The sequence below is a fragment of the Dipodomys spectabilis genome, unplaced genomic scaffold (genome assembly GCF_019054845.1).
Source record: "Dipodomys spectabilis isolate Male_0828 unplaced genomic scaffold, ASM1905484v1 ptg000137l, whole genome shotgun sequence".
In the NCBI taxonomy this organism is placed as follows: Eukaryota; Metazoa; Chordata; class Mammalia; order Rodentia; family Heteromyidae; genus Dipodomys; species Dipodomys spectabilis.
Genome location: NW_024870814.1, coordinates 9,242,137 through 9,314,225, shown reverse-complemented (window position 1 = coordinate 9,314,225; position 72,089 = coordinate 9,242,137). Strand labels below are relative to the sequence as shown.

Sequence of the window (72,089 nt, the reverse complement as noted above, 5' to 3'; positions counted from 1 at the left end):
AGATTATAAGGGGGAAAAAAAGTTACTAGAAAACAATTTTTTTTCAAAAAAAGGTAAAAATTAAAAAATAATTTTAGAAAAGAAAAAAAAAATTTGTAAAAGGTATTTAAAAAAAAAAGAAGAGGAAAAAAAAGTTCTTTGATTTTTTTTGGGATGGTTGGGAAAAATCCTGTATCTCCCTTATGTCTGTAATCAGCCTCTGGTTGGAGTCTCTGGTCTGCTTGTGGTCCTGTGGCTTGGTTGGTTTCTTAAGTCAGTTTGTTTGGACAGGCAGAAAAATTTTCTGCTTTACCCAGGATTTTGCGATCTCCCTCCCAAGTTAGTTCAATGGAAGGGGGGTGTGCTTTGAGTATCACAAAAGAGGGAGATGGCTTTGTCCTCAAGTTTGGAGAGGCTGTGATGAGGCTAGGTTCTGGGTAAAGTTGAGGCCATTCAGCAAACAGTAGCTTTTCCCGGGGGGCTAGTTTGTGAGAAACTCACAGAGCCCAGCCTGGAGCCACTCTCAGGGTTTCTGTTTACTGATGTCCAGGCTGCTAAAGGGAGGGGCATCCTCTGTCTCTGATTACCCAGTGAAGAAAGCCACTCCTAGGGCTGGCGCCCGAACTGGATGACTTTTCCCTGGGTGAAGTTGTGTCTGGCAGGTCATGCTGTTAAGTTCTTGTGACCTGCTAAATGACCCTAGTTTTATTCAAAGGCCTGAGTTGGAGCTAACAGCTCCAACTTTGCTGATATCCCAGATGTAGATCTCCGGTACTGGGGGAGGGGGAAGGAGTGGCCTTCCCTCCTCTGCTCCCTGAGAAGGAGTGAGGGCGTCAGGCTTCTACTCACACCGAGTCTTGGTTCCTGTGTCGTCTCTGGTCTGGGAACTGCAGGATGAAGATGTCTGCTCCTTGTCGGTTCTTGCTGGTGTTGAGTAGAATCCGCTCGGCTGCCATGTCTGGCTCTTTCGTCCCAGACTCTCTCTGTTTCAGGTATGGCAGTACCGCTGCCACCGCCCCGCTGCCGCCGCAGCAGCAGCTGCTGGCAAGAGATCCAATCTGTCTTTCCTACATTTTCCCTCTCTGGCCTTACTCTCTGCCCTGTGATGGCACACTTGGTGTGATTCTCTAGCTTAGGACTGTTCACTGGAACTCTAAAGCTGCTTTCTATGCGAGAGCTTGTTTTGCTTCCAGCATCTCCTCCATCATCTTCCCGGATCTTCTCCTGATTCTAAGTTTCAACCTAGAGAAAATTTAAAATGATGTTGTACTCCAATATATGACTGTGTACATACTTTGGAGTAGCTGTGTCTTCTTTAGTCTAAAGAGGCATTTTTCTATTCACTGTATTTGCATAGACTCTACTAAGTTATTATATCCTATGATTTATTTTACTAATTTTTAATATATTTGTACAAATTCATCAGCAAATCAAGATACCTGGCTGCTTCACTTCTCAATTTAATGTGTTCTTTTACCTCTTGCTTTATAGAATTTGGAGGAGAGCAACCTGTATAATTTTGTATGTGAGGATATGATAGTAAATATTTCACCATTTAAAATAATTTGATGGGGAAAATGTTAAAATATTTCACCACTTATTATGATACTTATCGATTTTTTACATATGTTTCAAAACACTTTGGTATTTTTTCATTATTTCTGTCTTCCTTAGACACTAGTAGCTTTTGAATATCATGAATAGATGTTGACTTTTAGAAGTATTTTAACTAATGTACTCATATTATCTTGTTTCTAATCATTTTAGGATTGTGAATTTTACATATAAACCTACTATATTAAAGTCAATAGAATTGGAGCTGATGCTTAAGTGGTAGAGTATTAGCTGAGAGACAACACCCAGTCTCTTAGTTCAACACCCACTTCCAACAACAACAGTAAAAATACAATCGTGGAGCTTGAGCAGGTTGCTCAGGTATGTAATCCAAGCTACTCTGGAGGCTGAGATTTGAGGATCACAGTTCAAAGCCAGTCCAGGCAGGAAAGTCCATGAGACTCTTATCTCCAAGCAATCAGAAAACAGGAAGGCGTAGAGTGCTTGCCTTAGGCTGAAGAGCTGACAAACGTAGGGACAGTGCCCAGGCCAAAGGTTCAAGCTACACAATTAACAAAAATAATACAGTCATATAATTTTAAAAGAAATTTCCAATTTAACTTCCTCAAAATATTGTCCTTAAGAGAAGGAGGAGGAAGGAAGTGGGAAGGAGGATTAGGAGTAAGAGGTAGAGGAGAGCAGGATGAAATTGTCCCTTGCTTAAGACATATTTTGACAATGTGCAGAGGAGACCATAGGCTGAAAAATTTGAGTATGTATGATCAAAGGTCAGAGGAAGTTCTGGTAAAGTAAGCTGAAGATTGGAAGACATGTGAAACATTGAGAAAACAGGACTGTGACCAAACATTGCTATAGGTGAAGTGGCATGAAACTCACACAAATATACTGTGAAGATGGTCAAATTGGTAATACTGGGGTTTGAACCTCAAGGTCTTTGATCCATTTGGAGTGGATTCTGGTACAGGGTGATATATAAGGATTTAAATTCAGTTTTCATGTTTCCTCACATGTATAGCCAATTCTGACACCACCATTTGTTGAAGAGACTGTCATTCTTCCATCCTTTGTTTTTGGCTACATTACCAAAGATTAGGTGGCCATGGGTCTGTGAGTTTCTTTCTGGGGCTTCAATTCTATTCCATTGTTCTACAAGCCTGTTCATGTGCCACTACCAAGCTGTTTTTTTGTAAGTACAGCTTTATAATAGAGTTTGAAGTTTGGTATTGATATCCCTCCGGCAAAGTTCTCCTGCTAAGGATTGCTTTAGCTATTCGGGTTTTCTATTATAGCACATGAAATTTTGCATTCTTCTTCTTGTTGATTGAAAAATGTTGTTGGTATTTTGATGGGTATTGCATTGAATTTTAGATAAATCATGGCAGTATTACCATTTTCACAATGTTAATCCTCTCAATTCTCTATTATGAGGAGGAGAGAATAGAGCACACCACCTTGTCATAATCTTTACCGGACATAGTTTTCACTTTTCACCATTTAGTATAATGCTGGCTGTAGGTTTGTTATACAGAGCATTTATTATATTGACGAATGTTCCATGAGTTCCATAGTCTCCATAAAGGCTCATCCACAAGTTATATAGTTCATTTTCAACATAGTGTCCATAAGTACCATTGCTGCATTTGTTCACCTTTTGTGCCTACATTTCTGTGACTCTCCTTACCCTCCCAAGACATATGAACTAATGAACAAACAAGACAAGAAAACAAACACAGTAATAAAGAAAATATGTCTTATTTCCATGTTTTTGAGTTCATTTTGATGAGTGTTATTTTCTATGGTCAAAAAAAAAGGATACAGTATAACCCATTGTAACAACGAGATGTACAAGACACTTTGTTGAAAATGAACTTTACAACTCTGCTTGGGAGGTGGTTGTGAGGAGTTGGAGAGGTGGGGTGGAAATGGATATAAGGCTAAAAAAAAAGAAGGGGGTAACAATGCTGGATAGGAAATAAGCTCATTACCTTGCTCATGTAATTGTAATCCCTCTGTACAGTATTGTTACAGTAAAAACATGTTTAAAGTTAAAAACAGATACGCAGGCATTGTGTATTTCTGTTCCTCTTCAAAGAATATCCTCCTTTTGTCTCACTTTGTGTACATGCCTAGAGACCTATATTTTAGATGTAGACTCTTCTAATGAAAGAAAACATGCACTACTTCTCTATCTGAGCTTGGCATAACACACAACATGATTTTTCCTAGGTCCATCCATTTCCAGGCAAATGACATAATTTCATTTTTTCTAATGATTATGTACAATTCCTTTGTGAGTAGGTAACACATTTTAACTGTTCATCTATTGTAGGGCATCCCAGCTCTTTCCACAACTTGGCTATTTTGAGTATTGTGGCAATGAACATGGATGTGCAAGTGTCTATATGGTAGCCTGGCTAGTGAGGTTGATGCAGAGGAGTGGTATGGCTGGGTTTCAAGGAAGATCTATGTTTCATTTTGTGAGGAACCTCCAGATTTTTTCAGAGTCATCGTGTCAGTTTACATTCTCACCAACAGTGCAATAAGATTCTTTTTCTTCCACATCCCTGCCAACATTTGTTATTTGAATTCACAATGTTCGCCAATCTTACTGGAGTGAGATGGACTGTACGATTTGGTTTTATTTTTCATTTCTTTTATGTCCAGGGATGATGAGCATTTCCTTATGTGTCCTTTGCCATTCTTACCTCATCTTCTAAGTCATCTATCCTTAGCCCTTTGCCCATTAAGTAATTGAATTATTAGTTTTTGGAGGAGCTACTTTCTTAAGTTCATTGTATAGTCTGGATGTTAGGCTTTGCCTGATGTGTTGCTGGTAACGATCTCCTCATAATCGATTGGCTATCTTTCTAGTTTAGTAACAATGTCCTTTGCTATACAGAAATTTTTTAGTCTGATGCAATACTATTTGTCAAGTTTCTCTCCTATCTGGTATGCCTTTCAAACTCTATCCTAACGTTCTGCCTATGTCGATGAGTTCTAGTATATCGCCTACTCTCGTAGTAATTTCAAATTTTCAGGTCTAATGTTGAGGTCTTTGATCCTCTATTAGTTGATATTTGTACATAGTGACAAACAGGGACTGAGTTTTAGTTTCCTACATATGGATGCTCAGTTTTCTCAAAATCATTTCTTGGAGAAGCTATCATTACCCAGTGTATACTTTGAATCCAAATCAAACCATATAAAATATATGATTTTATTTCTAGGTCTTCCAGTCTATTTTAGTCATCTTTGGGATTATTTTTGTGCTAGTACCAAGATTCTTTTTTTAGTATAGCTCATAGTAGAGCTTCAGTCTTGGGACTGAGATTATATCGGTATTCCTTTTTTGCCTAGAATTGTTTAGATATTTATTCTATCTCACAACCTTAATTTTTAATCCCTGAAGTGACTGAGATCTGAGGATCATGGCTCAAAGCCAGTCCATGAGATTTTTATCTCCAATTAATCAACAAAAATGCTAGTTGTAGAGCTGTGACTCAAGTGATAGTACATTAGTTTTGAACACAAAAACAGAGGGACTGTACCCAGGTCTTGAGTTCAAGTATCATCAGTAGAATACACAAACACACACACACACACACACACGCACACACACACACACACACACACACACACGCACAATCACCCAAAGTCTGGAAATTATTAATTTTACTTATTTTATTTCATCTTTGTTAGGCAAAATTATGAAACTGTTAGAAATGTTTTGAAATATATTAAAACTGCTTTTCTGAGATCATGTCAAGGTGTAAAAAAATGAGTGCTAGGAAATGTACTTGAAAGAGGGTTTGAGATCAGGAGGAAAGAGATAGAAGAATAATTAGAGGAAATCAGTAGAATGCAGTTAATAATGCAGTACATATGCCACAGAACTGAGAAAAATAAGGGAAAGGGTAGGTCGACGAAGGTCTGACATATCTCAAGATGCATTGTATGCATGATTCGCTTTGTTGTAACGGCAAAAATATCAAAACATAACTTAAAAATTCACAAACATGGGCTAAGAAGTTGGCTCACTTGTAAAATACTCGCCTTGCATAATGAGGCCCTGAATTCGATTTCTCAGCAACACATACGCAGAAAAAGCTGGAGTGGCACTGTGGCTCAATTGGGAGAGTGGTCCCCTTGGTCTGAAGAGCAGAGGGACAGCACTTGGACCCAGAATTCAGGCCCCATGACCAGCCAAAAATAAAATTGTTAACAAACATGAAGGAAAGTGTGGTATGAGAGGAGTGAGAATTTTAAAAGGGATGACATTGAAGAGATATTGTATGCATAAACTATTCTGTGGAATGGCAACTTCTTTGTACAACGACCTAAAGAATATAAAAAAATATTTTTAAAAACTGCTTCTTTGAGGGGGAGGATGGGAAGGGAAGGGAAGGAGAAACAAAGGAGAAGGCTACGATGCTTGATAAGAAATGTACACATTACCTTGCCCAAGTAATTGTAATCCCTCTGTACAGTATTTTCACAATAAAAAAAAAAAAAAAAAAAACTGCTCCTTTGCGTATGGATAAGCTCAGAAATTGAAAGAGATTCCTAAATTTCTAAAATCCTAATCTTAAATTCCTCAATATCATGGCCACTTTGGCCAAAGTATAGAGCCCTATAAGCAGAGATTTGAATTTTGTATATAATCACAGCTGTAAAGTACAGGCTTCATTTCCCATTTTGATCAGCGCTGAGAGTAATCTAGATGATGTCAATGGCTTCTAGTCAGTTATAACTACTGAAGGATTTATCTATTGAGGAATGTATAATTTTTTTGTATTTGGTTACCTTTAGTGAATATATTGCTCAATAGTTCTTTTCCACCTATTTAATATGATCTGTCACATTATTTTTATGATATAAATTGATGAAGTGTATCTATTTTGGTTACAGGTGTGAAAATAAATTTTTATTTTTAAATTTTAGTTTATTTATTCTTTTTAGGCCAGTTTTGGGGCTTGACCTTAGAGCTTGGGCACTGTTCTTGAGCTCTTTTACTCTTTTACTCAAGGCTAGTACTTGAAGACTTGAGACAAAGCTCTATTCAAAGATTTTGGGGTTTAATTGGAGATCAGAGTTTCACAGACTTTCCTGTCTTAGTTGGCTTCAAACTATGATCCCCACATCTCTGCCACCACCTACATAGCTAGAATTATAGTAATGAGTCACCAATGCCTGGCAAGGAATAACAGTTTAAAGAATAAGCATTCCTACTTGAGATACATATCGTCTACCAAATTTTATATTTTCAACAGTAGAGGCCATACAGAACTTTCTATTGTCACCACTCCAGAACAACTCCAAAGATCTCAGTTGTATAAGAGGAGTGCAGATTTGTCAAGAGACAACAGGCTTCTCTCTGGATGCTGAAGATCAGCAATAATCTGGGATATGTATCTCATGATCTCTTCCAGAACATGTCTGAACAGCTCAGAGTCAAAGAGGTTACACTTTCATAGGAGCCCATGGTTCTGAAGAAGGTTCAGACAAACCTATGTTCCATATATCCAATTTCAAGATAATGGATCTAGTGTAGACTACAATTGAATGCATTGGAACATTGTGCTTATCTGCAGAGACTCCCATTTTGATGTATGAATACTAACTGATGTCAGAACTTTTGAACTTCATGTGTGAAAACCTCAATTTTGAAGGATAACACCCCACAGGATCATGTCTATGCCTCTAGAGCTGAGAGAAAAGGAGAGAGTTAGGATGCAGAAAAGCCTATCTGGCCTTTGTACCCAAGCCTTGCAGTGACCTTCAGAGCCTGTCTGCTTCTAGGAAGTACTCTCAGCAGGTAAACAGAAGCAGCTGGGGCAGCCCAGGCTCTCACTTCTTTTTCCCTGTTAGTCTTAGGTTATTACTTGTATCATTTTGGGAGGAGTATTGTAACCTTGTTCACTGTAATAGGCAGGATGCTGATGGTGAGAATGAACTCTGTCCTAGATCCATTGTAACTCAACCTAGACTGGGCACCTGATTCGAAACTGACTGTTAAGTAGATCAAGACCTTAGGAGCTTTCCTGATTTCAGCTGATTCTAGGATAAGCTGCTACTAATGCTTGAATGGTATGGCAAGAGATGGTGACTCTCTCTCTTTCCTGGAGATTAGAGAGGGAGGACAGAGACTGGGCCATCTGGATGTCACATCTGGCACCTGACAGTGGAAACATGGAAATAAATACCCTTACTGATAAGCGTGTTGTAGGAGAACTTCCTTGGAATGCTAGATTGAATTCACCACAGTGTGCATAACAAATTTCCAGTGTTTTCTTTGTTACCTGAAAGCCAGAGCAACAGGAGCCCCAGGAGCTGAGGAGAGAACCTCATGTCCATGCTGTGTGCTGACAGAGAATAACTCCAGCATAGGATATGACTGGGCTGTGAAGAACTCCTCAAGTCAGTGGACTGTGCTTTGGGTATATGCAAATAAGCAGAGCATTGACAAGGCTGAGCACAGCTGCAGGTTTGTCTTACTTCAGCAATTCTGTAAAGGCCCAGTATCTCCAAGATTCATCAGTGTTACTTGAGTAGATCAGCTTCAAATACAGAAAACATGATTGACTCTGAATGCTGAAGACCAGCACCTATCAAGGTTCTGTGGGTAGGATGCCATTTTGATCCCTTCAAGATCCACTGCATTTTGTCCCTGCTTACATTCCATTATGAAATGGACTGTCGGTTAGAGTATAATCACCAAAATTGCAACTTCTGACATTCTTCACCTCTCCCACAGGTATTACTGAGATCACAGATGATTGATTACTCTTTGCTCTGATTCAATCATAACATTTGTGTGAAATTAGAGCAATGTAAAAGCAGGAGTGTTCTGACTTATATAAAAGGCCATGACCATTCATCTTTATACCATTAACTCTGGATAATTATTTGCCTTGCTCCATTTATAATTTCTCTGTATCCCAAAGTTGAGAATACTGTCCTTTCCCATCTGAGGCTATGTTCACAATTGTATGTATCTTTGCCTGATCATTCCTGGATGCCAGAGATTACTGGCCTGATCTCTACAAACTCTTTTATTTTTGTTTTTGAGTTTGTGGTGAGACTCTTCAGACCTCAGCCTCCTATGTAGCTAGGATTTTAGGAATCGGCCACTGGCCCCCAACTCTTTACACATTGTTAATCCCATTTTCTTCTGTAGCAGGCATCCTGTTTCTAACAAGTGTTCATTCATTCACCTGAATCTACTATGATCCAAAATCAACAAATTCTATCTCTATTCTATTTCTCATTGACTAGATTTAAGACAATGGGGCCCAAGATTGAGGAAAAAAGCATGTAAGGGAGTGAAAGTAAGTCTCTCTATGGGGAGTTTGGTCATACTGGAGTCGAAAGGGTATCCTCACATGGGAGCAGTGTCACTGTTGGAAAAGTGATTCTAACTAAGAAGAATAAGCAACAATATTCACTGTTAGCAGCGGATACCAGTGTGGGAATCAGGCCCAGGCTTGGAGAGGAAATTACCTTCAATGGGTTAGATCAACAATGATGACCACAGAAACATTGCAGAGAGAAGCAGGTGTGTATGTTTGTGGATCTTGTCTACAATGGAAACATATATGATGGTGAGGACTAGGAGTGGTTATCAATGGAAGCATACATCAACCTTTCATTATTCATTAAAACAATTAGAGTCAAGATATTCACTCAAAAATGATTTTCATTTCTATTGAAAGGCAATTGATATTAACTGTGGTTTGGAAATGGAATTAAAAGTATTAATGTAAGCTTATGTCTCTCTCTTTCCATCTGTAGAAACATATGTACCATTGTGCAGATAGAGAAGTATCTACACAGTTCTCCATTGCCTAGAAAATAAAATGACTTTTCAATCCCAAAATTCACCCGTAGTGTTGGAATACCATTATTCACTAATAGGAACTATTAATAGATAGACAAGTGTCTATCTCTCCATTGGAGAACCAAAAATATGCAAGATGACGCTGATGTAACTTGAAACTAAGAACAAGCTCCAAGAAACAGATCCTAGTATTAAAATGAGACAACAACTAGTGAATGCCAGAAAAAATTTAATTATTAGAATAAGAAAATGATTTACCTTATTAAGGAAAATATGAGCTAAGGAATTGATACTGATGTTTTAATGAGGAATAGCTTATTCATAAGGTATGAAATGGTTCTCTTCCAAGTCTCCTTTATTATAAAGGTGAAGAGTGCAGGCTCAGCTGAGAATTCTGAAACCATCTTATCTTATTTCAAAGTACAACTCACAGTCATAGGACACAGCAAATGAGACTTTGGGGAGATACTGAGGTGCTTTCAAATCATTCAAGGTGAACTTTCAATATATATTTACACTTCAGAAGAGTCTGAGTTGGAGGAATGAATTATGCATTATGTCATTCTTCTATCTAGTGACATGAACATATTTCATACTCTGACATCTTATGTATGCATATTAATAAACTTTTGAAATTATATGTTCACAATTACATATTCTGTTAGTAATTTACTTTTCTATGTTGATGTTGGCTAATTAGAATAATTTAATATGAAGCTCTTTTGTATGTATAAATATAAGGAGAATACAGATCATTACAGTTTTGATTCTGAACTTTCAGTACTCTTATAATCAATCCTATTAAGATGTGGTATTTGTCTTTTATCAGTTTAAATCCTTTTGCTCATTGTTAACACACTTTTGCTCTCACCCTTGCTGAAGCTTGACATTCAGAGCTCTGTTTACAGGATTTCCCAAAAGAAGTTTCTGGAGTGATACAGATGAGTGAGGACATCAAGAAAGTGCCACAGCACGCACCCCTCTTCATCCTGCTTCTGGGGTTGAGACTGGAGGTTTAGATGAGTGATATCCTGAAGAACTAAAACATGTTTTGGGGCATATAGAATAAAATAAATCATCTATATTAGTCTGAAAGTTGATACATTGTAAAAGCACTTACCCATACACATTTTAATGCGATCATTGTTGCAATGTGTGGCCATTCTCTATTCCTGATGGAAGTATCTTTGAGGAACTGATGATTATTCTACCTCTAATCTGTGTGACTGTATGTATAGGAATGATGGTCACCAGGAACATCAAATAAAGCCAGTCTTTTAAAGAGCTCCAACCAGAAAAATGGCTTATTTTAGGGCCAGAAGAATATAGATACTGCTCCTACACTGCTCATTGGGTGGCCATTTTCTTGGATGTCTGGGCCCCTGGTGGGTTCCATAGAGAGTATTTGGCACAGATTTCACACTGACCATCACCAGTCTCCCTGTGATTCACATAACCAACTATTAGTCTCCACAGTTTTGTAAACTTCCCTCTCAGCACTTCAGCCTCCACCACAAACTTCACAGAGAATGCTGCTCCAGCTGTGTCCTCTCTGCTCAGTCCTGCTTTCTCCCATGGTCATTGTTTGCATCAGTGGCTGTGATCCTGCATAATCATGGAAGAATATGTAGTGGCAAGGGAAGATGCAGTAGAACATAAGCTTCACCATGAACATTATTAAGTGACATGATCCCTTCTCTATCTATTCAGAATGCTTCTCTTCTTTGGGACTGTTACATAACAGGGGATTCTGAGGCTTCAAATGCTTGTGGAGATAGGGTTAGTGCCCTGACAAACTTTCTTTTCCCTGTGCCCAATCAAACAGAAATTCTCACATTCTTATTTTTATTTTTATTGCATTTTTTTGATATTTCATCATGACTGTAATATAGTGTAAAGACAAGCTGTCCTGAGTCATCCCATCTTTGCTTATTACCCCAATGGTAATAGACAAGGAGAAGGAAGGTGGGCAAAATTCCCCAGTGTTCCTACTCATTTAGAAACTCAAATGAAGGTGACCTTAGTATCTAGTAGCTTATTTCAAAATTATTTGGTTTGACCCCTACATGTCTCCTGTGTCCATTCACTTTATATCTTTGCGACTTTAACAGGTGGTCTAAGACCTTTACATCTCTTTCTATTTGTAGAAAATGTAATAAGCTAACTAATAATTTTGTTTAATGTATATTTTTTCTGACACTAATTTTTCTTCATTACCTATACCTCTTAATTTTAACTTAAAAAGTTTTACTTTATTTTTAAATAATTTGGAGGTCCATACTTCTTCTGCATAGGTAATCTTCAACTTACAATGGTTTGCATTCCAATGGATCAATAATTGTTGTTCTTTTTTTCTTTCCACGGTCTCCAAACAGTGTGTGCTCAGTAACAATCTAGATTAATATTTTCAATGCTTATGTTTCTATGGGTAATTGACACATAATAATAATATTCTTCCTTGATACCAATCAGGGGTACCAAGTCACAGTTTCCTGTAAAATATACAATGATTATAAAAATAGGCTTTTTGTTAGATGTATTTTCCCAACAGCAGAATAATGGAAGTGTTCAGAGAGGCATGTAAGGTAGCTTGGCTACCTAAAATGGTTCTGCAGGATATTTGTAATAGATGCAATTTTTTTTGTCATTTGTGGGGTTTGAACTCGGCCTGGGTGCTCTCCCTCAGCTGTTCAGCTCAAGGCTAGCTCTCTACCACTTTATCCACAGTGCCACTTTGGTTTTCTGAGTGGTTTATTGGAGCTAAGAGTCTCACAGACTTTCCTGTCCAGGCTAGCTCTGAACTGTTTTCTGAGCCTTCTGAGTAGCTAACATTACAGGCCATTCAGGCCATTGTAATACAAGCCACTGTTACCCAGCTTATATTATATGCATTTTTGAGAAATAATATATCCAACCTACAATGGATTTATGTGGATATAATGATAGTGTTTAGCATAATTTTCACTCTATGATTGAATATTTTAAAACCTTGTAATCAACATTTTATAACATCTTAATAACCTCTATATATGTTTCTGTATATGTATTTTGCATGTGTATGAAAATAGGAGAAGAATACCTCCTTAAGTTGATGACTACCTACAGTGGGCATAATTCTCAATATTGGCTATTCTTTTTGAATTCGTGGCAATTTATTTTTATAAGAGGTAATCTATTTTATGATCTCTAAGAATTATATGTCAAATCTTTAATCCATTGGGAACTGATTTCCTCCTCACATTGGCTAATTGTGTCTTTCCATCATGTTTTCCTCAATTTTTTCTGAAGGTTTCTAAGTACTACTCATCTTTTAAACCACATTTATTTTATTGTGATTACAAAGGTGATTTACAAAGGGATTGTAATTATATGAATCAGAAGAGTACAGTGATAATGGATGATGAGATAATTTTGTACTATCTCTTCTGTTCCCTCACTCTCTCCCAGTCCCGCCCTCATGTCTCCACCTATGAAATATATAAAGTTGTATAGTTCACTTCCATCCATGTCCAGTGAGCTCCACGGCTGTCCCTGTTCACAATTTTTACCTCAGATTCTATACAATTCTGTATTCCCTCAACCCTCCTGAGTATGTGCACTTGAATTCACCATATTTAAAGAAAACAGAATTATCAAAAATTAAAACAAAGACAGATCTTTTGTTCTGTATCATTGAGTTCATATATATATATGTATATATATATATATATAATTTTATATAAATATGAAGAGGCATGTAGACATTCTGTCTAATTGTTTCTCTCCTAAGGGTATTCTCTTTTGGTCTGATTTTGTGTAGATATTTAGAATCCTGTATGATTTATCATATCTCAATTCTGTCTTTTCATAATCCATCTACACATAGATTTCTCTTGGGCTCTGACTTAGACCAAACCGCTGTCTTTATTTTGATCATTCCTTCCAAAGGGTGGCAGGATTTACACACCACTATCCAGTTTAGATCATTAGGGGTAGGGCTGGCAACCTTGTAACAATAGGCTCTTGATATATTTAGCCAGTGATTTCTCCAGGCCCTTCACCTGCAGACCTCTGGAACACCAGAGTCAGCCAGTGGAAGTTCAAAATAGTAGAAATTTATTTTCTTCACAGGTAGAAACACCTCTCACAGGCTTCTGCCCCAAAGCAATTTTTCTTGTTGTGAGGATGAGCTATCAATCTGCCTTGCTCTCCTCACTACCTGTTACAGACAACTTCTCTGAACTGATCTAGCTTTGAGATTGCTAATATTCACAGAGAGAAAGGAAGAGTCTGGTATCATCCTATTTATTTGCAAGGGTGAGAACATAATGAAGACCCAGAGAAGATATCATAACACGGCAGACCAATGAGAAAGAAACAACATGATATATAAAGCCATTGTCTCAATGTCCTTTATCTTACTCACTGATTTGGTTCTGACCACCTTCCACGTGAGACTACATGCTTCTTAATTATTAGTGTTCCATGTAAGGAAGCAGATTTTGGATAAATTAGTCTCTTTGCTTTTTTGACTTATTGTATGTCATCATAAGATTGTTAAACATAGCATGTACATTGAAAACATGTGGTTTTAATTCCAAGATTTAAAAGTCTAGCTGGAGATATTGGCATATCACATATACTGAGGTAATTTTGGTCTTTTCTGGTAGCAACAAGCTTTTGTTTCAGCCCCCTAGCTATCAAACCAAAAGACATGGTTTACTTAGGCCATTTTTAAAATTGCATCCTTGCTTTAAGTGTTTTGCTAATTTATATAGTAAAGCCAAATAAGGGAAAGTTTGCCTCAGCCTTATACCTGATCCTAAGGAGATTCCACATTTGTGGGGATGAGGTGTGATCGAGGGGCTTGAACTCTGGGCCTAAGTGCTATCCCTTTGCTCCTCAGCTCAAGGTTAGCACTCTACTACTTGTGCCACAGTGCCACTTCCATTTTTCTAGTGGTTAATTAGAGATAAAATTCCAACAGACTTTCCAGCCCAGTCTAGCTATGAACCATGATCCTCAGACCTCAGGCTCTTGAGTAGCTAGGATTTCAGGTGTGAGCCATCGGGGCCCAGTGAGAATCCACATTTTATTTTATGTTTATATGTGTGTGTTGGAATAGACTGAGACATAAAAACAGCTTATATCTCTCTTGCTATGGCAGTGAGAATGTTCCAATGCATAAAGATACTAAACCAGTTTAAAATGTCCAAAAACACTATTCTCTCCATATCTTCACTTCCACCATAAACGGAATATAAAGCACTCATTTTTCCTTAACTTATTTCTTTCTAGCATCATTACAGAGAATTGAGATTAGGATACAGGAAAAACAGCTCCTCATCTCTGCAGGCACCAATAGATATTTGCATAGGACAGCAGACTAATTTTGACTTGTCCTGTTTGAATGAATCATATTCTCTAGTCTAAACTAAGACACATGGGCACCATGGACCTATGATGATTTCCTGAGATGAGCCAGTCTTGCAGCTATATCCATCTTTGCCCAGCCCTCCTTATTTGCATTTGCCTACATCACATCTTACTGCCACTATGACTTCATAATGTGCTGTTCACACCTGTGCAGCAGTGAGTCCCAGTCAGCACACAGCATGGACATGAGGACCACTGCTCAGTTCCTGGGGCTTCTGCTGCTCTGTCTCCCAGATGAGGAAGGATAATACTTCTCTCACCCTGTGTTGTCAGTGATGCTTGTGGCTTCAGGGAAGTCTTGTAATAACCTGACCAATGATCAGGATATTTGCTTTTATGTTTCCAATGCCAGGTGCCAGAGATGACATCCAGATGACCCAGTCTCCATCCTCCCTGTCTGCATCTCCAGTCACCATCTCCTGCAGAGCCAGTCAGGATATCAGCAATTATTTAGACTGGTATCAGCAGAAACCAGGGAATGCTCCAAAGCTTCTGATTTCTTATGCAACTAGCTTGGCCTCTAGGGTTCCATAAAGGTTCAGTGGCAGTGGATTTAGTACAAATTATTCTCTTTCCATCAGCAGCCTGCAGCCTGAAGATTTTGCCACTTATTATTGTCAATAGTATATGAGTTACCCTCCCACAGTGATACAAGCAATGATAAAAAAAAAAAAAACTCCTAGGAAAGCAGAAGTGAGATGCTGGCCTGCCCAAGCTGCTTTTCCTTGTTTCTCTACTTGTTGACAGTACTTGTCTGACGCAGCCAGATTCTAAAGGAAGAATTCTCTGCAATCTAGCATTCTGTTCTTCTTAGCTCCAGCTGAATACCCATGGCACTGAGTCTCTGATTTAATAGTTGAAACCTATCGTTACATATGAGGAGTGCCCATCAATAATTTTGGACATTCCACTTTACTCAATTATAAAATAGCTTATTTTCAATCACTTTCTTTTTAGAAACCAAAACAACTGCTCAAATAAAAATGATCTTTTTGAGGTTCTCTGAATTTACATATTAAAGAATCTACAACACAATTTATGCTGGCCACTGATCTTCTACAAGCTAATGTCTTCTTTCCACTCAAAGCACATCTGTATTAAGTGATATTTCGATTACTTACTTCACAAATATCCAGCTTACAGGACAAACTACTTCTATAGTCTGTCCTTCAACTGTTATAAATGTCCTAACCCCTGCCTCACTAAAGCCAGCCTAGATTAGAAGCTCCAATTCTATTGGCAAATCCGTCTTCTTCAACTTAATTTCCATTTGTTAGAAAAGGTATCTACTACATTTTCTCAGAAGAAACATAAAATTCAAGAGCAAGATGATCTCAAAGACAAGGAAGAAATGGGATAATATCAGAAAAGTGAGCATTTAGTGTTTCAAGAAGCTAATGCAGGCTCTGAAGTGTGGGCTCAGAATTATGAATGTAAAAGTTGAAATTAAGAGGCCTCAAAATTTTGTTTCATTTGTTTGTAATTAATAATCGTCTCTTCCAAAAACAAAAAAAGAGGAGGTCTGACACAATGGCCTTCCATTGGCATCCTCACAGAGCCAAAGACCAGGAGGGGGAAAGAACCAGGACCAGCACCACATCGGCAGTGTTGAACTTGGCTTCAGTGTACTTCAGAAGCTGAGAGGACTAAACTGGTACCCTCCCCCCACAAACACTTGGCTTCATGGCTCAATCTAGCAGAATGAAAGGCACAAACTCTTGTGAGGAAAAATCTCACTACAGCCCTCAATCACCTATAATAAGTTTTAGAACTTTTAAGGTATAATTCATATAAGTGTAAACCTTATGAAAAGTGGTCTGTTTTATGTCAATATTCTTTTAATCAATATGCTTTCAATGCAAATTCACAAAGAAAGAAGACAAGAAAGCCATTTAAAACTATACAGATTCCTAAATAACAGGATGTGTATGTTTAATACATTGAGTGACAAAGTGGAGAATATATTTATTTTGTCAAAGCTTCCTGACTCCTATAGAAGTGTTCTAACACATGAGCCATTCCTCGTTCATTTTTATTTTTCAAACAGGTAGCATGCTTGTACCTTAATTGGGCTGGTAACGCACTTTCACATTCAGATTTTGTATTCTCATAATATGGAAGAATGAGTTTGGATCTTTTCACAAATATTCACTGAAACTTAAAATCCAGGATGAACTTGGGTTAGGTGGGGTTCAAGTTTTTCCTTTCCTCCATGATCATAAACCAGGCACCACTCTGAGCCCCAGAGATTGTGAATAGATATAAGTTGAGATCTAGATAGAACAATGACTTAAAAGAGAAATTTCTGCTGCAGTCCTAAATTATTAATGAACTGTGCAGTAAATAAATGTTTACAAATATCACTGGGATTGCAAAGAAACTCTAGAAGGCTCTTGAGAATGTTTTAGGTCATTAAGATATTAGAAAAGAATCAGGTCTTGAGATAAGTTCTTCAAACACCCAGAGCCAAGGCTGGACAACAGTTAGACATACATTCACTGGATCAGATTCCTCGGGTCACATGGATTCCCCAGAGTTCTGATCCTTTCTTGAATACAGTACCTGCATCCTCCCTGGGAGGAGATCAGAACACAGTATCTGGGGCTGTGCCACCCTGTCCTTAGTCTTGTTTCAACCCAATTCCTAATTCCAATGGCTGAAAGTCATTGGTTTTATAATTAACAGACCTCATTTTCTGAGTTGCCAAATCTAGCAATCCCATTTAAATAATCAGAAGTTGCCATAGTGTCATCCTGAATGCCTAGCTTACTCCAACTACTTCAGTTACTTCCCAAACATATCTGTGCCTCCCTCTCACACCTAGACTAATGCAGAAACAAAAAGATATTTAAAATGATTCACAATGCTACTCAACCTTCACAGCAGCTATCCTTTCTCTCCTTTGCTACATTAGGGTACTAGTTCTGATCTGCAGGTATAGAAAGTAGAGGTGACCCCCTCTCATCTCCAGGCAGTAAAAGAAATTTGGGCACATATGATAAGAAAGAGATGTCAGAGGACTAAGGAACAGGTACTTAATGGGATGGAGTTTGAAAGTGATTTACCTTGAATCTGATCTGGAATATTAAACTTGTACTGGAACTATGGATGTACTACAGCCCTTTTGAGAACAAATCAGCCCTACAAAAGATTCTTAAAGATGTCCTATACATAGAAAACCAACAAGCCCACAATAAAGGCCCAGAAACTGCACCCAAACCGAGAATCCAAGAACCATAGGAAGAACCCAGTTTTCGCAGCCCCCAAGAAGGTGGATTAAATGGCAGGAATTCCCAAATACCTCTCAGTCCTATCTCTCAACATTAACGGACTTAACTCTCCAATTAAGCGACATAGACTGTCTAGTTGGAATAAAAAGCAAGATCTTTCTATCTGCTGCCTTCAGGAGTCACATCTTGCCCATAAAAACAAACACGTTTTCTATGTTAAAGGTTGGAACAAAATCTACCAAGCAAATGCCCCCCATAAACAGGAGGGAGTTGCAATCCTAGTATCAGTTAAAATAGATTTCAAATTAAAATTCATAAGAAGAGATCAAGAAGGTTGCTATATACTAATTAAGGGATCTCTCCTTCAGGAGGATATTACAATTCTAAATATCTATTCACCAAACAACGGAGCACCCAAAATTATCCAAGAAACAATACTTTCCCTCAAAATCCACATAGATCCAAAGACATTAATTTTTGGGGATTTTTAACACACCACTTTCCCAACTAGATAGATCAACTCGGCAAAAACTCAACAAAGACACCACAACAAAAATGGCAAGTCCGACTCCCACACATGATAATCAGGTCACTCAACAGATAATGAATAATCCAGAAGAGAGCTCCCAAAAAACCCTACAAGCACTACAGGTAAACATGGTGAATGAAATGTTTGAAAACCTTGCAAAGTACTCAGTGTGAGAATGATAGGGAGATAGGAGGAAAACCAAAGATTAATACAGGAAACCATTTCCCAAATTGCCAAATTTAGCAGTCTCATTGAAATAATTACAAATTAGCTTTCCTTGTCATCCAGAAGTCCTATCTTCTATCCCAACCACTTCAGGAATTTTACCCAGATATCTGTGCCTAGATCAATTGAGAAACAAAGTGATATATAAATGAGACACAATGTTATTAAATCTTTAAGACAGCAATCTTTTCTTCAGCCTTGAAGTTGCCCAATCCTGACCAGCTGGGTGTAAAAGTATGAAAGAGCCTCTCCATTCTCTATATAGTAGCAGAAATTTGGACACGTAACAAGAAAGAGGTATATGAGGACTAGGTAGTTTGAAAGTAAGTGATTTTCCCTGAATTTGATGTGGAATGATCAGAGGGCAATGGATATATGTATGTAATGTAGTTCTTGGATAATATGAAACTGTAAATCCCAGTAAAAATAGTACCTGGTGACATGGCAAATCACAAAAACTTTAGAAATTTTGGACTTTTTTGGTAGCAACACGCTTTTGCTTCAGCCCTGCAGCCATCTGACCACAGGACATGCTTACTAAAGCTCTTGATATAGATGTTTTCCCTTGCTTTGTAATTTTTCCTATGTAGCGAAATTTTCCTTCATGCAGTAAAGTAAATAAGGAATAGTTGGACTCAGCGTTTATACCAGCTCTTGGGAAGAATCACATTTTACTTTGTGTATATGTGTGTTTAAGAAGAGCCTGAAGCATGAATTGCTTGAAATCTTAACAGCTTTTATATCTTTTCCTATGTCAGTGATAAGGCTTCAATGAATAGAGATATTAAACCAGTAAAAATACCCACAATCTCTATTCTTCCCATATCTTCACTTCTCTGCATGTTCTGAATATGAAGCACTCAATTATTATTTCACTCTTTTCCTTTTCAAGTGTCATGACATAAAGATTTAAAAACTCAAGAGAAATTGTCATCATCCCTGAATGTACCAATAGATCTATTCAAAGGACAGTAGACTCATCACAGCTTCTACTATATGGGTGAAACACATTCTCTGGGCTAAACTAAGGTATGTAGGCACTGTGGAAATGTGAGGATGTCCTGAGTTGAGCTGGTCCTATAGCTATGCCCAGCTTTACCTAGCTTCGCTGATTTGCATATGCTCAGAGCACAGCCCACTGCCCCAATGGCTTCATAATAGGCAGAGGACTGCACAGCAGTCAGTCCCAGTCAGCCCATAGCATGGACATGAGGGCTCCTGTTCAGCTCCTGGGGCTCCTGCTGCTCTGGCTCCCAGGTAAGGAAGGACAGCAATCCTCCCATCCCATGTGTTCAGAGCTGCGTGGGTCTTCAGGGAAGGCCTCCTATATCATGACTAACAGTGCAGATATTTGTGTTTATGTTTCCAATGCAGGTGCCACATGTGACATCCAGATGACCCAGTCTCCATCCTTCCTGTCTGCATCTCCAGGAGACAGAGTCTCCATCACTTGCCAGGCCAGTCAGGGCATTAACAGTTATTTACACTGGTATCAGCAGAAAGCAGGGAATGCTCCAAAGCTTCTGATCTATAATGCAAAGAATTTAGCCTCTGGAATTCCATCAAGGTTCAGTGGGAGTCAATCTGGGACAGAGTTCACTCTCACAATCAGCAGCCTGCAGCCTGAGGATTTTGCCACTTATTACTGTCAACAGAGTAATAGTTTACCTCCCACAGTGATACAAGCCATAACAAAAACCTCCCAGGGAAGCAGAAGTGAGAGACTGGGCTGCCCAGCTGCTGCTCCTGGTGCCTCCATTTACTGATAGAGCTTCTCAGATGTAGCACAGCTATGAACACTTTTGAAGTTTTTCATTGAAATGTGAAGGCTCCTCTGAATCTTTGTCCCTTTTCTCTTCCTCTGTCCCAGATGCACAGACACGGCCATGTCTCTCTCATATAAAGTCATCCTTTCTGCTTCACACAGTAAAACAGAAGCCAGACAAGAATCTCTAAGAAGGAATTGTTTTAATACAGGAAATGAGTCTAATCATTAGGTTGTTAACTCCTGGGTCATCAGAGAAGTTGGAAGGAGGAGTGTGGCATTCTCTGGTTCTGTGAGGCTATCCTAGGGTTTTGAGCACACAATCCTGTGATTCTCCACTCTGTGGAAAAAGCGAGGATGAGCGGCTGAGGCTCTCACCTGACCCAACTGCCTCTCCAGGGGAATTCTCCAGGCCTCACTTCTAATCAAATGTCAGCCTGCTTATGTGAAGAATTATACAAGTCTCTCCATTTCACCAAATCTAATCAAGGGATGACCTAATGATGAACTCTTCAGGAAAGAAGGGAAGGAACAGGGATTTGAGCTTCCACACACAATCATAATGATCATAATGATGTATTGAGGTAACTGACTGTCAACAGTGGTCAATTTTCCCCAACTCTCAGAAATAGTCTACCTAAGTGATAGCATTAAAACTGGCTTAAATTTGATTGTAGGTTTTTTTTCTACCAATCTGGGATTATGAGGCTTTTTTTAAAAAAATAACAAAATCAATTAATTCTTTTGCAGAAAACTACCATAAGATGCAAATTGTATAAAACATCACAAGTTGTTCATGAACTTACAGGGCAACAAACAACTTAAATAATTTCTTGATAATGCAAATCAGATGCACAACAATATTACAACTCAAAAAAAGGAAATATATTATAGGGTTAAGATTTCTTTTCCTTCTATGAGCTAGTGACTCAAATCTGCAATCCTAGTTACTCAGGAGGTTGAGATCTGAGGATTGTGGTTCAAAGTCAGCCCGGCTGGAAAGTACTTGAGACTCTTATCTCTAATAAATCAACAGAAACCAGAAGTGGCACAGTGGCTCCAATGGTAGAATGTTTACCTTAAGCTGAAGTGCTGAGGGACAGAGCCCAGGCCCAGAGTCCAAGCCCCACAAGCATAAAAATAAAAAGGGAAGGGAAGGGAAGGGAAGGGAAAAAAAGGGAAGGGAAGGGATGAAAAGATGAAAAGGAAAGGAGAGAAAGTAAGAAAAGTTTCAATGCATAAGTACTTAATAATGAAAACAGTGATTTTTTTCCAGGAAGAATGAATGAGAGTGAATAAAAGATCTAAGAAGGAACAAGATATTTCAATATATATATGAAATACTCTAGTACCTCTGTGGCTTCTGTGCATTATACATTTTGAAAATAGTCATAAAAGTGTCTTCTACCATCAAATCATCTCCCAAACTCTGCAGGCAACTTTAGGTTTCTCTTTTCTAGTCTAGGTAACCTGTGGATGCAAGACCTGTGGTGATTCACTGAGTTGAGCCAATCCTGCAGAGGTGCCCAGCTCTGACCAGCCCTTGCTGATTTGCATGTGTCCATAGCACAGCCCACTGCCCTGAACACTTCATAGTCTGCTCACACTCTGTGCAGGAGTCAGTCCCAGTCAGCACACAGCATGGACATGAAGGTCCCTGCTCAGCTTCTGGGGTTCCTGCTGCTCTTACTCCCAGGTAAGCAAGAACAATGCTGGTGATTTACCCAGCCTAGTACAGTAGGGGCTCTCTGGTACTGCAAGGAAGGCCTCTTGTAACATGATTATCAAGGATGGTATTTGTTTTATGTTTCCAATGCCAGGTCCCAGATGTAACATCCAAATGAAGAGTCTCTATCCTCCCTGTCTACATCTCTTGGAGACAGAGTTTCCATGGCTTACAGAGCCAGTGAGGGTATTAGCAGTTCTTTAGACTGGATTCTGCAGAAAGCAGGGAAAGCGCCTAAGTTACTCATGTATGGTGCAAAGTAATTACCATTCTGGTCCCTTCTTGATTCAAGGACAGTGGATCTGGGGCAGAGTTTACTCACACTATAAGCAGCCTGCAACGTGAAGATTTCCCCACTTTTTACTGTCAAAAGTCTAGTAGCTACCCACTCACAGTGATACAAGCCATAACATTAAGCTCCCAGGGAAGTAGAGGTGAGAGGTTAGGCTGTCCTGGTACCTCCACCTGATAACACAGCTTCTCTGATACATCTAGAATCTAAAGGTCACTGGAAGATTTTAGTAGAATTATCTTGGCAGAATTCCCTGTACTCTACCTCTCTGTCTGCAGAAGTATACACTTGGCAATGCCTCTCCTGATTCAATAGAGCACACAAATCATAACAAGGGAGGAAACTTTGAGAGTGTTATATGGGTTTCTTTTGTAAAATTGAGACATGTTAGTTAATTCAAGCAAGTAGAGTTTCTTTTTAATAGAAGAAATTATTAGCCTATAGCCATTCCAAGACTGGCTTATTGAGTGAGGCTAAATGCAGAACTGGAGTATTCTCTGATGTCCCTCAGACCCACATCATCTACTTGTGAAACTGGAGGCCTTCTTACCTAGGTCCTTTCCCTGTCTTGAAACCAAGGCTGAGTACCAAATGCTTGTAGATTGATCTTGACAGGTGATCCTCCATTCCTCCCCTCTGCCCTAGCATATGATTTCAGGTTTCAGTAATTCGAATGTAGTGTCTTCTTATTGTCGATGTTCAGTAGGATTCATCATGCAGAAACTCTACAGGAAATACTGGAGGTTTCCACAAGTAAATGATTAGAAGAATCTGCATAGCACATCAAAACAATAATTACACCAATGTATCCCCACTCCATTCTTTTGTTAGAAATCACCAGGTTGTACACTGGTGGACCAGATCGTTACTGCTTTTCTTTTTGGTTTGTTTTCATTTTGGTTCTTGTCCTTGGGATGAAACTCAAGGAAAGGCCTTGCTTCTTCCTTGAGCTTTTTGTGTTCAAAGCTAGCATTCTACCACTTGATTCACAGCTCTACTTCTGATTTTTTATGTGCTTAATTGGATATAATTGTCTCATAGACTCTCCTATTCAGGCTGGCTTCCAACATCAGACCTCAATTCTTAGCCTCATGACTAGCTAGGATTACAGAATGCGCCACTAGTACTTGGCTCCTGACATTTTTATTGTTATTATTAAGGATCTGCACAGAGGGCTTACAATTCCATGAGCCAGAAGATGTGTATTTCCTGTTTGAGCTGTCAACTTGACTCTTTTTCTATCTGCACCTACTGCATGCACACTGACTTAACCACGATGCTCTATGACAAATAAAAATAAAGTTGGAAAACATAAGGGCAGATTTCTGAGTTTAATACTTTCTGGGTTATCCTGAGTGTCTTACATTGCCATGGAAATTCTAGGTTGCATTTTCTACTTTAAATATTGTTTTAGGGAATTTTAATTTCGCGTGGTTTGATTCTATGTTTCAACCTATAGAAAATGTAAAATGATGTTGTTCTCCAATTTATGTCTATGGAAATACATTTGAGTAGCTGTGTCTTCTTTACTCTAAAAGAGGTATTTTTTTCTATTCACTGTGGTTGCATAGACTCTACTAAGTTATTATTATATCCTATGATTTATTTTAATCATTTTAATTTATTTGTACAAATTTCATCAGCAAAAGTAAATACCTGGCTTCTTCACTTCAAATTTAATGTCTTCTTTTACCTCTTGCTTTATAGAATTTGGAGGAAACCATCCTGTATAATTTTGTATGTGAGAATATGATAGTAAATATTTCAACATTTAAAACAATGCGATGGGGAAAATGTTAAAATATTTCACCACTGATTATGATACTTACCAATATTTTACATATATTTCAAACCACTTTGGTGTATTTTTTCATTATTTCTGTCTTCCTTAGACACTAGTAGCTTTTGAATATTGTGAATAGATGTTGACTTTTAGAAGTATTTTAATATACTCATATTATCTTGTTTCTAATATTGTTAGGATTGTGAATTTTACAGATAAACCTATTGTATTAAAGTCAATAGAAATGCAGCTGATGCTCAACTGGTAGAGTACTAGCTGAGGGACAACACTCAGACCCTTAATTCAAGACCCACTTCCAACAACAGCAGTAAAAAATACAATCATAGAGCTGGGAGCAGGTGGCTCAGGTCTGTAATCCAAGCTACTCTGGAGGCTTATTTGAGGATCACAGTTCAAACCAGTCCAGGCAGCAAAGTCCAGGAGACTCTTATCTACAATAAACCAGAAAACAGGAAGTGGTAAAGTGCTTGCCTTGAGCTGAATAGCTGAAGAGCATAGGTACAGTGCCCAGGCCAAGTGTTCAAGCCACACAACTAACAAAAATAATACAATCATGTAATTTCAAAAGAACTTTCCAATTTAGCTTCTTCAAAATATTGTCCTTCAGTGAAGGAGGACGGACAAAGTGGGAAGTAGGATTAGGAGTAAGAGGTAGAGGAGAGCAGGATGAAATTCTCCCTTTCCTAAGACAAATTTTGACAATGTGCAGAGGAGACCATAGGCTGAAAACTTTGAGTACGTAGGATCAAAGGTCAGAGGAAGTTCTTGTAAAGTAAGCTGAAGCTTGGAAGACGTGAAATACTGCAAAAACAGGACTCTAACCAAACAATGCTCTAGGTGAAGTGGTATGAGTCTCACACAAATACATTGTGAAGCTTGTCAAATTGGTAGTACTGGTGTTTGAACCTCAAGGTCTTTGATCCATTTGGAGTGGATTATGATTCAGGGTGATAATATAAGGATTTAAATTCAGTTTTCATGTTTCTAAACATGTATAGCCAATTCTGAGTGCACCATTTGTTGAAGAGACTGTCATTCTTCCATCTTTGTTTTTGGCTACCTTACTAATGATTAGGTGGCCATGGGCCTGGGAGTTCCTTTCTGGGTCTTCAACTCTATCCCATTGTTCTACAAACCTGTTCATGTGCCAGTACCAAGCTGTTTTTGTAAGTACAGTTTTATAATAGAGTTTGAAGTATTGCTATTCCTCCAGCAGTGTTCTTCCTGCTAAAAATTGCTTTAGCTATTTGGGTTTTCTATTATTCCACACGAATTTTTGGATTGCTTCTTCTTGTTGATTGAAAAATGTTGGTGGGATACTGATGGGTATTGCATTGAATTTTAGATAGATCTTGGCAGTTTTGCCATTTTCACATGTTAATCCTCCCAATCCTTTATTATAAAGAGAGTGGATAGAGCAGACCACCTTGTCATAATCTTTAGAGGACATAGTTTTAACTCTTCACCATTTAGTATAATGCTGACTGTAGGTTTGTTCTATATAGCCTTTATTATATTGAGGAATGTTCCTTGAGTTCCTAGTTTCTCCAAAGCTTCCTCCACAAAGGCACATCCACAAGTTTTGTGGCTCATTTTCAACGTAGTGTCCATGAGTACCATTGCTGCATTTGCTCACCTTTTGTGCCTACATTTCTGTGACTCTCCTTACCCTCCCAAGTTATATGAACTAACAAACAAACAAGACAAGAAAACAAAACAGTAATAAAGAAAATATGTCTTCTTTGATTTTTAGTTCCTTTTTATAAATGTTATTTTGTATGGTCAGAAATAAGGATACAGGATGAACCATTGTAACAAAGAGATGTACAAGACACTATGTTGAAAATGAACTTTACAACTTTGCTGGGGAGTTGGTCGGGAGGAGTTGGGGAGGTGGGGAGGAAAGGGATGGTAGGGGAAAAAATAAAGGAGTAAAATTGCTGGGTAGGATATGAGCTCATTACCTTTCTCATGTAACTGTAACCCCCCTATACAATATATTTTCAATAAAAATATATGTTTCAAGTAAAAAATAAGTATACAGGCATTGTGTCTCTCTGTTCTTTCTTCCTTTAGTCTCACTTTGTGTACATGCCTAGAGACCTATATTTTAGCTATAGACTCCTCACATGAAAGAAAACATGTACTACTTCTCTCTCTGAGTTTGGCATATCACACAACATGATTTTTCCTAGGTCCATCCATTTCCAGGCAAATGACATAATGTTATTTTTTCTAATGATTATGTACAATTCCTTTGTGAATAAGTAACACATTTAACTGGTCATCTATTGTAGGGCATCTCGGCTCTTTTAAAAACTTGGCTATTTTGAATAGTGTGGCAGTGAACATGGATGTGCAAGTATCTATATGGTATATTGGCTTGTGAGGTTCAGGGCAGATGCAGAGAGGTATGGCTGGGTTTCAAGGAAAATCTATGTTTCATTTTGTGAGGAACCTCCAGACTGTTTCAGAGTCGTTGTGTCAGTTTACATTTACACTAACAGTGCAATAAGATAGCTTTTCCTTCACATTCCCGCCAACATTTGTTATTTGAATTCACAACGTTGGCCAATCTTAGTGGAGTGAGATGGAATCTATGAGTTGGTTTTATTTTTCATTTCCTCTATGGTCAGGGATGATGAATATTTCCGTATGTGTTCCTTTGCCATTCTTACCTCATCTTCTAAGTCATCTATCCTCAGCTCTTTGCTCATTAACTAACTGATTTACTAGTTTTGGGAGGGAGTAATTTATTAAGTTCATTGTATAGTTTGGATATTAGGCTGTGTCTGATGTATTGCTGGTAAAGATCTTCTCATAGTCTGTTGGCTATCTTTCTAGTTTAGTGACAATGTCCTTTGCTGTGCAGAAACTTTTTAGTCGGATGCAATCCCATTTGTCATGTTTCTCTCCTATCTGGTATGCCTTTGAAACTCTATCCTAAAATTTTCTGCCTATGTCCATGAGTTCTAGTATTTCTTCTACTCTCTCTTGTAGTAATTTCAAAGTTTCAGGTCTAATGTTGGGGTCTTTGATCTTCTATGAGTTGTTATTTTTACATGGTGACCAACAGGGATGGATTTCTAGTTTCCTGCATATGGCTGTTCAGTTTTCTCAAAATCATTTATTGAAGAAGCTATCAATTTCCCAGGGTATACTTTGACTCCAAATCAAACTATATCAAATATATGGTTTTATTTCTAGGTCTTCTAGTCTGTTCTATTCATATTTGGATTTATTTTTGTGGCAGAACCAAGATTTTTTTTTAGTATACCTCATAGTAGAGCTTGAGTCTTGGGATTGACCTTATGTCAGCATTCCTTTTTTGCCTAGAATTGTTTCACTATTTATTCTATCTCGAAATCCTAATTCTTAATCCCTCAGATGACTGAGATCTGAGAATCATGGCTCAAAGGCAGCCCAGGAAAGAAAGTCTATGAGATTTTTATCTCGAATTAATCAACAAAAATGCGAATTGTGGAGCTGTGGCTCAAAAATGCAGGGACCATGTCCAGGTCTTCAGTTCAAGTACCATCTCTAGAATGCACAAATACACACACACACACACACACACACACACACACACACACACACACAATCACAGAAAGAATGGAATTTATTACTTCTACTAATTTTTTTCATCTTTGTTAACCAAAATTATGAAACTGTTAGAAATGTTTTGAAATATATAACAAGTGCTATTCTGAGATCATGTCATCAAGGTATAAAAAAAGAGTGCTAGGAAATGTACTTGCAAGAGGGTTTGAGATCAGAAGGAAACAGGTAGAAGAATAAATACAGGAAATGAGTAGAGTGCAGGTAAGAATGCAGTACATATGCCACAGAACTGAGAAAAATAAGGGAAAGGGTAGGTCTAAGGAGGGCTGAATTTTCTCAAGATGTATTGCATGCATGAATCACTTCATTGTAATGGCAAACATATCAAAACATAACTTAAAAATTCACAAACATGGGCTAGGATGGTGGCTTGCCTTGCATGCATGACACCCTGTGTTCGATTTCTCAGCACTACATAAGCAGAAAAAGCCGGGAGTGGCGCTCTGGCTCAAGTGGTAGAATGTTCCCCTTGAGCTGAAGAGCTGAGAGACAGCCCTTGGACTCAGAGGTTAGGCCCCATTATTGGCAAAAGAAATTGTTAACAAACATGAAGGAAAGTGTGGTGAGAGAGGAGTGAGAATTTTAAAAGGGATGACATTGAAGAGGTATTGTATGCATAAACTGGATTGTGGAATGGCAACTCCTTTGTACAAAGACCTAAAGAAGATAAAAACCTATTTTTCAAAACTGCTCCTTTGTGTATGGAAAAGCTCAGAAATTGAGAAAGATTCCTAAATTTCTAAAATCCTAATCCTAAATTCCTCACTATCATGGTCACTTTGGCCAAAGTTAATAGCCCTATAAGCAGAGATTATGAATTTTGTACATAATCTCAGGTGTAAAGTACAGACTTCATTTCCCATTTTGATCATGCTGAGAGTAATCTAGATGATGTCAATGGTTTCTGGTCAGTTATGACTACTGAAGGATTTATTTATTGAGAAATGTATAATTTTTTTGTACTTGGTTAACCTTAGTGAATATATTGCTCATTAGATCATTTGCATCTGTTTAATATAATCGCTCACATTGTGTTTATGATATAACTTGATGAAGTTTATCTACTTCGGTCCCACAGGTGAAAATAACGTTTTTAAATTTCATTTTATTTTTTTAAATTGTATTGTATTTTTAAATTTTATTTTTAAATTTTATTGTACTTATTATCTTTTAGGCCAGTCTTGGGGCTTGACCTTAGAGCCTGGGCACTGTTCTTCAGCTTTTTTAATCAAGACTAGTGCTTGAAGACTTGAGACAAAGCTCTAGTCCTAGATTTTGGGGTTTAATTAATGATCAGAGTTTCACAGACTTTCCTGTCTTAGTTGGCTTCAAGCTAGGATCCCCTCATCTCTGCCACCACGTATATAGCTAGAATTATAGTTATGAGTCACCAGTGTCAGGCATGGAATTAAACTTTAAAGAATATCTATTCCTATTTGAGAAACAGCCCGTCTACCAAATTTTATATTTTCAACATTAGAGACCATACAGAACTTTCCATTGTCACCACTCCGGGACAACTCCAAAGATCTCAGTTGTATAAGAGGAGTGCAGATCTGTCAGCAGATCTCTCTGGATTCTGAAGATCAGCACTAATCTAGGATATGTATCACATGATCTCTTCCAGAACAAGTGTGAACAGCTCAAAGTCAACCAGCCTTCACTTTCAAAGTAGCCCTGGGTTCTGAAGAAGCTTCAGACAACACCATGTTCCACATATCAAATTTCAAGATAATGGCTAGAACATAAACTTCAATTGACTGCATTGGAACAATCCTGCTTAACTACAGAGATTCCCATTTTGCTGTATGAATACTAACTGATGTCAGAACACTTGAACTTCATGTGTGAAAATCTCAATTTTGAAGGATACCACCAGACAGGATCATGTCTATGCCTCTGGACTGAGAAAAAAGAAGAGAGTTACGATGCAGAAAAGCTTTTCTTGCCCTTGTACCCAAGCCTTGCAGTGACCTTCAGAGCCTGTCTCCTTCTAGGAAATACTCTGAGCAGGTAAACAGGAGAAGCTGGGGCAGTCCAGACTTTCACTTCTGCTTCCCTGGGAGTTTTAGGTTATGACTTGTATCACTGTGGGAGGAGTATTGTAACCTTGTTGACAGTAATAGGCAGGCTGCTGAGGGTGTGAATGAACTGTGTCCTAGATCAATTGTAACTGAACCTAGACTGGGCAGCTGATTCGAAATTGACTGCAAAGTAGATCAGGACCTTAGGAGCTTTCCTGGTTTCTACCGATTCCAGGATAAACTGCTGCTAATGCTTGAATGGTATGGCAAGAGATGGTGACTCTCTCTGTTTCCTGGAGACTAGAAGGGATGACAAGAAACTGGGTCATCTGGATGTCACATCTGGTACCTGACAGAGGAAACATGGAAATAAATACCCTTACTGATAACTGTGTTGTAGCAGAACTTCCCTAGAATGACAGTATGAATTCACCACACTGTGCTTAAATTTACAGTGCTGTCTTTGTTACCTGGAAGTGAGAGCAACAGGAGCCCCTGGAGCTGAGCAGAAAACCTCATGTCCATGCTGTGTGCTGACTGAGAATTACACCAGCATAGGCTTTGATTGGACTGTGAAGAAATCCTCAAGTCAGTGGTCTGTGCTTTGGGTACATGCAAATACGCATATATGTTATATGTTATATGTTCACATTTACATACTGTCATTAATTTACTTTTCTACATTGATGTTGGCTAATTAGAATGATTAATATAAATCTATTTTGTATGTATAAACTTAACTGAAGAATACAGGTCATTATAGTTTTGATTCTGAACTTTCAGTACTCTTTTAATCAATGCTATTAAGATATGGTATTTTGTCTTTTTTCAGTTTAAATCCTCTTGGCTCTCACCCTTGCTGAAGCTTTACACAGGATCCACAGGACTATGGCTGGATGCTCAGAGTCTGGTTACAGGATTTCCCAAAAGAAGTTTCTGGAGTGATTCAGATGAGTGACGACATCAAGAAAGTTCCACCACACATACTCCTCTTCATCCTGCTTCTGGGGGTTTAGACTGAAGGTTTCAATGAGTGATATCCTGAAGAACTAAAACTTGATTTGGGGCATATAGAATAAAGCAAATCATCTATATTAGTCTGAAAGTTGTTGCATTGGAAAACCACTTACCCATACACATTGTAATGCGACCAATGTTGCTAAGTGTGGCCATTCTCTATTCCTGATGAAAAGTGTCTTTGAGGAATTGATGATTATTCTATCTCTAATCTCTGTGACAGTATGTATAGGAAAGATGGTCACCAGGAACATAAAGTCAAGCCAGTCTTTTAAAGAGCTCCAACCATAAGAATGGCTTAGCCTAGGACCAGAAGAAAATAGATCCTGCTCCTACAGGGCTCATCTGCTGGCCATTTTCTTGGATGTCTGGGTCCTTGGTGGGTTCCATAGAGAATATTTGGGACATATTTCACTCTGACCATCACCAGCCTCCTGTGATTCACATAACCAACTATTACTCTCTACAGTTTTGTAAACTTTCCTCTCTACAATTGAGCCTCCACCACAAACTTCACAGAGAATGAGTCAGAGATTTTACTGCTCCAGCTGTGTCCTCTCTGCTCAGTCCTGCTTTCTCCCATGGTCATTGTTTGCATCATTGGCTGTGATCCTGCATAATCATGGAAGAATATGTAGTGACAAGGGAAGATGGAGTGGAACAAACTAACTAGAGAATATTTGAAGATAAGCTTCACCATGAACATTATTACATGACATGATTCCTTCTCTATCTATTCAGAATGTTTCTCATCTTTGAAACTGTTACATAACAAGGGAAACTGAGGCTTCAAATCCTTGTGGAGATAGGGTTAGTGCCCTGCCAAACTGTCTTTTCCCTGTGCCTAATTAAAGAGAAATTCTCACATTTCTATTTTATTTTTATTGCATTTTCTTCTGATATTCTATCATGATTGTAAGACAAGCTGTCCTACAGTTACCCCATCTTTGCTTAATATCACAATGGTAATAGGCAAAGAGAAGAAAGGTGAAAAAATGCCCCGGCGGGTGTTCCTACTCATTTAGAAACTCAAATGAAGCTGACCTTTGTATCTAGTAACTTATTTCAAAGTTATTTGGTTTAATCCCTATATGTCTCCTGTGTCCATTCACTCTATATCTTTGCAACTATTAACAGGTGGTCTAAGACCTTTACATCCTTTTCTATATGTAGAAAATGGAGTAAGCTAACTAATAATATTTAATGTATATTTTTTTCTGACACTAGCTTTTCTTCATTATCTATACCACTAAATTTTATTTTATTTTATTTTTTTTTGTCGGTTGTGGGGCTTGAACTCTGGGCCTGAGCGCTGTCCCTTAGCTCTTCAGCTCAAGGCAAGCGCTCTACCACTTGAGTTACAGCGCCACTTCCAGTTTTCTGGTGGTTTATTGGAGATAGGAGTCTCATGGTCTCTCCTGCCCGGGCTGGCTTTAAACCGCGATCCTCAGATCTCAGCCTCCTGAGTAGCTAGGATTACAGGCGTGAGCCACCAGCGCCCGGCTACCACTAAATTTTAATTTAAAAAGTTTTACTGTAATTTTAAATAATTTGGAGGTAGACACTTCTTATACATAGGTAATCTTCAACTTACAATGGTTTTCATTCCAATGGATCAATAATGGTAATTCTTTTTTTCTTTCCACTCTCTCCAAAGCAGTGTGTGCTCAGTAGCAATCTAGATTCATATTTTCAATGCTTATGTTTACATGGGTGATTGATACATAGTACTAATACTCTTCATTGATAGCTATCAGGGGTACTAAGCCACAGTTTCTAGTAAAATATACAATGATTATAAAAATAGGCTTTATGTTAGATGTATTTGTCCAACAGCAGAATAATGGAAGTGTTCAGAGAGGCATGTAAGGTAGCTTTGCTACCTAAAGTGGTTCTGCAGGATATTTGTAATAGATGCATTTTTTTTGTCATTTGTGGGGCTTGAACTAGGCCTGGGTGCTCTCCCTCAGCTCTTCAGCTCAAGGCTATCTCTCTACCACTTGAGCCACAGTGCCACTTCGGTTTTCTGAGTGGTTTATTGGAGATAAGAGTCTCACAGACTTTCCTGCCTGGGTTGGCTTTGAACTGTGATCCTCAGATCTGAGCCTCTTGAGTAACCAACATTACAGGCCATTCAGGACATTGTAATACAAGCCACTGGTGCTCAGCTTGTATTATATGCATTTTTGAAAAATAATATATCCAAACTACAATGGATTTATCTTGGTGTAATAATAATGTTTAGCATAATTTTCACTCTGATTGAATTTTTTAAAAACCTTGTAATCAACATTCTGTAACATCTTAATAGACTCTATATATGTTTCTGTATATGTATTTTGCATGTGTATGAAAATAGGTGAAGAATTCCTCCCTAAGTTGATGACCACCCACAGTGGGCATCATTCCCAATGTTGGCTATTCTTTTTGAATTCATGGCATTTTATTTTTATGAGTTCATCTATTTTCTGATCTCAGAATTATTGGAAAAGTTATTTATGTCAAATCTTTAATACATTGGAACTGATTTCCTCCTCACATTGGCAAATTGTGTCTTTCCATTATGCTTTTCTCCATTTTTTCACAATGTTTATAAGTACTACTCATCTTTTAAAAATATTTATTTTATTGTGATAGTAAGGTGAATTACAGAGGGATTATAATTATGAGTCAGATGAATACAGTGATAATAGATAATGAGATAATTTTGTACTATCTTGTTTATTCCCAGACTCTCTCCCAGTCCCGCCCTCATGTCTCCACCTATGAAATATATAAAGTTGTATAGTTCATTGCCATCCATCTCCGTGAGCTCCACTGCTGCCCCTATTCACAATTTTTACCTCGAATTCTATACAATTCTGTATTCCCTCAACCCTCCTGAGTATGTACACTTGAATTCACCATATATAAAGAAAACAGAATCACAGAATCATCAAAAATTAAAAGAAGAAAGACAGATCTTTTGTTCTGTATCATTCAGTTAATTTAGATATATATGTATATATATATAATTTTATGTAAATATGAAGAGGCATGTAGACATTCAGCCTAATTGTTTTTCTCCTAATAATATTCTCTTATGGTCTGATTTTGTGTAGCTATTTAGAATCCTGTATGATTTATCATATCCCAATGCGGTCTTTTCAGGTACCATCTATACCTAGATTTCTCTTGGGCTCTGACTTAGACCAAACCAAGCTGCCCTCATTTTGACCATTCCTTCCAGCAGGTGGCAGGATTTACACACCAGTATCCAGTGAAGATCATTAGGGGCAGGGCTGGCAACCTTGTAACAATAGGCTCTTGATATATTTAGCCAGTGATTTCTCCAGGCCCTTCACCTGCAGACCTCTGGAACACTAGAGTCAGCCTGTGGAAGTTCAAGATAGTAGAAATTTATTCTCTTCATAGGTTAAAAAAAAAAAGCTCTCACAGGCCTCTGGATCAAAGCAATTTTTCTGGTTGGGAGCTATCAGTCTGCCTTACTCTCCTCACTACCTGTTACAGACAACTTCTCTGACGTGATCTAGTTTTGAGATTGCTAATATTCACAGACAGAAAGGAAGAATCTGGGTATCATCCTATTTATTTGCAAGGGTGAGAACACAATGAAGACCCAGAGAAGATATCATTACATTGGAAGACCAATGAGAAAGAAACAACATGATATATAAAGCCATTGTGTCAATGCCCTCTCCCTTACTCACTGATTTGGTTCTGACCACCTTCCATGTGACACTACATGCGTCTTAATTATTAGTTTTCCACGTGAGGAAGCAGATTTTGAATAAATAAATCGCCTTGCTTTTTTGAATTATTGTATGTCATCATAAGATTATTAAACATAGCATGTAAATTGATAACATGTGGTTGTAAGTCCAAAATTAAAAAGTTTAGCTGGAGATAGTGGCATATCACAAATACTGAGGTAATTTTGGTCTTTTCTAGTAGCAACAAGCTTTTGTTTCAGCCCCCTAGCCATCAAACCACAGGAAATGGCTTACTTAGGCCATTGTTAAAATTGCTTCCTTGTTTTAAGTGTTTTTCTAATTTATGTAGTAAAGCCAAATGAGGGAAAATTTACCTCAGCCTTAAACCTGATCTTAAGGAGATTCCACATTTGTGAGGATTGGGAGGTGGTCAAGAGGCTTGAACTCTGGGCCTAGGTGCTCTCCCTGAGTTCTTCAGCTCAAGGCTAGTGCTCTACCACAAGAGCAACAGTGTTACTTCCATTTTTCTAGTGGTTAATTGGAGATAGGATTTCAATGGACTTTCCGGCCCAGCCTAGCTATGAACCAGTAGCCTCAGATCTCTAGCTCTTGAGTAGCTAGGATTACAGGTGTGGACCACCAGGGCCTAGTGAGAATCCACATTTTATTTTATGTTTATATGTATGTGTTGGAATAGACTGAGACATAAAAACAGTTTATATCTCTCTTACTATGGCAGGGAGAATGTTCCAATGCATAAAGTTATTAAACCAGTTTAAAATGTCCAGAATCTCTATTCTCTCTATATCTTCACTTCTTCCATATATCTATATAAAACACTCATTTTGCCTTTATCTTATCCCTTTCTAGAGATAATTTCATTACAGAGAATTGAGATTAGCACACAGGAAAAGCAGGTCCTCATCCCTGCAGGCACCAGTAGATCTACGCATAGGACAGCAGACTGATTGTGACTTGTCCTGTTTGAATGAATCATATTCTCTAGTCTAAAACTAAGACACATGGGCACCATGTACCTATGATGATTTCCTGAGCTGAACCAGCCTTGCAGCTTTATCCATCTTTGCCCAGCCCTGCTGATTTGCATTTGCCTAGTTCAAATGTTACTGCCACAATGATTTCATAATAAGCTGTTCACACCCTATTCGGCAGTCAGTCCCAGTCAGCACACAGCATGGACATGAGGAACCACTGCTCAGCTCCTGGGGCTCCTGCTGCTCTGCCTCCCAGGTAAGAAAGGATAATACTTCTCTCACCCTGTGTGGTCAGTGATGCCTGTGGCTTCAGGGAAGTCCTGTAATAACATGACTAATAATGTGGATATTTGCTTTTATGTATCCAATGCCAGGTGCCAGATGTGACATCCAAATGAGTCAGTCTCCATCCTCCCTGCTGCATCTCTAGGAGACGGAGTTACCATCTCCTGCAAAGCCAGTCAGGGTATTATCAATTATTTAGCCTGGTATCAACAGAAACAGGGAATGCTCCACAGCTTCTGATTTCTTATGCAACTAGTTTGGCCTCTGGTGTTCCATCAAGGTTCAGTGGCTGTGGATCTGGGACAGATTATTCTCTCACCATCAGCAGCCTGCAGCCTGAAGATTTTGCCACTTATTACTGTCAACAGCATATTAATTACCCTCCCACAGTGATATAAGCCATAATAAAAACCTCCTAGGAAAGCAGAAGTGAGATACTGGCCTGCCCCAGCTGCTTCTCCTAGTTCCTCTACCTGTTGACAGTGCTTCTCAGAAGCAGCCAGATTCTAAAGGAAGAACTCTGTCTGCAATCTAGCATTCTGTTCTTCTTAGCTCCAGCAAAATACCCATGGCACTGAGTCTCTGATTTAATAGTTGAAACCAATAGTGACATATGAGGAGTGCCCATCAATTATTTTGGACATTCCACATCACTAAATTATAGAATAGATTATTTTCAGTCAGTTTCTTCATAGAAACTAAAACAGCTGCTCAAATAAAAATGATCTTTCTTTGGTTTTCTGAATTTACATATTAAAGAATCTACAAAACAATTTATGCAGGCCACTGATCTTCTGAAAATTAATGCCTTCCTATCCTCTCCAAGCACATCTGTATTAAGTGATGTTTTGATTTCTTACTTTAAAAATATCCAGCTTACAGGATAAAATATTTCTATAGTCTGTCCATGAATCATTATCAATGTGCTAACCCCTGCCTCATTCAAGCCAGCATAGATTAGAAGCTCCAATTCTATTGGCAAATCCATCTTCTTCAACTTAATTTCCATTTGTTAGAAAAGGTATCTACTATTTTGCTCAGAAGAAACAAAAGAATTCAAGAGCAAGATGATCTCAAAGACAAGGAAGAAATGGATAATATCAGAAAAGTGAGGATATAGTGTTTCAAGAAGCTCATGCAAGCTCCCAAGTGTGTGCTTAGAATTATGAATGTAAAAGTTGGAATTAAGAGGCTTCACATCTTAGCCCAATTCTCAGTTCCATTTGTTTGTAATTAATAATCATCTCAAAAAAAAGATAAAGATGACTTCTGACACAATGGACTTCTATTGTCATCTTCACAGAGCCAAAGACCAGGAGAGGGAAGGACCAGGACTAGCACCACATCAGCAGTGTTGAACTTGGGTTCAGAGTACTTCACAAGCTGAGAGGACTAAACTGGAACCCCCCCCCCCACACACACACCCCTTCATGGCTCAATCTAGCAGAACCAGCGGCACAGAATCTTGTGAGGAAAAATCTCATTGCAACCCTCAATCACCTATAATAGGTTTTAGAATTTTATAAGGTGTAATTCATATAAATGTAAAGCTTTTTAAATGTGGTCTATTTTATGTCATTATTCTATTAATCAATATGCTTTCAATGCAAATTCAGAAAGAAAAGCAGACAAGAAAGCCATTTCAAAATATACAGATTCTTCCAATAACAGGATGTGTATGTTTAATACATTGAGTGACAAAGTGGAGAATATATTTATTTTGTGAATATATTTATTTTCCTGACTTCTATACAAGTGTTCTAGCAAATGAGCCATTCCCCATCAATTCTTAATTTTTTTAAATTGGGCTGGCATTCAGACTTTGTATTCTCATAATATGGAAAAATGGGTTTTAATCTTTTCACAAGGATTCACTGAAACTTAAAATCCATGATGAACTTGGGTTAGGAAGGGTTCAAAATTTCCCTTTCTTCCATGATTATAAACCAGGCATCACTCTGAGCCGCACTAATTGTAAATAGATATAAGTTGAGATCTAGATAGAACAATGACTTAAAAGAGAAATTTCTACTGCCGTCCTAATTTCTTTATGAACTGTTCAGTCAATAGATGTTTACAAATATTACTGGGATTGCAAACAGACTCTAGAAAGCTCTTGACAATGTACAAGGTCATTAAGATGTTAGAAAAGAATCAGGTGTTGAGACAAGCTCTTCAAACACCCAGAGGCAAGGCTGGACAACAGTTAGATATACATTCAATGGATCTGAATCCCCAAGTCACATAGATTCCCCAGAATTCTCAGCCTTTCTTGAATAGAGTACCTGCATCCTCCCCAGGGAGGAGATCAGACCACAGTACCTGGGGCTGTGCCACCCTGTCCTTAGTCTTGTTTCAACCCGATTAACAGACCTCATTTTCTAAGTTGCCAAATCTAGCAATCGCATTTAAATAATCAGAAGTTGCCATAGTGTAATCATGAATGCCTAGCTTACTCCAACCACTGCAGTTACTTTCCAAACATGTCTGTGCCTCCCTCTCACACCTAGACTAATGCAGAAATAAGAGATATTTAAAATGATTTACAATGCTACTCAACCTTCACAGCAGCTATTCTTTCTCTCCTTTGCTACTTTTGGGTACTACTTCTGATCTATAAATATAGAAAGTAGAGGTGAGCCCCTCTCATCTCCGGACAGTAACAGAAATTTGGGAACATGTAATAAGAAAGAGATGTAAGAGAACTAAGGAACAGGTGCTTAATGGGATGGAGCTTGAAAGTAATTTACGTTGAATCTGATCTGGAATATTAAATTGGTACTGGAACTGTGGATGTACTACAGCCCTTTTGAGAACATGAGACATTAAGACAGTATGGCATTTGAGAAAATAAGGCATTAAAAATCCATAAGGAAGCTGGGAACTGGTAGTTTATGCCAGTAATCCTAGCTACTCAGCAGTCTGGAATATGAGGATCACAATTTGAAGCCAGCTGAGACAAGAAAGTCGATGAAACACTTATATCCAATTAACTACCTGAAGGGCTGGGAAGTTGGCTCAGTGGTAGAGCGCTTGCCTTGCATGCCTGAGGCCCTGGGTTCGATTCCTCAGCACCACATAAGCAAAGGGCAAAAAAAGCCGGAAGTGGCGCTGTGGCTCAAGTGGTAGAGCACTAGCCTTGAGCTGAAGAGCTGAGGGACAGCTCTCAGACCCAGAGTTCAGGACCCACGACCAGACCCAAAAACAAAACAAAAACAATTAACTACCTGAAAAACAGAAGTGCAGCTCTAGTTCAGAGTGTTAGAGCACTTAAGCCTTGAGCACAAAATCTCAGGGACAACGCCCAGGCCCTGAGTTCAAACGCAACAGTTAAAAAAAAAAGTACATGGTCATTGTGACAAGTCACAAATAATGAAGTAACTTTGGTCTTTTCTGTTAGCAACAAGCTTTGGCTCCAGCCCTTGAGCCATCAAACCTCAGGACATGGCATACTTAAACCAGTACTATATTTGCTTTTAATAATTTTTCTATCTTATGAAATAAAGTAACATAATCAAGGAAGAACTTGACTCAGTCTCACATCTACTGAAGGAGAAGCCATCATTTTTTTGGTTGTAGAGCTAGAACTCTAGGTCTTGGCGATGTCCTTCAGCAATTCAGCTCAAGGCTACTGCTCTATCACATGAGCCATAGCAAGACTTCTGGGTTTTTGTTTTTTTTTTTTTTTTGGTGGTTTATTGGAGGTGACTCTCACAGACTTTCCTGTCTGGGCTGGTTTTGAACTATGATCCTCAGATCTCCGGCTCCTATGCAGTTAGGTTTACAGGTGTTAGCCTGTATTCATATTTTATCTTGTGTTTATATGTGCGTTTTGGAATAGACTGAAGCATGAGTTCCTGGAAAATATAGCAGCTTATGATTCCTGCCCTGTCAGTGACATGATGCAATGTCTAGAAAAATTAGAATAGTTTAAATGACAAACTCCATTTTCTCTTATGTTCACAGGTATTTTGATATCTTGAGCTTGAAACACTCATTTTTCTCCTTAATCCTCTCTTTCATGTTGTTACATAGAATTGAGATTAAGACACTTAAGTAAACCAGGTCCTCACCCTGAAGGCACCAATAGATATATTCATAGGACAGAGGATTGATCATGACTTGTGATGTGTAGTTAAATCACATTCTCTGTTCTAAATTAAGATACTTGGGCACCATAGACTTGTGATGATTTCCTGAGATGAGCTAGTCTTGCAGGTGTTTCCATCTTTTTGCACATGTCAAGGTCACAGGGCACTGTCACAATGACTTCATATAGGCTGTTCACACCCTGTTGAGCAGTCAGTCCCAGTCAGCACACAGCATGGACATAAGGACCACTGCTCAGCTCCTGGGGCTCCTGCTGCTCTGCCTTCCAGGTAAGGAAGGACAGCATTTCTCTATCCATTATGCCATGTGCTGACTGGGCTTCAGGGAAATCTGTAATAACATGACTAATAATGTAGATATTTGCTTTTATGCTTCCTATACTAGGTGCCAGATGTAACATCCAGATGACCCAGTCTCCCTCCTCCCTGTCTGCATCTCCAGGAGACACTGTCACCATCTCCTGCAAAGCCAGTCAGGGTATTAGCAATTATTTAAACTGATATCAGCAGAAACCAGAAAAATCCCCAAAGCCTCTGATCTTTTACACTTCAAAGTTGGCCTCTGGGGTCCCATCCAGGTTCAGTGGCAGTGGATCTGGGACAGATTATTCTCTCACCATCAGCAGCCTTCAACCTGAAGATTTTGCCACTTATTACTGTGAGCAGTATGCTACTAGACCCCCCACAGTGATACAATCCATAACATAAATCTCCCAGGGAACCAGAAGTGAGAGGCAAGGCTGCCCCAGCTGCACTTTCTGGTGCCTCTACCTATTGACAGTGCTTCTCACATGCAGCCTAGCTCTGACAACTATTGCAAGCTTTTCATTCAACTTTCTGCAAAGGCTCCTCTGTATCTCTGTCTCATTTCTCCTCCTCTGTCCCTTGAAGCACAGACATGGCCATGTCTCTTCTCCGATACGGGCATCCTTTGTGATTCACATAGTAAAACGTAAGCCAGCTAAAATTCTCCAAGCAGGACTTGTTTTAATACAGGAAATGAGTCTAATCATTAGCATCTGTACTCCTAGGTAAATATAGAAGTTGGCACTAGGAGTGAGGAATGTCCAGTTCTGTGAAGGTCTCCTAGGATTTTGGGTACATAACCCTGGGATTCAACAGACTGTGGAAAAAGCCAGTGTGAGCTGCTGATGCTCTCACCTGACCCAGCAACCACTCTGGGGTATTCTCCACGTCTCAACTCTGTGAAGATGTCAGCCTGTTTATGTCAATAAATGCACAAAATCCTAATGTTGCAACTCTGCAAAAAAACAGAGAAGGAAGGGATTTTCACTTCTACAACAAAGGTAATGATCATAATGATGGTTTGAGATAGCTCACAGCCCAGGATCGTCACTATTTCCCAAATTCTCAGAAATATTCTCCCTAAGCGATGGCATTAGAATTCACTTAAATTTGATTCTGTTTTGTCTACCAGTCTGAAATGATAAAAAATAAAATATAAAAGTACATTAAGTCCTTGAAGAAAGTATAAAAGCTGAAAATTGTATGAAACATCACAAGTTGTTCAAGATATTACAAAGGAACAAACAATTGAAAGAACTTCCTTAATAAAACAAGTGAGATGTAAAACAATACAAATATAAAAATAGAAAAATAAATTACTTGCTTTAAGATTTGATTTCCTGCTATGCACAGGGGACTCATACTTGAAATGCTAGCTAATCAGGAGGTTGAGATCTGAGGATCAAGGTTTAAAGCCAGCCTGAGCAGGAAAAGCTTTGAGACTCTTATCTATAACTAACTACCAAAAATCAAAAAGTTGAGCTGAGGTCAAAGGCACAGAGTGCTAGCTTTGAGCAAAAATGAAGATCAGAGACACCATCCAGGGTATATGTGAAGATAGATAAATAAGATATAGATATATGTATATATGTTTATGAATATATAGATATCTGTATATACACATTTATGTATATATGCATTTATATTGTAAGTATATATACATGTATATGAATACACATATATCTGCATATATATTTATTCATATATGTATATATTTCCTTAATGATATGCAGAAACATTTTAATTTGATGTGTTCCCCATTGTCATTTCTTGCCCATATGCAATAGGATTCCAGTTTATAATTACCTATGACCTTATCTTAAAGTATATTTCCTTGTTTCCCTAAGGTTGTTTTAAACTTTCATGTCTCACACTAATATCTGATATACTTGGCATTTTATTGTGAAATTGTGAGATCAAGGAAATAGACTCTATATTCAATATGTATATACCAGTTTTCACATACACAATTTTTGAAGACACATTCTTTTTATTTTAATAGTGAAAATACCATATGCAGGGGTTATTATTACATGGACAGGATAATGCATACGTTTCTTATCAAGAATTGTTCCCTCCTCCTTTGTTTCCCTTTCCCAGTCCTCTCCTTCTCTCCCACTGCCACCCGCAAAACAACCCCCTCTACCAAAGTTGTAAAGTTCATTTTTCAACATAACAACTTGTACATATTGTTGCAATGGGTCCACATCTATCCCTATTTAAATTATTGGTTTTTTCCCTTCCTCTCCACAAATTATACCAACATCAAATACAGTGAAAGCACGGGTTATACAGTGGAGGAGGAACATTCAATGCAAAAAAGAAATCATCTTATAAATATATTAGAAACAATCACATGAAAGAAAACACATTTGCATACTTATCTTGGGGTTCATTTCACCTAACATCAACTTATCTGACCTTACCTGCTTGTCTCAGACATATACTAGTTATTGCAAGTAAGGGAAACCATGGGACCTACGTTTCTTTGGGCCTGGCTTACTTCAATTAATATAATTTTTTCCAAGCCTTTCCATTTCCTAACAAATGGGGCAATGTCATTCTTTCTGATGGAGGCATAGAATTCCATTGTGTATATATACCACATTTTCTTGATCCATTCATCTACTGAGGGGCATCTGGGTTGGTTCCATATCTTAGCTATGGTAAATAATGCTGCAATAAACATAATTGTGCTGGTAGCTTTAGTATGGTCTTGTTTGTGATCATTTGGGTAAATGCCCAAAAGTGGAATTGCTGGGTCATAGAGGAGCTCTATGTGGAGTCTTTTGAAGAACCTCCATACTAATTTCCAAAATGGTTGAACAAGTTTACACTCCCAACAACAATGCAGTAGGGTTCCCTTCTGGACACATCCTCTCCAGCATCTGTTGTTATTAGCGTTCTTGATTATAGCCATTCTAACTTGGGTGAGGTGGTATCTCAATGTTGTTTTGATTTGCATTTCTTTTATGGCTAGAGAGGTTGAGCATTTCTTCATGTGTCTATTGGCCATCCTTCTTTCCTCTTCAGAGAAGTTTCTGTGTAAGTCTTTAGCCCACTTATTTTTTGGGCAGTTGTTTCTTTGAAGATTTGTTTTGGGGGGATTTAATTTTTAGAGTTGCATGTATATTTTAGATATGAGACTCTTGTCTGTTGTATGGTTAGTGAAGATCTCCAAATCTGTGGGCTTTCTATTGATCTTGCTAACTATGTCTGCAACTTCATGCAAGCCCATTTGTCCAACCTTTCTTAGATTGGTTGTTTTTCTGAGTCTCTATTAAGAAAATTTCGGGCTGTGCCAAGGAGACCTAGGGTTTCGACTATTCCATCCTGTAATACTTTCCGGTGTCTGCTTTGACTCTGAGGTCTTTGATCCATTTGGAGTTGGTTCTGTTGCAGCATGATATATAAGGATCTAGGTTTAGTTGTCTACAAATAGTTAAACAATTTTGCCAGCAGCATTTACTGAAGAGGCTGAAGACACATTCTTTTGATACTGGTAAATATCTGATGGCTACCGCTATGTAGATTTATTTTGGGTCTTGTCATTTGTTCCATTATTCTCCAACTACCCAAAGCTTGCTGAGGGTGAAAATTTGCACAACTAATTCAAGTAAAATGACTTTCCAGGTAGCCTTTCATGAGCTGGATGTCTGGAGGAGCTTTTTTCTCAAGGGAAGATTATACACATAAGTTTACTCTTTCATGATCTTGCAACCTGTCTATAGGTTTAGAGACAACACCTGAGATGTTCTCAGTGTATATTTGCTATGGGTGTGACACAAGATTTCACATTAATGGTGCTAATCTCTCAAATTGTTCTGAAATTACCCACTTTATCTCTATCTATCAAAGTATTTGGGCTTGTAGCTATGAGCCACTACACCCAATATTTTAATAGACCCAATATTTTTAAAATGTCAAATCAGAGAAATAATTCTACATAAAGTTGAGTTTGATCTCAATTGTTTCCCTTCTCCTACACATAAACCTTTAATGATCTGCCTCTAGGAGTTTTCCAGAAAAGTATTTTCACCTTCAGTTTGACCACAAGAATCAGAAGCTAAGTAGTTACTCTTCCCAAAGGACTCTTTTCTAAAAGTCTATTAAATATTACTTCCTGCTCCTATTCTGATTTTATTCTATGTATTCTATCTGTTTGGTAAGTCAGTCAAATGAGTTAATGTGAGTGGTTTAAACAAAAACTGCACCAGGGGAAATCACAAAATTGGCTTTGAAACATGTAGTTTTTGCTTGCTGAGTCCCATGGTGTGGATCCTAAGGACGCAATGTCCAAGTTCAAATACAAGTCAATGCAATTGTTGCATTCCATAGGAATCAGATGGTGAAGACAGCCTTCAAGGCAAAGAGCTAGTGTTAAAAAATAAAGGTGGACCAGCTGATTGATTCCCTCTCTTAGCACAAGTAGTCGGTGAGTAGTTTGACAGCATCAGGCTGGCATGTAAAATCTGAGCCAGAGCCATCACTCTACCATTGTAACTTTTAGTGTCACTCAGAACACCTACCACTTTGCCAAACATCACATATTTGACATCTCATAGGGAACACACATCTTAGGTAACCAATAACCTTGTGGCCATCAAATTCTCAGAATTAATGATGTCCTTATTCTTATTTTCATGAACTGCTAAAAAAATGTCTGAGAGGAGGAACTAATTGCATTTGCTACTGAATCTGGCCTTAACCAGATGGAAGAGGTCCAGCTTTGTGAATATTGAAGGAAATATCCACAGTTCAGACACGAGGACTAAACACTGACAATCCTAAAGATTGTTATGTCACAATTCCACACCAGAGGACAAGCCAAATTCAAACTCAACGAAGACCCAGAGTTCAGATCTTGAAAGACATTTACATCATCATATTTCTGGGCATGCAGCCATGTGGGAGGTCACATAAAGTACCTGAATTCCCATTCAACAAAAATTCCCATTCGCTCTATCTGGCAGGTGTTTACAAAGGTGGCTATGGTTTATTGGTCAAGTCCAGGCTGGCCTTAGCAGATGGAGTAACTATGCATGTGATGGTCAGCAGCAGAGAGAGAACACCTGTAGATGTTATCTTGGCTTCTGTTGGATAAATACTTACTGGGCTAGGTAGTGTTGCAGTATACTTCCCTCCTGTTTTAGGGTAATAGCATGAATTCCCAAAATAACAAAGATTAATAACTTTGGAGGAGCAAATTAAATTTTTTGGCCCTGAGCCAGCAGATAATGAAAGAATGAAAGAAAGGAAGGAAGGAAGAAAGAAAGAAAGAAAGAAAGAAAGAAAGAAAGAAAGAAAGAAAGAAAGAAAGAAAGAAAGAAAGAAAGAAAGAAAGAAAGAAAGAAAGAAAGAAAGAAAGAAAGAAGGAAAGAAAGAAAGAAAGAAAGAAGGAAAGAAAGAAGGAAAGAAAGAAAGAAAGAAAGAAAGAAACAAAGAAAGAAACAAAGAAAGAAAGAAACAAAGAAAGAAAGAAGAAAGAAAGAAAGACACTGAGAACAGGAGTGATGCTACCTCTTTGTCAATAGGAACCTGAGCCTGACAAGCTGGCTGCACAGGTGTCATGGTGCACATGTGCCTGAGACACTACTCACATTGCCATGATTCTTTAGGTGCTTGTTGCTGAATATTTTCTACTTCATTTGGCCTATTTATAAGCACACCCTACAATGATGCTTCTTTTTCCAGGATTTTTTAAATGGAGTAAGATCTCCAGTTCACCCAGATGTGTGAGAACAAACGCTGCCCTCTGAGGTGGGATAAGCCATGTTTGCCCAGTCAGCATGAATTTTCAGTAGGAGCGATGATAATTAAAGTGTCTTATAAGTGTATGTGGAAAGAATTGGAGGCGGAAAGATTTTGAAATTTTAGTGCTATCCCAGAACCTGTTTTTCAGAATCCTCAGCAATGAGCAATATACGCAATAGACTTAAAATTCACACACTTGATCAACAGGTCCTTATGTTTCTGAGGAGAAACACGCTGACTGAAAGGTGTCTCAGGATGAGGGATATTTGCTGACTTTCCTTGAGATTAGTGAGAACAGCAGGAAATCACCCAGCCCCACAGAGTAAGCAAAACTAAGCTCCTTACTGCTGGGTTCCATTCCAGTGATAGTGAACATTTTTCTTCACTGAATCCAAGGCCACCACATGGCAGAGCCTTTGTTACCTCAGGTTCTCAGCTCCATCATTCTGGAGAGTGACTGCTTCTCAGAGCAAGCAATTCAGCCCTGGACAGAGTCTTCTGAAGATCCAAATCTCTCCAGTTTCTTCCAGAGCCTGAGAATTGAGGTCAGCCTTCACATCTCTACACTCAGGATAATCACATGAATATTTAGCTTTTGTGCTAAATATGCCTTGGCATATGCCTTCATCCTACTTAGATGCATTGAGATAAATCACTAAGACTCTCAGAATTCCTAGATTCTAGGGTGTGCATCATGAAGGCAAAGATGGCTACTTTTGCTCTGAAACTGGGTTGGGGTGTCCAAGGAAATGCATGATATGATATCTGATTGGTAAAATTTTTATATATGTTTTATCCAGATCCAAATTTTTCATTAGAGGCAGTTTTACTAGCTTGAGACGAGATGGAGACTCTCTCTCTCTCTCTCTCTCTCTCTCTCTCTGTCTTTTTTTTCAGTGTCTCTCTTGTGCTCTTACAGAGGCAACTGGATATACTAGTTATCTTTTAAGGGATGATGGATGATGTTTCCACTATTTGGAAAGAATAAAGTCAGAGGCATGTATGGTTGTGTAGCAGTGATTTTTGTTGAAGTAATCATGTCCAGCATCAACACTTACACTTCATCCTGATGAACAGTGAGAAGTAATATCAAATGGCACAATGGTAGCAAAATATGAGAGGTCTCAGTAAAGGAAAAGTACTGGGGATAGAAGATACTAGTGTTTTAATAGTGGCAAATTATGAGTCATAATCAAGAAATCAGTGTAAGCATGTATCTGCAAAAAATGGTTCTACTATATCATACTGATCATCATCAAGCTACTGTAAAATATTTTTCAATATACTCATTATGTTTCATATATTTTTACTTAAAGAAATTAAGTGGCTGGTACCTGTGCCTCACATTTGTAATCCTAGTTACTCAGTAACCTGAGATGCAAGGATTGAATTTAAAACCAGCCCAGGCAGTAAATCCAAGAGGTTCTAATTCATCTGTGTTCAACAGGGAAAGTGGTCTGTATTTCTCTTTTCCTGTTGAGGTTTTGCCTGGTTTGGGGATTGAGATTGGGATAGCTCCCTCTGTTTCTATTTCTTGGTAGAGTCTGAGTAGTATGGGTATCAGTTCTTCTTAAAGGTCTTATAGAATTTCGAAGTGAATCCATGTGGTCCTGGACTTTTCCTTGTTGGAAGATGTCTGATTGCTTCCTCTATCTCATTGTAAGACATTGGCATGTTTAATTGATTTATTTCTTCTTAGTTCAGTTAGGGCAATTTGTATTTGTCTAAATATTCATCCATTTCTGCTAGGTTTTCTTTCCTTAGTGAGTATAGATTCTTCAAATAACTTTTTATAATTGTGTGGTTGTTTGGTTATTTGTTCTAATATTTCCCACAGCATCCCTGATCTTATTGATTTGGGGTTCCTCTTGTCTTTTTTACTTGATCTTTCCAGAGGTTGATCAATTTTATATTGATTTGTTTTAAAACACTAGAATTTTTGTGTATGTTTTTCATTATAGAAATACTGTACAGAGGGTTGCAATTACATGAGCAAGGTAATGAGTACATTTCCTACTGAGCATTTTTGCTTCCTCCTTTCTTTTTCGCCTACCATCCCTTCCCTCATACTTCCACTATTACCCTCCCTCTTCTCACCAAAGTTGTACAGTTCATTTTCAACATAGTGTTTATTCTTGACGTAGGATTATCATTCCAGGTTCCACTGGAGACATTGTACTGACTCCAACTCCTGAATCTCTGGACCTCTCTCCTCAAGACATGACATTCATCATCTGCAGAGCCAGTGAGAATGCTGATATTGAATTTTGGAGAGTTTCAGATATTGGTACCAACAGAAACCAGGACAGCCTCCAAAACTTCTGAGCTGTAGAGGATGCAACAGGCAAAGTGGGATCCCAAACTGGTTCAGTGACTGTGGGTCTGAGATAGATTTCAACTTTACCAAAAATCCAGTGGAGACTGAAGGTGCTGCAAATTGCTATGGTCAGGAGAATAACAAGTTTCCTCTCACAGTGCTCTAGTTCAAACAAAATATTCTTCAGACAGCTGCTCACTGAGGTTCACTGTCTCAGGTATTTCTCTTCCACTGAGCACTTCAACCAACACTCTCTAGATTTGTTTCTACAAACTGTAAGAATTATAAGAAAGAAATGCAACAACTGGTGTTTGTGTGTGTGTGTGTGTGTGTGTGTGTGTGTGTGTGTGTGTGTGTGTGTGCATGTGTACAACAAAATCAGATGGATCGCTTGGTGTTTTCCTTCCTATATAAAAACCACTTAGGAATTTCATACTTTGTACTTTTTACTACATGAGCAAGGCCTTTGGAAAGAAAAGATTTCTGAATTTTAAGAAAAACTTACTCTCAGTGCGCTTGATCTTACCTGCAATCGCAATCTCCTCTATTAGGAGGACATGTGTTTCAGGACATCCCAGTAATGTCACAAAATATATTTCTGTAATAAAAGACATGATGGCACATGCCTGGATTCTAATATATGGGAGAAGCATAGAGGAGTTATGTAGCCTGAGAATGGGCAGGGGAATTGTGTGAGACCCAATAACTGAAAAAATAACATAAACAAAGGATGGAAGATGTAAATCAAATGATAGAACATCTGTTTACAACGTCAAGAGTTCAAAACATATTGCTATTAATTCAATTAATTATTTACACTAGTAGCTGGAAGCTCCTTTCAATAACAAAAATCTCTGAATAGACAAAAGTCTCTCTCTCTTCCATATTAGGCTGATATTCCTATATTATTTTGAATTTTGAGTTTACATTAAAAGCCCACTGTCCTTGCTCAGAGACCAAGGAAATGTGAGACAGTATTCCTACATCATGTTATTCAGGCATGCCTATGATCATATCATTCTGGAATTTAGATTCCCTCTATCAGAATTAATATAGTCTAGAAAGAGGCCATGTCTTCTTTCTATCATATAGTCTGTATTCATGTTCACCACCTTCTCTCAGCAACTCTCAGCTTCTTTTTCTATTTCATGAGTCACTCTAATATTGCAGGTAGAATATTTGCAAAGAAAATCACATGATCAAGGATAGCCTGGAAGTCCTAGTAATATCATGTCAAAAAAGAAAGAAACAAAACAGAAAGAAAGGAAGGAAAGGGGAGGAGGATTAGGTGGGAGTTGGGGGGAGGATGGGAAGGGATGGGAAGGGGAAACAAAGGAGGAGACTACAATGCTTGATAAGAAATATACTCATTATCTTGCCTATGTAATTGTAACCCCTCTGTACAGTATTTCACAATAAAAAAAAGGAAGGAATGGAGCAAGGAATGAAGAGAGAAAAAGGAAAGAGAAAAGTAACAGAGTGGACTCTAGTAACATAATATTCTTTGCATAGATTTTATAAAACCAAGAGTACTTGAGATAATACCGTACAACTACCTTTGTATTTCCATTTATTGGTAAGTATTTCCCATTAAATGTATTATTAATAAATTATCTTTTTTATAACTTCAATTGGAACAGATGCTTTTAAATTACCTATAAAGTTTAAACCACCTGACAAATATAGGAAAGAACTAGTTATTTCTTTGTCAATGTAAGGCCTCTGCACTTGAGATATGGTACAGGAAAAAGCAGTGTGGTAATGGAAGATTACTAAAAATATAAAATATTTATGAAAGCCTAAAACAAACAAAGGTCACTTGTTTATTTAGTTAAACTTAAAAATTTGCAAGCCTAGCAAGGCCAAAACAAATTTGTATAGAGCAATAACTTGTTTTTTTAATTTTTATTTTTTGTTTTCTTAATCTCAAAATATATTTTCAGCTACTTACTTTTATTTCTGTTTTTATGTAGCATTAACTAAAACAATTCGTTAATTATTGATAATTACAAATTATCTTAGTAACCAAAAAGAAAAACATTTTTAAAAATCAAATTCCTCTTTTTTTTTTTTTGTTGGTCGAGGGACTTGAACTCTTGGCCTGGGCGCTGTCCCTCAGCTCTTCAGCTCAAGGCGAGCGCTCTACCACTTGAGGTACAGCGCCACTTCCGGTTTTCTGGTGGTTTATTGGAGATAGGAGTCTCATGGTCTCTCCTGCCCGGGCTGGCTTTGAACCGGGATCCTCAGATCTCAGCCTCCTGAGTAGCTAGGATTACAGGCGTGAGCCACAAGCACCCGGCAAAAACAAATTCCAACCAAGTAGAAGCTTAACAAAACAGATTATTAATTTAAGCAGACAAAGCCAGAAAGTTACCTCACCAAAAACAAACAAAAATCATGAACTCAAAAACAAAAGCTATCATCATCATAATAATAATAATCTCACAGTGCTTCTGGGAAAACAGTCACATACAATATTCAGGACCACAACAAGAAAGTTAATTTCCCTAAAGAGCTACAAAATAGAATGAGCACTTCCCATTCTCATGCAAACTACAACAGAAATTTCCAAATACACCTACTTTTCTCAGCTTCTCAGAGTCTTAGAAACTAGTACCCAAAACAGAGAAAGTGTGATATTTTTTGTTCAAGTGTTTCAAGGAGAACATCTGTTTTGTTTCAGGAAAGAGCTGACAAGTCATAAATGGCAAGGAAACAATGGAAGAACAAGACCAAATATATAAGCAGCAAACCTTTCTAGAGGGACAAATTTTGAATCATGGGATACAAACCATAACAAAAGCTGTTGGCCCTGTTTAAAAAGAATAGAAAGTCTTAGAAAAAATTATATTAAATGAAGTAAGCCAGGCACAAAGAAACATAAGTCCCAAGGTTGTCCTTATTTATATTAACTTGTATAAGACAGAGACAAGCAGGAAAGGTCAGATAAGTTGATGTTAGGTGAAATGAACCCCAGGATAAGTATTCAAATGATTTTTTCTTTCTTGTGATTGATTCTAACATATTTATAAGATGATTTCTTTGCTTTGTATGTCCCTCCCTCATGGTTTAACCCCTGCATTCAGAGTATTTGATGTTGGTATAATTTGTGGAGGGGAAGGGAAAAAACAAATCATTTACATTTGGATACAGGTGGACCCATTGCAACAATGAGATGTACAAGTCATTATGTGGGCAAACGAACTTTACAACTTTGGCCTGCAAGGCGGAGTGTGGGTGGAAGATGCGATGAGATGGGAAGGGGAAACAAGGAGGAGGCAACAATGCCTGATAAGAAATGTACTCATTACTTGCCCATGTAATGGTAACCCCTCTGTATGGTATTTTCACAATAAAAAAAGAAAGACAGTAGAGGGAGAAGTAGTGGAGGTGAGAGAGGGAAGTGATAGTAAGAGAAAAAAAACAAAGGAATGGATAACAATCTTCAAAAATATGTACTCATTACCTTACTCATATACAGCATCTTTACAGTAAAATAAAATTTTAAAAAAAGAAATAAAGGAAAAATCCTAGCAGAAAACTAGGCTTGAAAATAGCAGATAGGATCTTTGTTCTTACATTTCATGCAGATCTGGTGATACATGAGCAAAAATCCTGAGTGTGTCAGATCCAAACAATGAGCTTCCATAATATCCCTATTGTATCAACTGAGTTCTGAATTGTGTCTGATGCTTTTTTGTATTAAGAAGTATACAATGATAGATGGATAGAGATAGATAGATAGAGAGAGAGAGAGAGAGGGAGAGAGAGAGAGAGAGAGAGAGGAGGGGAAAAAGACTGAATTGACCTCAACATCTGCCCATACCTGTATCAGAAATAGTAAAGTTAAAATCACTACTTACCAAACACTCAATCTGTTTTTGTATAGGATAGCTGTATAATGATAAGCACTTAGGTTCCCATATAAACAGGATAAGCCAACACATAAGCCAGCAGTTTTCTACTAACATCAGGCTTTCTACATGCACACAACTCAGTCATACTTTGTGTATACAGTCAGAGTTCCCAAGGGGTTCTAGGGTCTGCACAATTTAGGATGTTTAGGAAGCAATGTGAAGGGAGGAAGAAACGTAGGGAAGGGGAAATGGACAGTAAAGACCATACAACAAGCTAAACACTTCCTGTTGCTGAAGATGACTGAACTTCAATGTCCCATGGAAATGTGGAAAATACCTTCAGGTTATTCTCCATAAGATGAGGGGATGAGGTACGCATGCAACTTTCCTCTCATCAGCACTGAGGAAATTCTGAGGGGGCTCATTCCTGATATGGTGTTCATTTGGTGTATAGGCAGAGGTCTCCTCTCTTGCTTCAAGATGACAATGAGACACAAAACGTCTGATAGAAGTGAGCACAAATATATTAAATACCGAGATACCAAAATTGCCTGATAATCTAGGTAAAAAGAGTATAGAACTTTACATTCTCCCTGCAACAAGATTCTGGCTGGATTCTTTATAGCCAGATCCCATCAAAACACAAGATACACAAACTCCCACCTATAGATACCTATAGCAAAGCTGGGACCTATGTCATCTCTTTACTACTATACATAGGAACAAACAAATAAACACCAACTGGAAGCTGGAGATTGGAATTATGTGCAGACTGTGGCAGTGATAGGATATTGCCTGTTTGCCAAATTGATTGACAGCATGCAGAATTTTATTTTTCGTGCTATGGAGATTGAAACTCAAAACTTGCTGTCTGCTACATAATTACTCTGCCACATGAGTCATTCCTCATCTGCTTTTGTTTTTCAGGCAGGGTAGCATGTTTTTACTTTAGTTAGTCTGGCAATGCACTTTCAACCTCTGAATTTGTGTTCATCATAATATGGAAGAATGAGTTTGGCTTTATTTTTTACAAATATTCACTGAATCTTAAATTCAAGGATTACTTTGGTTTGGGAAGGGGTACAAGATGTCCCCTTCCTCCTTGACCACTAGCCAGACACCACACTGAAGCCCAGAGATTATAAATCGATTTAAGTTGAAATCCAGATAGAAATGAGACCCCTGTAACTATCATTTGTTTATGAATTATACAGACCAGGAATATTTACAAACACCATTGGGATTTCACGTATTTCTCTAGAAAGGCCTTAACAATTTATTTGGCCATTAAGATGTTATTCAGGGAAACATCAGGTTCAGAAACAAGTTCTACAAACACCAGAAGTAAGGCAAGTAAGGCTGAATAGCAGTTGAAAATACATTTAATGGTCACATAGGTTAAATATATCTCAACCCCTCTCAGATCTGACGCTTTTCTCTTCCCAGGACCACAATAAAAGCACAGTACCACTGAGGCAGTGTGGCATTGGTTTTGGTCCTGTCTTCAACTTGATTCCAAATTGCAATAAGTGAAAGTCATTAGCATTAAAGTTATAGCCCTCATTTCCCAAATTGTAAAATTTAACAGTCTCATTGAAATAAATACAAATTAGCTTTCATTGTCATCCAGAAGGCCTATCTTCTATCCCAACCACTTCAAGAATTTCACCGAGATATCTGTGCCTCCCACTGTCACACCTGGATCAATTGAGAAACAAAGTGATATTTAAAATGTGTCACAATGCTTTAAATCTTTAAAACATCTATCTTTTCTTCACCCTTGAAGTTGCCCTGTCCTTACCAGCTGGGTGTAAGAAGTATGGATGAGCCTCTCCATTCTCCAGATAGTATCAGAAAATTAGACACATGTAACAAGAAAGAGATACATGAGGACTAAGGAATTTGACAGTAAGTGATTTGCCCTGAATTTGATGTGGAATGATCAGAGTGCAATGGATATATGTAGGTACTGTAGTTCTTAGATAATATGGAACTGTAAGTCCAGGTAAAACTTGTACCTGGTGACATGGCAAATCAAAAAAACAGAAGAAATGCTGGACTTTTCTGGTAGCAACATACTTTTGCTTCAGCACTCTAGCCATCTAACCACAGGATATTCTTACTACAAAACTTGATATAGTTTTTTTCCTTTGCTTTGAAAATTTTCCTATGTTGAAAAAATTTTCCTTTATGCAGTAAAGTCAAGAAGGAAGAGTTGGACTCAGCCTTTATACCTGCTCTTGGGAAGAATCACATTTTACTTTGTGTATATGTATTATTTAGAAGAGCCTGAAGTATGAATTGGTTGAAAATTTAACACATTATATATCTCTTGGTATGTCAATGAGATGTTAAATGCATTGACATATTAAATGAGTTAAAAATATCAACAAATTCTATTCTTTCTATATCTTCACTTTTCTGCATGTTCTAAATATTAAGCACAAAAATATTGCTTTACTCTTCTCCCTTTCAGGTGTCATGACACAAAGATTTAAAAACTCAAGAGAAATGGTCATCATCCCTGAATGCACCAAGAGCTGTATTCAAAGGATAGTAGACTCATCACAGCTTCTGCTGTATGTGTGAAACACATCTGGACTAAATTAATATATGTGGGCACCGTGGAAATATGAGGATTTCCTGAGTTGAGCTGGTCCTATAGCTATGCCCAGCTTTACCCACCTTTGGTGATTTGCATATGCTCAGAGCACAGATTACTGCCCCAATGACTTCATAATAGGCTGCTCACACCCTGTGCAGCAGTCAGTCCCAGTCAGCACACAGCATGGATATGAGGACCCCTGCTCAGCTCCTGGGGCTCCTGCTGATCTGGCTCCCAGGTAAGGAAAGACAACAATCTTCTCATCCTGTGTGTTCAGTGTTGCCTGGGTCTTCACGGAAGGCCTCCTATAACAGGACTAACAGTGTGGATATTTGTGTCTCAATTTCCAATGCCAGGTTTCAGATGTGACATCCAGATGACCCAGTCTCCATCTTTCCTGTCTGCATCTACAGGAGACAGAGTCTCCATCACTTGCCGGGCCAGTCAGGGCATTAACTGTTATTTAAACTGGTATCAGCAGAAACCAGGGAATGCTCCAAAGCTTCTGATCTATCATGCAAAGAATTTAGCCTCTGGTATTCCATGAAGGTTCAGTGGGAGTCAATCTGGGACAGAGTTCACTCTCATCAGCAGCAGCCTGCAGCCTGAGGATTTTGCCACTTATTACTGTCAACAGGAAAGTAGTTACCCTCCCACAGTGATACAAGCCATAACACAAACCTCCCAGGGAAGCAGAAGTAAAAGGCTGGGCTGCCCAGCTGCTGCTCCTGGGGCCTTCATCTGCTGATAGAGCTTCTCAGATGTAGCACTTCTGTGAACACTTTTAAAGGTTTTCATTAAAATATGAAGGCTCCTTGGAATCTTAGTCCTTTTTCTCCTCCTCTCTCCCAGATGCACAGACATGGTCATGTCTCTTCTCATATAAAGTCATCTTTTCTACTTCACAGAGTAAAACTGAAGCCAGACAAGAATATCTAAGAAGGAATTGTTTTAATACAGGAAATTGGTCTAATCATTAGGTTGTTAATTTGTAGGTCATCAGAGAAGTTGGAAGGAGGAGTGTGGCATTCTCTGGTTCAGTGAGGCTGTCCTAGGGTTTTGAGCACATGTTCCTGTGATTCTCCACCCTGTGGAAAAAGCCAGGGTGAGCAGCTGATGCTCTCACCTGACCCAACTGTCTCTCCAGGGGAATTCTCCAGGCCTCACTTCTGATCACATATCAGCCTGCTTATGTGAAGAATTATACAAGTCTCTCCAGTTCACCAAATCTAATCAAGGGATGACCTATGATGAACTCTGCAGGAAACAAGGTAAGGAACAGGGATTTGAGCTTCCACAAACAATCATAATGATCATAATGATGTATTGAGATAACTGACTGTCAACAATGGTCACTTTTCCCCAACTGTCAGAAATAGTCCACCTAAGTGATACTTTTAAAACTCACTTAAATTTGATTGTAAATTTTTTCTACCAATATGGGATTATGAACTTTTAAAAAATATAACAAAATCTGTTAATTCTGTTGTAGAAAACTATCAGAAGCTGGAAATTGTATGAAAAAATCACAGGTTGTTCATGATCTTACATGGCAACAAACAACTGAAATAATTTCTTGATAAAGCAAATCAGATGCAAAACAATATTAGAACACAAATAAAGGAAAATACATTATTGGGTTAAGATTTCTTTTCCTTCTATGACTCAAACCTGCAATCCTAGCTACTCATGAGGCCAAGATCTGAGGATTGTAGTTCAAAGTCCGCCCTGTCTGGAAAGTCCTTGATACTCTTATCTTTAATAAGTCACCAGAAACCAGAAGTGGCACAGTGGCTCCAGTGGTAGAATGATTGCCTTGAGCTGAAAAGCTGAGGGACAGTGCCCAGGCCCAGAGTCCAAGCCCCATAACCAAAAAAAAAAAAAAAAAAAAAAAGGAAAGGAAAAAAGGAATGGAGAGAAAGTAAGAAAAGTTTCAATGCATAAGTACTTCATAACAAAAACAGTGATTTTTTTTTTCCTGGATGATTGAGAGTGAATAAAAGATCTAAGTAGAAACAAGATATTTCAATATATTTATGAAATACTCTCTTACCTCTGTTGTTTCTGTGAATTATACACTTTGAAAATAGTCATAAAAGTGTCTTCTACCATCAAATCATCTCCCAAACTCTGCAGTCAAATTCATGTTCTTCTTTTCTAGTCTACGAAACCTGTGGATACAAGGCCTGTGGTGATTCACTGAGTTGAGACAATCCTGAAGATGTGCCCAGCTCTGCCCAGCCCCTGCTGATTTGCATGTGCCCAGAGCACAGCCCACTGCCCTGAGCACTTCATAGTCTGCTCACACTCTGTGCAGGAGTCAGTCCCAGTCAGCATACAGGATGGACATGAAGGTCCCTGCTCAGCTTCAGGGGCTCCTGCTGCTCTTGCTCCCAGGTAAGGAAGAACAATGGTGGGGTTTTACTCAGCCTAGTACAGTAGGAAGGCCTCTTGTAACATGATTATCAAGGAGGGTATTTGTTTTCTGTTTCCACTGCAGGTGCCAGATGTGACATCCCAATGACCAGTCTCTATCCTCTCTGTCTACATCTCTGAAAGGCAGAGTTTCCATGGCTGGCAGGGCCAGAGAGGGCCTTAGCATTTCTTTAGATTGGTTTCAGCACTAATCAGGGAAAGCTCCTAAATTCCTCATGTATGTTGCAAAGTAATTACCATCCTGGTCCCTTTCTGATTCAAGGAAGGTGGATCTGGGGCACAGTTTACTCTCACCATAAGCAGCCTGCCACCTGAAGATTTCCCCACATATTACTGTCAACAGAATAGTAGCTACCCACTTACAGTGATACAAGCCATAACATGAAGCTCCCAGGGAAGTAGAGGTGAGAGGCTAGGCTGTCCCAACTGCCCTTCCTGGTGCCTCCAACTGATGACACAGCTTCTCATATACAACAAGGTCAATTGAAGATTTTGGTAGAATCATCTCGGCAGAATTTCCTGTCCTCTACCTCTCTGTCTGCAGCAGTACACACTTGGCAATGCCTCTCCTGATTCAATAGAGCACACAAATAATAACAAGGGAGGACATTTTGAGAGTCTTATTTGGAGTTCTTTTGTAAAATTGAGACATGTTAGTTAATTCAAGCAAGTAGTGCTTCTTTTTTAATAGAAGAAATTATTAGCCTATAGCCATTCCAAGAGTGGTTTATGTTATTGGGTGAAGCTAAACACAGAACTGGAGTATTCTCTGGTGTCCCTCAGACCCAGATCATCTACTTATGAAACTGGAGGCCTTCTTACCTAGGTCCTTTCCCTGTCTAGAAATGTAGGGGTGAGTACCAATGCTCTCAACTGCTTGTAGATCAATCTTGACAGGTGATCCTCCATTCCTTTCCTCTGCCCTAGCATCTCCCTGCAGGTTTCAGTACATTCTTCTGTAGTCTCTTCTTACTGTCCATGTTCAGTAGAATTCATCATGCAGAAACTCTACAGGAAATACTGGTGGTTTCCAAAAGTAAATGATTAGAAGAATCTGCACAGCACAGCAAAACAATAGTTACACTAATCTATTCTCCACTCCATTCTTTTGTTAGAAATGAGCAGTTTGAGCAGTTCCTTACTCCTTTTCTTTTCAGTTTGTTTTCTTTTTGGTTCTAGTTCTTGGGCTGGAACTCAAGGAATGTCCTTGCTTCTTCCTGGAGCTTTTTGTGTTCAAAGCTAGCATTCTACCACTTGATCCACAGCTCCACTTCTGATATTTTATGTGCTTAATTTATATAATTGTCTCATAGACTCTCCTATTCAGGCTGGCTTCCAACATCAGTCCTCAGATGTTAGGCTCATTACTAGCTAGTATAACAGGAATGAGCCAATAGTACTTGGCTCCTGACCTTATTATTGTTATTATTAAGGACATGCACAGAGGGCTTACAATTCCATGAGCCAGAACATGTGTATTTCATGTTTGAGCTGTCAACTAGAATATTTTTCTGTTTCCACCTACTGCATGTACACTGACTTAACCACAATGCTCTAAGATAAAAATGAAAATAAAGTTGGAAAACAAAAGGGCAGGATTCTGAGCTTAATACTTTCAGGGCTATCCTGAGTGTCTTAAATTGCCATGGAAATTCTACATTTACCTTTTCTACTTTAAATATTGTTTTAGGGAATTTTAATTTCGCATGGTTTGATTCTATGTTTCAACCTAGAGAAAATTTAAAATGTTCTCCAATTTATGACTATGGAAATACATTTGAGTAGCTGTGTCTTCTTTACTCTAAAAGAGATATTCTTCTATTCACGGTGTTTGCATAGACTCTACTACGTTATTATTATATCCTATGATTTAATTTAATCATTTTTAATATATTTTTACAAATTTCATCAGCAAAAGAAGATATCTGGCTGCTTCACTACAAATGTAATGTCTTCTTTTACCTCTTACTTTATAAAATTTGAAGGAGAACATCCTGTATAATTTTGTATATGAGGATATGATAGTAAATATTTCAACACTTAAAACAATCTGATGAGGAAAATTTTAAAATATTTCACCACTTATTATGATACTTAGCATCGATTTTTACATATTTTTCAAAACATTTTAGTATTTTTTCATTATTTCTGTCTTCCTTAGATGCTAATAACTTTTGAATATCGTGAATAGATGTTGACTTTAGAAGTATTTTAAATAACATACTCATTATCTTGTTTCTAATCATGTTAGGATTGTGAATTTTACAGATAAACCTACTATATTAAAGTCAATAGAAGTGGAGCTGATGCTCAACTGGTAGAGTACTAGTTGAGGGACAACACCCAGTCACTTAGTTCAAGACCCACGTCCAACAACAGCAGTAAAAATACAATCATGGAGCTGGGCACAGGTGGCTCAGCCTGTAATCCAAGCTACTCAAGAGGCTGAGATTTGAGGATCACAGTTCAAAGCCAGTCCAGGCAGGAAAGTCCATGAGACTCTTATCTCTAAAAAAACAGAAAACAGAAGTGGTAGAGTGCTTCCCATGAGCTGAAGTGCTGAAGAGCATAGGGACAGTGCCCAGGACAAGTGTTCAAGCCCCACAACTAACAAAAATAATAAAATCAAGTACTTTTAAAAGAACTTTCCAATTTAACTTTCTCAAAATATTGTCCTTGAGAGAAGGAGGAGGGAGACAGTGGGAAGGAGGATTTGGAGTAAGAGGTAGAGGAAAGCAGGATGAAATTCTCCCTTTCCTAAGACAAATTTTGACAATGTGCAGAGGAGACCTTAGGCTGAAAAATTTGAGTATGTATGATCAAAGGTCAGAGGAAGTTCTTCTAAAGTAAGCTGAAGATTGGAAGACGTGAAATATTGAAAAGACATGACTGTAACTAACCATTGCTATAGGTGAAGTGGCATGAAACTCACACAAATATACTGTGAGCTGATCAAATTGGTAATACTGGGGTTTGAAGCTCAAGGTCTTGATCCATTTAGAGTGGATTCTGGTTCAGGGTCATATATGAGGATTTAAATTCAGTTTTCCTGTTTCTACACATATAGAGCCAATTCTGACAGCACCATTTGTTGAGAGACTGTCATTCTTCCATCCTTTGTTTTTGGCTACCTTACGAAAGATTAGGTGGCTATGGGTCTGTGAGTTACTTTCTGGGTCTTCAATTCTATTTCATTGTTCTACAAGCTTGTTCATGTGCCAGGGCCAAGCTGTTTTTGTAAGTACAGCTTTATAATAGAGTTTGAAGTATTGCTATTGCTCCAGCAGTGTTCTTCCTGCTAAGATTTGCTTTAGCTATTCAGGTTTTCTATAATTTCACATGAAATTTTGCATTGCTGCTTCTTGTTGATTGAAAAATGTGGGATTTTGATGGGTATTGCATTGAATTTTAGATAGATCTTGGCAGTATTGCCATTTTCACAATGTTAATCCTCCCAATCCTCTATTATGAAGAGGAGTGGAGAGAGCAGACTGCCTTGTCATAATCTTTAGAGGAAATATTTTTAACTGTTGACCATTTAATACAATGCTCACTGTAGGTTTGTTCTATATAGCCTTTATTATATTGAGGAATGTTCCATGATTTCCTAGTTTCTCCAAAGCTTCCTCCATAAAGGACCATCCACAAGTTTTATGGCTCATTTTCAACATAGTGTCCATGAGTACCATTGCTGCATTTGTTCACCTTTTGTGTCTACATTTCTGTGACTCTCTTTACCCTCAAAGACATATGAACTAATGAACAAACAATATGAGAAAACAAACACAGTAATAAAGAAAATATGTCTTATTTCCATGTTTTTGAGTTCTTTTTTATAAATGTTATTTTGTATGGTCAGAAATAAGGATACAGGATGAACCATAGTAACAACAAGATGTACAAGAAACTATGTTGAAAATGAACTTAACAACTTTGCTGGGGGGGATTGGGAGGAGTTGGGGAGGTGGGGAGGTAAAGGGAAGGTAGGGGAAAAAATAAGGAGGTAACAATGCTGGATAGGAAATGAGCTTATTACCTTGCTCATGTAAATGTAATCCCTCTCTACAATATCTTTTCAATAAAAAAATATGTTTCAAGTAAAAACAAGTACACAGGCATTGTGTCTTTCTGTTCCTCTTTCCTCCTTTCATCTCACTTTGTGTACATGCCTAGAGACCTATATTTTAGATATAGACTCCTCACATGAAAGAAAATATGCACTACTTCTCTCTCTGAGCTTGGCATAACACACAACGTGATTTGTCCTAGGTCCATCCATTTCCAGGCAAATGACATACTTTTATTTTTTCTAAGGTTTATGTACAATTTCTTTGTGAATAGGTAACACATTTTTAACTGTCCATCTATTGTAGGGCATCTCGACTCTTGCCACAACTTGGCTATTTTGAATAGTGTGGCAATGAACATGGATGTGCAAGTGTCTATATGGTATACTGGCTTGTGAGGTTCAGGGCAGATGAAGAGAGGTATGGCTGGGTTTAAAGGAAGATCTACGTTTCATTTTGTGAGGAACCCCTAGAATATACCAGAGTCATTGTGTCAGTTTACATTCCCACCAAAAGTGCAATAAGATTCCTTTTCCTCCACATCCCCGCCAACATTTGTTATTTGAATTCACAATGTTGGCCAATCTTACTGGAGTGAGATGGAATCCAGGAGTTGGCTTTATTTTTCATATTCTCTATGACCAGGGTTGATGAGCATTTCCTTATGTGTTCCTTTACCATTCTTACCTCATCTTCTAAGTCATCTATCCTTAGCTCTTTGTCCATTAACTAAGTGATTTACTAGTTTGGGGAGGGAGTAGTTTCTTAAGTTCATTGTATAGTTTGGATATTAGGCTTTGTCTGATGTATTGCTGGTAAAGATCTTCTCATAGTCTGTTGACTATCTTTCTAGTTTAGTAATAATGTCCTTTACTGTGCAGAAACTTTTTAGTCTGATGCAATCCCATTTGTTATGTTTCTCTCCTATCAGGTACGTCTTTGAAACTCTATCCTAAAATTTTCTGCCTATGTCAATGAGTTCTAGTATTTCTCCTACTCTATCTTGTAGTAATTTCAAAGTTTCTGATCTAATGTTGAGGTCTTTGATCTTCTATGAGTTGATATTTGTACATTGTGACAAACAAGAATCGATTTTTAGTTTCCTGCATATGGCTGCTCAGTTTTCTCAAAATCATTTATTGAAGAAGCTATCATTTTCCCAGGGTATACTTTGACTCCAAATCAAACCATATCAAATATATGGTTTTATTTCTAGGTCTTCTAGTCTGTTCTATTCATCTTTGGGATTATTTTTTGCCAATACCAAGATTTTTTTTACTATAGCTAATAGTAGGGCTTGAGTCTTGGGATTGAGATTATATCAGCATTCCTTTTTGCCTAGAATTGTTTGGCTATTTGTTCTATCTTGAAATCCGAATTCTTAATCCATGAATTGACTGAGATCTGAAGATCATGGCTCAAAGCCAGCACAGGAAAAAAGTCCATGAGATTTTTATCTCCAATTAATCAACAAAAGTGCTAGTTGTGGAGCTGTGGTTCAAGTGGTAGTACACTAGTTTTGAACACAAAAACGCAGGGACTGTACCCAGGTCTTGAGTTCAAGTACCATCACTAGAATGCACAAACACACAAACACATACACACAATCACCAAAAGTATGGAAATTATTAATTCTACTAATTTTATTTCATCTTTGTTAGAAAAATTATGCAACTGTTAGAAATTATTTGAAATATATTAAAACTGCTTTTCTGAAATCAAGTCAAGGTATAAAAAACTGAGTGCTAGGAAATGTACTTGCAAGAGGGTTTGAGATCAGGAGGAAAGAGGTAGAAGAGTAAATAGAGGAAATGATTAGAGTGCAGGTCAGAATGCACAGCATATGACACAGAACTGAGAAAAACAAGAGAAAGGGCAAGTCGAAGGGGGCTGACATATCTCAAAATGTATTGTATTTATGAATCGCTTTGTTGTAACGGCAATAATTTGAAAACGTAACTTTTTTATTGTGAAAATACTGTACAGAGTGGTTACAATTACATGCCCAAGATAATGAGTACATTTGTTATCAAGCATTGTAGCCTCCTCCTTTGTTTCCCCTTTCTATCCCTTCCCATCCGCCCCTTGGTACCCCACCCAATTCTCTCCGCCCCCCATACCAAAGTTGTAAAGTTCGTTTTGGACATAACGACCTTGTACTTCTCATTGTTGCAATGGGTCCACCTGTATCCCTATTTAAACGATTTGTTTTTCCCCTTCCCCTCCACAAATTATACCGACATCGAATACAGTGAAAGCAGGGGTTATACTGTGGGGGAGGGACGTACAAAGCAACAAAGAAATAAACTTATAAATGTGTTAGAAACAATCACATGAAAGAAAAAAAGAACATTTGAATACATATCTTAGGGTTCATTTCCCTAACATCACCTTATCTGACCTTTTCTGCTTGACTCAGACATACTCTAGATATTGCAAATAAGGGAAACCATGGGACCTATGTTTCTTTGGTCCTGGCTTACTTCACTTAATAAATTTTTTCCATTTCCTAACAAATGGGGCAATGTCATTCTTTCTGATGGAGGCATAGAATTCCATTGTGTATATATACCACCTTTTCTTGATCCATTCATCTGCTGAGGGGCATCTGGGTTGGTTCCATGTCTTCGCTATGGTAAATAAGGCGGCAATAAAAATAGTTGTGCTGGTAGCGTTAGTGTGGTCTTGTTTGTGAACATTTGGGTAAATGCCCAAAAGTGGGATTGCTGGGTCATAGGGGAGCTCTATGTGGAGTCTTTTGAGGAACCACCATACTAATTTCCAAAGTGGTTGAACATGTTTACACTCCCACCAACATTGCAGTAAGTTTCTCTTCTATCCACATCCCCTCCAGCATCTGTTGTTATTAGAGTTCTTGATTTTAGCCATTCTAACTGGAGTGAGGTGGTATCTCAATGTTGTTTTGATTTGCGTTTCTTTTATGGCTAGGGAGATTGAGCATTTCTTCATGTGTCTATTGGCCATCCTTCTTTCCCTTTCAGAGAAGTGTCTCTTTAAGTATTTAAATTAACAAACATGGGCTAGGAAGGTGGCTCAGTGGTAAAGTGCTTGCCTTGAATGCATGAGACCTTAGGTTGGATTTCTCAGCACCATATAAGCAGAAAAAGCTGGGAGTGGCACTGTAGCTCAGGTGTGAGAGTGTTCCCCTTGAACTGAAGAGCTGAAGGACAGCACCCAGACCCAGAGCTCAGACCCCACGACCAACAAAAAACAAACAAAAAAAAACCTGTTAACAAACATGAAAGAAAGTGTGGTGTGAGAGGAGTGAGAATTTTAAAAGAGATGACACTGAAGAGGTATTGTGTTCATAAACTGGTTTGTGGAATGGCAACTCCTTTGTACAATGTCCTAAAGAAAATAAAAACATATTTTAAAAAACTGCTTCTTTGGGTATAGAAAAGCTTAAAAATTGAGAGAGATTCCTAAATTTCTAAAATACTAATCCTAAATTCCTCAATATCATGGTCACGTTGGACAAAGTAAATAGCCCTAAAAGCAGAGTTTTTGAATTTTGTACATAATCACAGGTGTAAAGTACAGACTTCATTTCCCATTTTGATCATGCTGAGAGTAATGTAGATAATGTCAATCGCTTCTGGTCAGTAATAAGAACTGAAGGATTTATCTATGGAGGAATGTATAATTTTTTTCGTATTTGCTTACCTTAGTGAATATATATTGCTCATTAGATCATTTTCACCTGTTTAATATAATCCCTCACATTGTGTTTATGATATAACTTGATGAAGTTTATCTACTTTGGTCACAGGTGTGAAAATAAAATTTTGTTTTTAAATTTTATTGTACTTATTATTTTTTAGGCCAGTATTAGGGCTTGACCTTAGAGCTTGGGCACTGTTCTTGAGCTTTTTTACTAAAGGCTAGTTCTTGAAGATTTGAGAAAAAGCTCTATTTCCAGATTTTAGGGTTTAATTGGAGATCAGAGTTTCACAGATTTCCCTGTCTTACGTGACTTCAATGATCCCCACATTTCTGCCACCACTTATATAGCTAGAAATATAGTTATGAGTCAACAGTGCCTGGCAAAGACTAACACTTTAAAGAATATCCATTCATATTTGAGATACATCCCATCTACTAAATTTTATATTTCCAACATTAGAGGCCATACAGAACTTTCTATTGTCACCACTCCAGGACAACTCCAAAGAACTCAGTTGTATAAGAGGAGTGAAGATTTGTGTGCAAGCAACAGGCATCTCTCTGGATGCTGAAGATCAGCACTAATCCAGGATATGTATCTCATGATCTCTTCCAGAACAAGTCTGAAGAGCTCACAGTCAACCAGGTTACACTTTTAAAGGAGCCCTGGATTCTGAAGAAGCTTCAGACAAACCCATGTTCCACATATCCAATTTCAAGATAATGGATCTAGTGTAGAATACAATTGACTGCATTGGAACATCGTGCTTACCTGCAGAGACTCCCATTTTGTCCGATGAATATTAACTGATGTCAGAACACTTGAACATCATGTGTATAAACCTTAATTTTGAAGGATACCACCAGGCAGGATTATGTCTATGCCTCTGGAGCTGAGAGAAAAGGAGAGAGGTAGGATGCCAAAAAGCCTTTCTTGCCCTTGTACCCAAGCCTTGCAGTGACCTTCAGAGCCTGGCTGCTTCTAGGAAATACTCTCAGCAGGTAAACAGGAGCAGCTGGGACAGCCCAGACTCTCATTTCTGCTTCCATGGGAGTTTTAGGTTATAACTTGTATCACTGTGGAAGGAGTATTGTAACCTTGTTGACAGTAATAGGCAGGCTGCTGAGTTTGAGAATGACCTCTGTCCTAGATCCATTGTAAATGAACCTAGACTGGACACCAGATTCTAAACTGACTGTTAGGTAGATCAGGACCTTAGGAGCTTTCCTGGTTTCTACTGATTCCAGGATAAACTGCTGCTAATGCTTGAATGTTATGGCAAGAGATGTTGACTCTCTCTCTTTCCTGGAGATTAGAAGGGAGGACAGAGACTGGGTCATCTGGATGTCACATCTGGCACCTGACAGTGGAAACATGGAAATAAATACCCTTACTGATAAGAGTGTTGTAGCAGAACTTCCCTAGAATGCGAGATTGAATTCACCACACTGTGCTGAACAAATTTCCAGTGCTGTCTTTGTTACCTGAAAGTCAGAGCAACAGGAACCCCTGTAGCTGCGCAGAGAACCTCATGTTCATGCAGTGTGCTGACTGAGAATAACTCCAACATAGGATATGCCTAGTCTGTGAAGAACTCCTCAAGTCAATGGATAGTGCTTTGGGTATATGCAAGTAAGCAGAGCCTGGACAGAGCTGACCACATTTCAATAATTCATTAAAGGCCCAGTATCCCAAGAATCATCAATCTTATTTGAGTACATCAGCTTCAAATGCAGAAAACATGATTGTCTGGATGCTGAAGAACAGCACCTGTCAAGGATCTGTGGGTAGGATGCCATTTTGATCCCTTGCAGATCCACTGCATTCTGTCCCTGCTCACATTCCATTATAAAAAAGCCTGGCTGTTACAGTATAATCCCCAAATTGCAACTTCTAACACATTCTTCACATCTCCCACAGGTATTACTGAAACCACAGATGGTTACTCTTTGCTCTAATTACATCATTATATTTGTGTGAAATTAGAGCAATGTAAAAGCAATATGAGGCAATGTTCACAACTGTATGTATCTTTACCTGATCATTCCTGGATGCCAGAGATTACTGGACTGATCTCTATATACTCTTTTGTCGTTGTTGTTGAGTTTGTGGTAAGACTCTTCAGACCTCAACTTCCTGTGTAGCTAGGAATACAAAAATAAGCCACTGGCCCCCAACTATTCATCCAATGTTAATCACATTTTCTTCAGTAGCAGGCATCTTGTTTCTACCAAGTGTTCATTCATTCGCCTGCATTTACTATGATCACAAATCAGCAAATTCTACCAGGTCCCAATCTTTTAGTGCCTACAGAGACACGTTTCTCATTAACTGGATTTAAGGCAACGTGGCCCAAGATTGAGGACAAAAGCATGTAAGGGAATGAAAGTAAGTCTTTCTATGGGTAGTTTGGCCATATTGGAGTCCAAAGGGTATCCTCACATGGGAGCAGTGTTACCGTTGGCAAAGTGATTCTAACTAAGAAGAATAAGCAACAAAATTCACTGTTAGTAGGGGATCCCAGTGTTGGAATCAGACCCAGGCCAGGAGAGGAAGCTACCTATCAATGGGGCAGATGCACAATGATGACCACAGAAACATTGCAGAGAGAAGTGGGTGCATGTGTTTGTGAATGTTGTCGACAATTGAAATATATATGATGGTGAAGACTAGGAGTGGTTATCTATGGAAGCATACATCAACTTTGCATTATTCCTTAAAAAAATTAGATATTCACTCATAAATGTTTTCCATTTCTATTGAAAGGCAATTGATATTAATTGTGGTTTGGAAATGCAATTGAAGGTGTTAACATAAGCTTATGTCTCTCTCATTCCATCTGTAGAAACATATGTACCTTTGGGCAGATAGAGAATTATCTGCACAGTTATCCATTGCCTGGAAAATAAAATGACTTTTCAATCCCCAAAATACACCTATAGTGTTGAAATATCAATATTCACTAATAGGAACTATTAATAGACAAATGTCTATGTCGCTATTGGAAAAACAAGAAAAAAATGCAAGATGACACTGATTTCACTTGAAACTAAGGACAAGCTCCAAGAAAGAGATCCTAGCACAAAAAAATGAGAAAACTAGTCAATTTCAGAAAAATTTAATTTTGAGAATAAGATAAATCATTTAACCTATTAAGGAACATATGAGCTAAGGAATTGATACTAATGTTTTAATGAGGAATAGCTTATTCATGAGATATGAAATGGCTTCTTCTCCAAGCCTTCTTTATTATAAAGGTGGAGAGTGCCAGCTCAGCTGAGAATTCTGACACCATCTTCATCCTAATTCAAAGTACAACTCACAGTCAGAGGACACAGCAAAAGAGACTGCTGGGAGATACTGAGGTGCTTTCAAATTGTTCAAGGTGAACTTCCAATATATATTTACACTTCAGAAGAGTCTGAGTTGGAGGAATAAATTGTACACTCTGTCCTTCTTCTATCTAGGGACATGAATATATTTCATGCTCTGACCTCATATGTATGCATATTAGTAAAATTTTTAAATTATATGTTCACAGTTATATACTCAGTAATTTACTCTTCTATATTGACGGTGGCTAATTAGAACAATTTAATATAAAGCTATTTTGTATGTATAAAGATAATTGGAGAATAGAGATCATTACAGTTTTAATTCTGAACTTTCAATACTCTTATTATCAATGCTATGAAGATATGGTATTTTGTCTTTTATCAGTTTAAATCCTCTTGCTCTTTGTTAACACACTTTTGCACTCACCCTTGCTGAAGATTTACACAGTATCCACAGGACCATGGCTAGATGCTCAGAGTTCTGGTTACAGGATTTCCCAAAAGAAGTTTCTGGAGTGATTCAGATGAGTGAGGACATCAAGAAAGTGCCACCACACACACTCCTCTTCATCCTGCTTCTGGGGGTTTAGACTGGAGGTTTAGATGAGTGATATCCTGAAGAACTGTAAAGTGATTTGGGGCATATAGAATAAATCAAATCATCTATATTAGTCTGAACGTTGATACATTGGAAAAACACTTATCCATACACATTTTATTGTGACCAATGATGCATTGTGTGGCCTTACTCTATTCCTGATGGAAAATGTCTTTAAGGAATTGATAATTATTCTACCTCTAATCTCTGTGACTGTATGTATAGGAAAGATGATCTCCAGGAACGTCAAGTCAAGCCAGTCTTTCAAAGAGCTCCAACCAGAAGAATGGCTTAGCCTAGGACCAGAAGAAAATAGATTCTGCTCCTACAGGGCTCATCTGGTGGCCATTTTATTGGATGTCTGGGTCCCTGGCTGGTTCCATAGAGAGTATTTGGGACAGATTTCACCAGTCTCCGTGTGATTCACATAACCAAATATTACTCTCCACAGTTTTGTAAACTGCCTCTCAGCACTTCAGCCTCCACCACAAATTTCACAGTAAGTAAGTCAGAGATTTTGCTGCCACAGCTCTGTCCTTTCTGCTCGGTCCTGCTTTCTCCCATGGTCATTATTTGCATCAGTGGCTGTGATCCTGCATAATCATGGAAGAATATGTAGTGCCAAGGGAAGATGGAGTAGAAGAATCTATCTAGAGAGCATTTGAAAATAAGCCTCACCATGAACATTATTATGTGACATGATCCCTTTCTATTTGGAATGTTTCTCATCCTTTGAACTGTTACATAACAGGGAAACTGAGGCCTCAAATCCTTGTAGAGATAGAGTTAGTGCCCTGACAAACTGTCTTTTCCCTGTGCCCAATGAAACAGAAATTCTCACCTTCTTATTTTTACTTTTTATTGCATTTATTTCTGATATTCCATCATGACTGTAATATAGGGTAAAGACAAGCTGTCCTGCAGTTACCCCATCTTTGCTTATTACTCCAATGGTAATATACAAGGAGAAGAAAGGTGAGCAAAATGCCAAAGTATTCCTACTCATTTAGAAACTCAAAGGATGTTGACCTTAGTATCTAGTAGTTTATTTCAAAGGATTTCGTTTGATCCCTAAATGTCTTCTGTGTCCATTCACTTTATATCTTTGTGACTTTTAACAGGTGGCCCAAACCCTTTCCATCCTTTCTATTTGTAGAAAATGCAATAAGTTAACTAAGAATTTTGTTTGATGTATACTTTTTCAGACACTAATTTCTTCTTCATTATCTATACCACTAAATTTTAGCTTAAAAAATTTTAAAGTAATTTTAAATAATTTGGAGGTCCACACTTCTTATACATAGGTAATCTTAACTTACAATGGTGTGCATTCCAATAGATCAATAATTGTAATTCTTTTTTCCTTTCCACTGTCATGAAAGCTGTGTGTGCTCGGTAACAATCTGGATTCATATTTTCAATGATTATCTTTCCATGGGTTATTGATACATAGTACTAATACTCTTCCTTGATACCAATCAGAGGTACCAAGCAATAATTTCCAGTAGCCAGAAATATATACATATATATATATATTTATATGTACATATATATTGATCTTGCTAGCTATGTCCTTTGCCATGCAGAAGCTCTGCAACTTCATGAAATTCCATTTGTGCAACCTTTCTTTGATTTGTTGAGTTTCTGGGTCTCTATTAAGAAAATTTCGGCCTGAGCCAAGGAGACCTAGGGTTTCTCCTAATCCTTTCTGTAATATTTTCATAGTGTCTGCTTTGAATCCGAGGTCTTTGATCCATTTGGAGTTGATTATGGTGCAGAAAGATAGATAAGGATCTAGATTTAGTTTTCTACAAGTAGATAACCAATTTTGCCAGCACCATTTACTGAACAGGCTGTCTTTCTTCCATTCTATTTTTTTAGCTCCCTTATAGAAGATTAGATGGCTATAGGCCTTTAGGTTCATTTCTGGGTTTTCAACTCGATTCCATTGGTCCTGAGATCTGTTCTTATGCCAGTACCAAGCTGTTTTGATTACTATGGCTTTATAGTAGAGTTTGAAATTTGGTATTGATATTCCTCCAGCACTGTTCTTTCAGGTGAACATCGTTTTTGCTCTTTGAGGTCTTTTTTTGTTCCATATAAATTTCTGGATTGTCTCTTCTATTTCCTTGAAGAATTAGTTTGGAATTTTCGTAGGTATCACATTGAATTTGTAGATAGCCTTGGGAAGTATTGCCATTTTCATGATGTTGATCTTTCCAATCCAGAAGAATGGGAGTTTTTGCCACTTTCTAAATTCTGTTTTGATTTCCTTTTTCAAATTTTTAAAGTTTTCATCATAGAGGTTCTTTACTTCTTTGCTTAAGTTAATTCTTAGGTATTTTATTTTTTGTGGGGCTATTACAAATAGAATTGCTTTCCTAATTTCAGCCCCACTATTCTCATTGTTGGTATACAGAAAAGCCATTGATTTTTGGGGGTTAATTTTATAACCTGCTACTTCGCCAAAGTTTTGAATCAGCTTGAGTAATTTGGGAGTGGAGTCTATGGGATTCTTTAAATACAAGATCATGTCATCTGCAAAGAGGGAGAGTTTTATTTCTTCTTTCCCTATTTGGATCCCATTTATGTTTGCATCTTATTTCTGTAGCTAGGCATTCTAACACCAGGTTGAATAGAATTAGAAAGAGTGGACATCCTTGTCTTGTTCCTGAGTTAAGAGGAAATGGCTTTAGTTTTTCACAATTAAGTATAATGCTGGCTGTAGGTTTGTCATATACAGCCTTTATTGTATTGAGGAATGTTCCATGGATTCCTAGTTTTTCCAAAACCTTCATCAGAAAGGGGTGTTGGATCTTGTCTAATGCTTTTTCTGCATCTATTGAGATAATCATGTGGTTCTTATCCTTGTTCCTGTTTATGTGATGAAAAATATTAATTGATTTGCGTATACTGAACCAGCTTTGCATCCCTGAAATGAATCCAGTTTGATCGTGGTATATGATTTTTTGGATGAATTGTTGAAGT

General features: G+C 38.1%; 1 long non-coding RNA gene, 1 pseudogene and 1 gene segment (V, D, J or C); 2 read left to right on the top strand and 1 right to left on the bottom strand.

The window, feature by feature from the left end:
* The first annotated feature begins 19,970 nt into the window (after window positions 1–19,970).
* LOC122116789 lies at window positions 19,971–21,840 on the top strand. The segment is given in 3 exon segments: window positions 19,971–20,047; window positions 20,165–20,475; window positions 21,832–21,840. Coding segments are annotated over 3 exon segments (375 nt in total).
* Window positions 21,841–22,162: 322 nt separating this feature from the next.
* On the bottom strand, window positions 22,163–48,674 carry LOC122116734. Its single transcript, XR_006149007.1, has 5 exons — window positions 48,661–48,674; window positions 46,759–46,760; window positions 40,524–40,811; window positions 30,048–30,057; window positions 22,163–22,238 (listed from the first exon to the last, which is right to left on the bottom strand). It is a non-coding gene; the product is annotated as an uncharacterized LOC122116734 (long non-coding RNA).
* Window positions 48,675–55,106: 6,432 nt separating this feature from the next.
* LOC122116788 lies at window positions 55,107–55,747 on the top strand (annotated as a pseudogene).
* Window positions 55,748–72,089: the final 16,342 nt, after the last annotated feature.